Raw genomic sequence first — 72,089 nt, forward strand, 5'->3', positions numbered from 1 at the left:
TCGTGCGGGAAGCAGGTGGCTGGGTTCTCTTTGTTGTAGATCGTGTTTCCCGGGCTGTCTTCATACCGCGGTAAGGCCTATTGGTCGGCTATTGTTTGGTCGGGGAGAGCATGGTGTTCCCGGAGCTCCACTCTAGCGTGTCTTCACACCGCCATGTTCAGGCCACGCCCCCGACAGAGGTGTCTCCCCGGGTTCTTTTTTTCTAATTCATTACTTCCTATGCATGCCTAATACAGACATGAGATTTCACTGTCAACTAGCGAATTTTGGAGAAATGAGAGTGCCAATGTGTTTGAGGTCAAACTCTTCAATTTCATCCACTAATTTTGGACTCTTCAGACCTTTTTTAGCCTCACAGTAACTTCTGCCTTTCATGCTGCTATTATGCCTGACTCTTCAACTTTTGTACCATAAAATTATTAGTTTTTTTTTCCATGCTAATTCATCCTGCGACAGAACTGCATTACTCTCTTCTTAAGAAATGAGTTTACTGGAAAACTGCTTTTTCAACAATTTTATTAGCTCATACCACATACATAACATGCTCCATTAAGTATACCTCTAGAATGTGCAGAGCTTAACATTTCCCCTGTTGACATTACAGCAAAAAGATTTTCCAGCTCAAGTGCTAAACAGAATATTAACTTTTTCCATTGTTATTTGATCAAATAGCATTTCTTGTACGCAGGCCTGGCATACTGTATTCGTCATTCCGATGTGACCCTAGTTCCTGAAAAGAGAAAAAAAGCTTTCAAACAAGGCAATAAACTTTCATCAAAAATTATAGAAATATTAATTTCAACATACTGGATAGGGCTGTGAAGGGTTAAAATCCTTGTAAATTGTTTATAAAGTAAATAATAAAATATTTTTATGCTTTAAAATAAAAATGGTTTTGTGTCCCCCTAGGGGAGACTTTCCTCCATTTCTTATGCGCATTTCAAACTCACCAAAGTGAATTAAATCACCTATTAGACAATCGTCACCATAAAAGGTATGGAAATTTGGGATTTGACACCACTTTCTACCCTGGCGACAATAGGCTGAAAAGTCATAAAAACCAACAAAAACTTTGAAGTAGTTGGTATGGTATGGGACACGTGAACCCACACACTCTTATTATTGATTTCCAGTAACATATTTACTATAGATTGTCAGTACTTATTGTGAATTTATTGTAAAGTGCATCACATCATCAAGAAAAATGCTATCACATAAAAGAAAAAAATGTAACTGACTACAATAGTGTAAATGCATGAGTGTGGTATTACATTACAAAGCGCATACTATCATCTTCTGATAACTCTTTTTTCCCCTAAAATCTGTGTGCATTGCCCTAAAGATACAGACTAGAGGAGACACCTGGTGACGGAAAAGACTGTTTTATTTCATTGTAAGAAGCGAAGTGCAGGAAGTGGCCAAACAGTAGAAAAGGCAGCTGCTATCAATGCTACATATACAGAACCTGTCATGAAAACCAGTCTCCCCTAATATTATATTATTAATACTAATAATAAATGTCACTAATTACACTTACCTGATATCCTGGGTCGTCTTGAATTAAATTCTGCTTGTCAGAAGCTGCATAAAAACACATATGAAAGGAATACATGAAAAAGAGGTATAAAGAAGAATCCAGCAGAGATGCCACTATAAATGTTTCATAAATGACAGTGCTGTGCCTTTGTCATAGCTCCTAACTGTCCCTGATTTGGAGGGACTGTCCCTGATTTGGAGCAATGTCCCTCTGTCCCTCTTTCCTCCTCATTTGTCCCTCATTTTGGTCTGATCTATATAGTTGTATAAAAAAAATTCACTTTTTATCTTTCAAAAAGTGTTTCCCAGTGCTAAACCTTTCATCCAAATTCTAAATTGCTGCATTTGTAAATTTTAAAAGACAATATAAATGAATAGTAGTAGTAAAAAAAGCCCTTGTGGATTTAATTAACCTTTTTTGGGGTTAATTCTCCTTTAAGGGGGTGTGGCAGGGGGCATGTCCCATGCCTGCATATACATTTGCTAGTAGGTGTCCCTCATTCCCATTTCAAAATGTTGGGAGGTATGCCTTTGTACGTCTGACCCACTTTCTTTTACTCATGGCTCCATGTAAGTGTAGGTTTTAAGCAGGGGATAGAAGGAAACTTGTCTCAATTTTTTAGCTGTTTGAGTAAGAGAAAATATCATTTATATGGGTAATTCAGCCAACACCATTTGGGGGTTAGGAGCAGAGGATAAAAAAATCTCTAATATTATCACTGATCTATAGAAGTAGCTATCACATTATTTAAGGGGGGATTTACTAAAACTGGTGCATGCAGAATCTGATGCATCTGTGCATAGTAACCAATCAGGTTTTAACTTCAGCTTGTTCAGTAAGGGGCCCTTTCACACGGGCTGTCTGATCAGGTCCGCCTGTCAGTTTTTCAGGCAGACTTGATCGTAGACATGTGCGGTTCGTTTCGATCTGAATTAAAATTCGGACGGATTTTCGTTATTCGGAAATTCTAATGTATCCAAATTTCCGATTTAGAATAGTACCGAATTTAAACGAATCCGAAATAAGGAAAAAAAAATTCAGACGAAATTCTAATTCAAATAGTTTTCGAATAGTTTTTGAATACTTTTCAAATTTGAATACTATTCAAATTCGAATTCGAAAACGTTTCAAATTCGAATCATTTTCCAATTTCCAAAGAGAATAAAATAGAATAGAAAATAAAGGAATAGAATAGAAATATTCCTTATTTTCTATTCTATTTTATTCTTTTTGGAAATTGGAAATCTATTTGAATTCGCATTCAAAAACTATTCGAAATCGTTTAGAAAACTTTTCAAATCATTTCGAAAACGAATAAACAAAACAAATTCCGAAAGCAAATTAAAAAACTGAAACAAATTTAACTAAACTAATTTATGTTAATAAACACAGCGGAGTGACCTCCCCCCCCCCGCTAAACAAGCGGAATCTGTTCCACGAAGGAGCCCGTGTGAAAGAGGCTTCAAGCTTTGACAATAGAATCTAGAAGCTGATTGGTTACTATGCACAGCTGAAATAGATTCTGTGTGCACCAGTTTTAGAAAATCTCCCCTGGTGAGTTCTATATTTTAAAATTGAATCTTCCCTGTTTTACAAATTTGACTGGAAGAAGACACAAACAAATTAAATTTCTTCATTAAAGTAAACCTGTACTGAAAAAATATTGAAACTGAACCACTTCTTCTGAGAATACTAGTTTCCTGGGATCTCCAATGTTTTTATACTTTCTGAGACAGACCTTAAACTAGTATGCAGAACGGAGGTAGGTCATAGCTATGCACAATCAGTTTGGACTTATACTGTAATGTTGAAGACAACTACATGAACCCAATTAATTCTTTGCCTGTATGGGGTGACATTCTGGCCACCACTGTAAAGGAGTCATTCTTTCCACTGGCCACCAATGTAAGGGGCATTTTTCCACTAACCTCCAATAAATTGGGGTTCCCTGAGTGCTGACATATTTTTCAAGGGTTTCTCTAGAACAGAAGTTTTGAGAAAGACTGATCTGGATAAATGAGAACCTCCAAGGACAGTTTAGACTTTCTAATCAGCATGCTTGTTCCAGGTCAGTGTCTCATAAACTGCCAAAGTATGGCAACTAGTATTCTTTTAAAAGGGTCAGCAAAATTAACCACTACCATATTTCTCTAAATATGGGTTCCAACAATATTCCTCTAAGTATGGGTTCCCTTAAAAGTTTCAATTTATAGGTATTTATTTTACACACACAACATCTGAATGAGGAAAACCAATATTTACAGTGCTGCTTCTTTTTTCATCACGTGTATTTATTTGTAATGCCCCGTACACACGGTCAGAATTTCCGACAGAAAAAGTCCGACGGGAGCTTTTCATTGTATATTCCGACAGTGTGTATGCCCCATCAGACTTTTTACGTCAAAAATTCTGACGGACCTAGAAAGAGAAGATGTTCTATATTTTTTCGACGGAACCAATTCCTATCGGGAAAACTGCTCGTCATCAAGATACGAAATACCCCTTGTATAGAACACACGTAGGGGAAGGGGACAGGACGGAACGTTATACATACAACCTGTTGGGAAAGATTAGCACGTCACCCCATACCGGCCGCTGTTGCCCGTTCATTTCTGCTGTTTTAGTGTGGCGCCCTTAAGCGCCTTGTTACTGTGAGTACACTTTGCGGGATTTTGTTACGATTTTAATAAATTTAGTACATACTGCACCATCAAGTCCTTTTTGTGTTGATATATTGAGGTGCAAACGGGACTGCTGTGAGGAACAGAGGCACCAGTGCAAATCCAGGAACCTGCATATAACATCGAACCCATAGAGGTTCTAAGGCGCATTCTGACCAAGCTTAATTGCAAGGTCACACGCCCTAAGGTGAGGGGCTATCACCTGGGGGGAGCACTTGTATGAGCACACAGCACTTTAGTTTGTGTTCACAATAACACATGAATGGATTGTGGAAGATCTGTGGACTCTTAATTTGATCATTGCACAGCAACATAGTTTAAATAGAAAATGGTGCACTACCATATATGAGTGTAACAATGAGCTTATACCCAGTTCACCACAACCCTATAATACATTGCAACAAATAATGATAAAAAGAAAGAAACCCTGGGATGGTACGGGAGAATGGGAAGGGAGTAAGCAATGGGTAAATTAAGGTAAAGGAAAAAGAAATATACTAAATATTGTAATTGGTATGAGGAATGCCCAGAAATAGTAAAAGAAAAAAATACTTTATTGGAATATACAAAACATGGTTATAAAAGTAATGAACAATGCATACAATGATACCTAAACCACGCAAATGTGTATACTGGTAAGGGAAAGCATGCACATGCGTGGTATAAAGGAGCCCAACATGTTTCGGATAGGAATACAAATTCAGTTCCTTCTTCAGGGGTTTCCTGTAAGGATTTTTTGTATGATCTGGGGGAAGTATATTGATAAAACATACCAGTCATTAGTATATGTACATATATATACATACATATGCACATACATATCATGAGTATATCTCATAGGTATAGAGGGTGTAAAGGAGCAGAATTATTGGAGACAAAAAAGAAAGAAAACATGTATATGAAATGAAAAGAGAATGATCAAGATGTAAGAGGATCGATAGCAATACTGATAAAAACTCAAAATATGCGAAAATTTTTCAAGATAGTGTATAGCATTATAGGGACTTACTAGTTCAAACAATTAGCTGCATGCAGAGCAACAGGCTATGGTCTGACAGTCTGCCAACAGGTACTTCAGGTCAACATCACCATGGTTCATTGTAGATTCAGATATGAGTGACACATGTGTGGATATATATGAAGTGGAGGTCTGAACTCAAAGATGGTATAGAGATTTGCTGATATATATCAGGGGGAAGTCAGTGATGCCAATTAGGTACGGCGAGGTAGGTCAAACCACCAGCGTCCACGAGGAACAGCCAATGCAAAGAGGGGAATGTACATCCCTACATAAAAAAAAAAAAAATAAAAAAAATAAATAAAATAATATAATACTATTGGAGTATAGATGTCAAGGGTCCATAAAGTAACAATCCATACATAAATAAATATTAAATGTGCAATGGATGTAATGTAATAAGTTGTAGCAAGGAAGGGCTACAACTTCTTTGCTACAACTTATTACATTACATCCATTGCACATTTAATATTCATTTATGTATGGATTGTTACTTTATGGACCCTTGACATCTATACTCCAATAGTATTATATTATTTTATTTTATTTTATTTTTTTTTATGTAGGGATGTACATTCCCCTCTTTGCATTGGCTGTTCCTCGTGGACGCTGGTGGTTTGACCTACCTCGCCGTACCTAATTGCCATCACTGACTTCCCCCTGATATATATCAGCAAATCTCTATACCATCTTTGAGTTCAGACCTCCACTTCATATATATCCACACATGTGTCACTCATATCTGAATCTACAATGAACCATGGTGATGTTGACCTGAAGTACCTGTTGGCAGACTGTCAGACCATAGCCTGTTGCTCTGCATGCAGCTAATTGTTTGAACTAGTAAGTCCCTATAATGCTATACACTATCTTGAAAAATTTTCGCATATTTTGAGTTTTTATCAGTATTGCTATCCATCCTCTTACATCTTGATCATTCTCTTTTCATTTCATATACATGTTTTCTTTCTTTTTTGTCTCCAATAATTCTGCTCCTTTACACCCTCTATACCTATGAGATATACTCATGATATGTATGTGCATATGTATGTATATATATGTACATATACTAATGACTGGTATGTTTTATCAATATACTTCCCCCAGATCATACAAAAAATCCTTACAGGAAACCCCTGAAGAAGGAACTGAATTTGTATTCCTATCCGAAACATGTTGGGCTCCTTTATACCACGCATGTGCATGCTTTCCCTTACCAGTATACACATTTGCGTGGTTTAGGTATCATTGTATGCATTGTTCATTACTTTTATAACCATGTTTTGTATATTCCAATAAAGTATTTTTTTCTTTTACTATTTCTGGGCATTCCTCATACCAATTACAATATTTAGTATATTTCTTTTTCCTTTACCTTAATTTACCCATTGCTTACCCCCTTCCCATTCACCCGTACCATCCCAGGGTTTCCTTCTTTTTATCATTATTTGTTGAATTGCACAGCAACACAGCACTGAATTGCATAGAATCACATGGATGCAGCACCAAATCGCATGGATGCGTTTTTTTGTATTTTTTAACTTTTTATTGTTTGAACATTGCACTAACACCATATTGCATAGATGCAGCACTGAAATGCATGGATGCAACACTAAATCGCATGGATGTTTGTTTTGAATTATCTATTAATGTTTGAAAATTGCACAAGCTTTGTGGAATATTTGCAATATACAGGCTGATTGGAGCACTTTTACCTATTTATTCATTCATTGAAGTTTATTGCACAGTAATGTATTGTATTAATAGATTTTGTATGCTAAGCACAATATCACTTTATTAATATTTTAGTAGAAATTTCTTACATTTTTGATAAGCGCAGCGTGTGTACAATTTGGTTTAACTATTTTTTGCATGGTTATGAGACATGCGTAACGTTAGCAGCTGATCATTTGCAAAGATACACTATTTTGGAGACCAGATTTGGTCAATTACCTGGAGGCTCACAGGACTACAAATTAGCATTCTGAGTACTTTTTCACTAAGGTGTCCATTTCATAGTCACTCCCAACATGCAAGCTGTGCCTACGTGGGTTTCCCCTGGTTTCCTCCCACTCTCCAAAGACATGCTTGTAGGTTTATAGGCTTCTGTCTAAATTTGCCATAGTTTATATATGAATGTGGGTTAATAACCTTAGATTGTAATTTCCTTGAGAGCAGGGATCGATGTGAATGTACAATATATGTGTAAAGCGATATGTAAATTGATGGCGCTATATAACTACTTGTAATGAATAAAAATAAAATAAAGAAACAAAATGAAAGTATAACAATATTTTTATAGCTTTTTCTTTTATTTTTTTAGGATACTTCACTGCATTACACATTATTTCTATGTGAATTTCTTATACTGTGCATTTGCAAGTAGAAGAGGGTACAAAACAGAGCCATTAGGTGCATGGAACAAAGAAAAACAAACAACAACAGACTTTCCTATGTGAATTTCTTGGGGGAACCTCTAAACGCATATGTGAATTTGAATTTGGCATAGTATAAAAGCAGACCTAATACCGTTCTTAGGGTTCTAGTAGAGGCCAAGGAGTTTACTAAGCCCAAAATGCAGATATCACTGCTCAAGAGAAGCCGTAGCAAAAGACACAGGAATAGGTGCAGGGCTGGCACGACAGGGTAGCAGGGCAAGCAGTTACTTAATGGTTAGTTGGTCAGTGTAGTGGGGGTGGCCAGATAGTTCCTGAAGTGTAGTTAGGGAGGTGCCAGTGTCCGGTGGTCAGTCGGAGGTCACCGGACGAAGAACCAGCTCTTCCACTCCTGCCTGCCTTGTTTTTGCTTTCTGTAAGTTCCCATGGCCGAGATGGATGGCTTCTTGGCCCAACTCAGAGCAGCTGTAGCCTCCAAAGGCACTGCCTGGTTGCAGCAGGAGATCACCTCTCTTTCTAGAGGAGAGAATGCAGCAGCAGCAGCAGAGTCTGGGGGCCAGCATGCTCGAAGGTCTCGGCCTCCGGAGCACTTTTCGCCCCCCTCCTCCCCCCCGAGCTCAGCACCAAAATGCAAGGACCCTCCAGGCTCATCGGCTCAGTTATGAAAAAGAAGGAAGGAGGAGGCCTTCCAAGAAGGTCACAATAGCTGGACACTACGGTTAATTTTATTAAATTTGAATGTAGAAAACACACACCATAATATCAAATATAGCAGAAATAACAATCTAAGTAATACCTTCTAAGGTAATCTAAAAAGACAATGTTGTCATTAAAAGGGGGGGGGGATCACAGCTGCGCATACATCCATTCAATCAGACACACAAACAGCTCCAGTAGTTGGGATTGGTTGAAGTATTGGTTTACAACAAACTGCACATACTATCATCCCACTTGCTAATTAAGCAGTAATTTCACCTGCTTCCTCATACCTCCACCCATCCTTCCAGTTTGAGCGCCGCTCTATTGGTCATCGGGTTATCCCCACAGAGGATTTATCCATACACTGGATCAAGTACCATCCCCACCTCCAACAGGCTTCCGGCTGTTCCTTCACCACTGCCTCCGTATGCTGCTTGGGCTACGATCCCTCCACCATCACTAACTTGCTGACGTCACGTTGGCGCGTTTCATTAGCCAATGATAGCTAACTTCCTCAGAGCCACTCAGCTGGCTGGTGCCAGCACTGGGAGGAATCCCCGGCGGAGGCAGAGCTCATCAGGCAGGGACTGTGGTGCGACTTCCCCCCTGGTCCTGCCTGCATGTCACGGGAGACAGGAACGTGCTGCCGCCTCTCCTGGTCCATTACTAACCACCTCTCTTCTTTGCAGGCAGTGTTGGGTGGTCTTTTAGGCATGGGGATGGAGGGCAACGGGAATCAGGGTTCCCCCCCCTACCGGCTTTGCCTCATGCATCTACACCGCACTCAACGGACCGTGCATCTGCTGTGTCAGGCTCGGGCACAGATATACAGCAATTATTGACGGGATTGCGCACGCTAGTGCAACGTGCGACCACGGCTTCCCAAGTTTCTGTTTGTGTACCTGGCCAGACGGGGGCCGTGTCCTCCCCTGTTACAGGGTCTGTAAGGCAGGGGGCAGGCCTTTAGCCGGTAAGGCAGGGGGTGGTGGCAGGGGCCCAGGCTGGGTTGGCATTTTCCGACAGGGCCGATACAGCAAAGGAGGCGAGTAAAGTTCCGGATATCGTTCGCTTGGCTGACGCAGCCAAGTGTGAGGTGTATGTATGCTTTGAAGGACCTTTGGGGGTGCATTTCAAATGGGAGGTTCGGGAAAAAATATGGAGAGGTGAGTATGTGGAAATTTTTTCCTTGCTGCTGCTAAAAAAGTTCAACTTGGACCGGGTTAAACCAGACGAATCAAAAAAGGAGGAGGAAGAAAATCGTTGTCATCGCCTTATTCCCCGCTCCCTTGTTAACTGGCTACAGGCGTTTGTTATTTTAGCAAGCGTGATTGGTGAAAAACAGCCTCGGCTCGGCGCTCTTTTGCTACCTGGATGCCATTCCAGCGGGTGTATGAGGGTCAGGCGAGGCTCCGGTACGACTAAAAATTTCGTCAGCAGAAGGCTGTCCGCCCATCCCTGCGCTGGGACCACAAGGACATCAGCCTATGTCTTCAGTGGGGGCCTCTACAACGTTTTTTCCCAGCAGGGCCGGAAGTTTGGATGCCCCAGGACAGCCGACCCCCAAACGACGGGGGGTGTGTTGGCAGTATAACGAAGGGGCATGCAGGTTTGGAAACGGCTGCCGCTTCAAACACGAGTGCTCCGGTTGCGGGGGCAGTCACACACTGTCTCTGTGTTTTAAACAAGGACAACTTTACAACAAGGACAAGAACAACTCTACATCCATGCTGACACAATCCTCCTCCTCTTCCTCTTCTTCCTGTGTGTTTGGCGGGCCCGCAGGAATGCTATCTGGATAAAGGGGGCCTTGAAAGGTAAGGAAGTCCTCCTCTTCCTCCCGTTGTTCTGCTTCAAGTGCCCTGTCCATGATTCCACAAAGCGTGTGCTCCAACAGGAAGACTAGAGGGACAGTGTCACTGATGCATGCATTGTCTCTGCTCACCATCCTTGTGGCCTCCTGAAATGGTGATAGGACAGAGCATGCATCCTTGATCAGTAGCCACTGGCATTGTGAAAAGAAGCCAAGCTCTACTCGCATAGGTACTCATTGATGGCCCTCTGCTGTGTGTGCAACCGCTGCAGCATTGCCAACGTTGAGTTCCATCTGGTGGGCATGTCACAAATGAGGCGGTTGGTGGGCAGGTTGCATTCCCTTTGAATGTCAGCCAGCCGAGCACTAGCATTGTATGACCGGCAGAAATGACCACAGACTTTTCTGGCCTGCCTCAGAATATCCTGTAAGCCTAGGTACCTGCTCAAGAACCACTGCACCACCAAATTCAGGATGTGTGCCAAACATGGAACATGGGTCAAGTGTCCGTGTCGGAGGTCGGAGACAAGGTTGGTGTCATTGTCGTATACAACCATTCCTCAGCTGAAGCTGGCGTGGCGTCAACCACCTCTGATTCTGCCCCTGCAGAACTGACGAAATCTCTGCCCCAGTGTGGCTCCTGTCCCCTAGGCAGACCAACTCAAGCACCGCATGGCATCTTTTAACATGACTGCTTGCGTAGCCCCTTGAACGCTTACAGAGCACCGCTGGTTCAGAGGACAAATCTGCAGAAGAGGCCATAGAGGAAGAAGAAGAAGGGGGTGTGGAGAAGAGAGCTGTGGCAGAATCACCACTAGCATTTTGGAGGCATGGTGGCGGAAAAAAGCTCCAACAACACTGAACCATGTCCTGCATCCTTCCCAGCTGCCAGCAGAGTTACCCAGTGCGCTGTGAAGGAAAGGTAATGTCTCTGCCCATGCCTGCTGGACCATGAGTCAGAGGTAATATGAACCTTTCCGCTGACTGCCCTGTCCAACAAGGCCAAAGCATTGCCTTCCATATGCCGGTAGAGAACCGAAGTGGCCTTCCGTGAAAAAAAATGGCGTTTTGAAACCTGGCACTGAAGTACAGCACATTCCACAAATTCACAAAAGGGGGCAGAGTCTACCAGCTGAAAAGGCAGCAGTTGTAGTGCTAGCAATTTGGTCAAGCTAGCATCTAGATGCTGAGCATGTGGATGGCTAGGACCAAATTTCTTTTTACAGTTCAGCAACTGGGGTAGGGAAATTTGCCTGCTAAAATCAGATGGTTGTGTACTGCTAGCAGATTGGCTGCAAGTACTTGGGACACCTATTGCTATACCGTCATTCCTCTCAGTGCAGGTTTTTGAGAGGACTGAAGGTATAGTAGGGTTGGAGATCCCAGATGAGTAGCAAGGAGAAGTCCGCGTTTTTCTTTGATTTGGGTCTTTCAAGTACTGTTGCATGGCAGGTCGCTATAGGTCTGGTCAAGCATGTGGTGCCCAAGCGGCTGCTGTTCTGGCCACGCTTGATCCGCTTCAGACATAAGTTGCAAACAGCAATGGTGCGATCTGCTGCACATGTGTCGAAAAAGGCCCACACCAAGGAACTTTTAATAGTCAGCAGGGAGTCAGCAGCTCCCTGCACCTGCGGAGCTCTGAGGTGTGATGCAATAGGGTGGCTGCCCTTAAGCTGCCCCCTAGAGGACATCTTGCCTTGTTGGATTTGTGCCTCCTTCTCCTCCTCTCTTCTCTCAGGCACCCAGGTACAGTCAGTGACCTCATCATCCCCTCCTTCCTCGTCACTGGAGCAAACTTGACAGTATGCTACAGCTGGGGGAACATGACTGCCAGTTTCTTGTCCTTCTGTGGCAACCCCTCACTCTAGGCTCACGTTAGTCCCTTCCTCAACCTGGGAACCAACATCAGAGCCTTTAGCAGCATGTACCCGACACTGTGGTCGAATAAATCTGGGGACTCCTCCGTGCATGATGATGGGTTTATGGAAGGAGTGACTGTGGACAAGGAGCCGGTGGAATAGGCCGATTCGGCAGCTGCGTTGGAAGGCAAACTACTCTGAGCCTGGGTGATAGAGGATGAGCAGGATGAGGACGGCTTTGTTATCCACTCCACCAACACTTCTGCATGTTGTGGCTCAATAACACGGCCAGCAGCAGAAAAAAAGGACAAGCGTGCCCCATGGCCACCTGCAGAGGATGCACCATGTCCATGACCACCACTGTTTACTGTAGACACAGAGCCTGCTTGCCCTCTTTTAGTGGCCTGTGAGCGTTTGACTCTCCTTGGTGGCCTTCCAGACATGATGCATTTTTTGTTTTGCCACACCACACTACACTGTATTAGATACTGTGTACACCGCCTGAAGTGTATTAGAAACTGTACACACTGTATTAGATACTGTGTACAATGCCTGCACTGTATTATTAACTATACTACAGCTACACTGTATTGTGTACTGTGTACATGACCAGAAGTGTAGTAGAGACTGTACATACTGTATTAGATACTGTGTACACCGCCTACACTTTATTAGAAACTGTACTATGGCTGCACTGTATTGTGTACTGTGTACACCACCTGAAGTGTATTAGATACTGTGTACACCGCCTGTGATTTTTTGTAAACTGTACTCCAGCTGCACTGTATTGTGTACTATGTACATTGTATTAGATACTGTGTGTACACCGCCTGCACTGTATTAGAAACTGTACTATGGCTGCACTGTATTATGTACTGTGTACACCACCAGAAGTGTAGTAGAAACTGTACACACTGTATTAGATACTGTGTACACTGCCTGCACTGTATTAGAAAATGTACTATGGCTGCACTGTATTGTGTACTGTGTACACCACCAGAAGTGTAGTAGAAACTGTACACAATGTATTAGATACTGTGTACATCGCCTGCACTGTATTAGAAACTGTTCTACGGCTGAACTGTATTGTGCACTGTATTGTGTACTGTGTGCACCACCACACGTGTAGTAGAAACTGTACACACTGTATTAGATACTGTATACACCGCCTGCACTTTATTAGAAACTGTACTACAGCTGCACTGTACTGTGTGCTGTGTACACCACCAGAAGTGTAGTAGAAACTGTACACACTGTATTAGATACTGTGTACACCCCCTTCACTGTATTATAAACTGTACTATGGCTGCACTGTATTGTTTACTGTGTGCACCACCAGAAGTGTGGTAGAAACTGTACACACTGTATCAGATACTGTGTACACCACCAGAAAAGTAGTAGAAACTGTACTATGGCTGCACTGTATTGTGTACTGTGTACACCACCACAAGTGTAGTAGAAACTGTACACACTGTATTAGATACTGTTTACACTGCCTGCACTTTATTAGAAACTGTACTACAGCTGCACTGTACTGGGTGCTGTGTACACCACCAGAAGTGTAGTAGAAACTGTACACACTGTATTAGATACTGTGTACACCTCCTGCACTGTATTATAAACTGTACTACTGTTGCACTGTATTGTGTACTGTGTACACCACCAGAAGTGTAGTACAAGCTGTACACACTGTATTAGATACTGTGTACACCACCAGAAAAGTAGAAGAAACTGTACCTTGGCTGCACTGTATTGTGTACTGTGTAAACCACCAGAAGTGTAGTAGAAACTGTACATACTGTATTAGATACTGTGTACATCGCCAGCACTGTATTAGAAACTGTACTATGGCTGCACTGTATTGTTTACAGTGTGCACCACCAGAAGTGTGGTAGAAACTGTACACACTGTATCAGATACTGTGTACACCACCAGAAAAGTAGTAGAAACTGTACTATGGCTGCACTGTATTGTGTACTGTGTACACCACTAGAAAAGTAGTAGAAACTGTACACACTGTATTAGATACTGTGTACACTGCCTGCACTGTATTAGCAACTGTACAATGGCTGCACTGTATTGTATACTGTGTACACCACCAGAAGTGTAGTAGAAACTGTACACACTATATTAGATACAATGTACACCGCTTGCACTTTATTAGAAACTGTACTACAGCTGCACTGTATTGTGTACTGTGTACACCACCAGAAGTGTAGGAGAAACTGTACACACTGTATTAGATACTGTGTACACCACCAGAAAAGTAGTAAGAACTGTACTACAGCTGCACTGTATTGTGCACTGTGTACACCACCAGAAGTGTAGTAGAAACTGTACACACTGTATTAGATGCTGTATACACCACCAGAAAAGTAGTAGAAACTGTACTATGGCTGCACTGTGTTGTGTACTGTGTACGCCACCAGAAGTATAGTAGAAACTGTACACACTGTATTAGATACTGTGTACACCACCTGCACTGTATTAGAAACTGTACAACGGCTGCACTGTATTGTATACTGTGTACATCACCAGAAGTGTAGTAGAAACTGTACACACTGTATTAGATACTGTGTACACCGCCTGCACTGTATTAGAAACTGTACGATGGCTGCACTGTGTTGTGTACTATGTACACCACCAGAAGTGTAGTAGAAACTGTACACACTGTATTAAATACTGTGTACACTACCAGAAAAGTAGTAGAAACTATACTCACTGTATTAGATACAGTGTACACCGTTTGCACTGTATTAGAAACTATACTACGGCTGCACTGTATTTTATACTGTCTACACTACCAGAAGTGTAGTAGAAACTGTACACACTGAATTAGATACTGTGTACACCGCCTGAAGTGCATTAGAAACAGTACATCACCGAATGCTCTGTAAATACAGGCTTCACTGGATGCAGAGAATATATATATATATATATATATATATATATATATATATATATATATATATATACACACACATACACACAAGACTGTATATATATTAATACTCTGCCTGAAATGTATTAGAATCAGTACACCACAGAATGCACTGTAGATATAGGCTATACTGGATGAAGAGTATATACACTGAGCAAAATTATAAACGCAATACTTTTGTGTTTGACCCTATTTAGCATGAGCTGAACGCAAAGATCTACGACTTTTTCTATGTACACAAAAGGCCTATTTCTCTCAAATATTGTTCACAAATCTCTCTAAATCTGTGTTAGTGAGCACTTCTCCTTTGCCGAGATAATCCATCCACCTCACAGGTGTGGAATATCCAGATGCTGATTAGACAGCATGATTATTGCACAGGTGTGCCTTAGGCTGTCCACAATAAAAGGCCACTCTAAAATGTGCAGTTTTCTGTATTAGGGAGGGTCTGAAAACCAGTCAGTATCTGGTGTGATCACCATTAGCCTCACGCAGGGCAGCACATCTCCTTCACATAGAGTTGATCAGGCTGTTGATTGTGGCCTGTGGACTGTTGGTCTATTCCTCTTCAATGGCTGTGCGAAGTTGCTGGATATTGGCAGGAACTGGAACACGCTGTCGTATATGCCAATCCAGAGCATCCCAAACATGCTCAATGGGAGACATGTCCGTTGAGTATGCTGGCCATGCAAGAACTGGGATGTTTTCAGCTTCCAGGAGTTGTGTACAGATCCTTGCAACATGGGGTTCTGCATTATCATGCTGCAACATGAGATGATGGTTGTAGATGAATGGCACAACAATGGGCCTCATGATCTTGTCACGGTATCTCTGTGCATTCAAAATGCCATCAATAAAATGCACCTGTGTTCGTTGTCCATAGCATACGTCTGCCCATACCATAACCCCACCGCCACCATGGGCCACTCCATCTACAACATTGACATCAGCAACCGCTCACCCACACGACGCCATACACGCTATCTGCCATCTGCCCTGTACAGTGAAAATCGGGATTCATCCGTGAAGAGAACACCTCTCCAAAGTGCCAGATGCCATCGAATGTGAGCATTTGCCCACGCAAGTCGGTTACTACGACGAACTGCAGTCAGGTCGAGACCCCGATAAGGACGACGAGCATGCAGATGAGCTTCCCTGAGATGGTTTCTGACAGTTTGTGCAGAAATTCTTTGGTTATGCAAACCTAATGTTGCAGCAGCTGTCTGGGTGGCTGGTCTCAGACGATCTTGGAGGTGAAGATGCTGGATGTGGAGGTCCTGGGCTGGTGGGGTTACACGTGGTCTGCGGTTGTGAGGCCAGTTGGATGTACTGCCAAATTCTCTGAAACGCCTTTGGAGATGGCTTATGGTATGGAAATTAACATTAAATTCAAGGGAAACAGCTCTGGTGGACATTCCTGCAGCCAGCATGCCAATTGCACGCTCCCTCAAAATTTGCAACATCTGTGGCCAGGGCCGCCATCAGGGGGTACAGCTGTTACAACTGTAAGGGCCCCCGGGGCCCGAGGGGTCCGCCCGGGCCAGAAGAAGGCAGGAGAGGTGAAGGGAAGCCATGCTGTGCATTACAGAAACAATCTCACAGCGTGTGCTCTCTGTGGCATTGAGCTCAGACATCAAGCTCTTTACTGCCACCTCTGGCTACTATGTGCAACCCTCGTGTACTAGGCTTTTCTGTGTCAGCAACATGTCAGCTTTGTGAAACCGAGCTGGGACCAGGTAGGAAGAAATTCTTTACAAGTATGGACTGTGAAGGAAAGGGAAGGGAGCTGTTTGTGTACAGGGAGGGGCCAGAGCCTTGTGTGTTTACAGGTGTGTGTGTGGGGGGGGCTGGGCTGGCATATATACAGGCAGTGGCAGTGCGCCTGCCCCCTCTCTCCAGCCACCCACCTCTATGTGTCATGGATAGATTCATGCATTGCATTGCATGAATCTATCCATGGCCGCTATAGCCACCCCCTATTCAGGCGTCCGGCCCCTTTTTGGGTGCCGGGCGCCTGAATTACAGCAGTGGGCATGTATTTTTGAAGCACCTGATTAGAGCCATAGGCTCTAATAGGTTTCAAAAAAGTGACCTGCCAGTGCAGAGCGTTGCGTTTTGCAGTTCACCCAGGTGTGTTAAAACAACAAATTAATATTCGCTTTTCTAACACTGAACCGCCTCTCCGCCAATCAGGAAGCACGGTGTGTTACCCGTCACCTGATTGGCTAAAACGACAGGCGCTGTGATTGGACGCCTATCAGGAGGAGAGGATGGGAGGAGACGCATGGAGAACACCGCTCTTTGCGGTCACCCGCTGCCCCACCGAGATAGGGTAAGTTTCGGGCAGACAGCGAGCGGGCGGGGGGGGGTCACAGTGTTAACTTTTAAATGGGCACAGTGGCAGCATTTGATGGGCACAGTGGCATCATTTGATTGTACAGTGGCAGCATTTGATGGGCACAGTGGCAGCATTTAATGGCACAGTGGCAGCATTTGATGGGCACAGTGGCTGCATTTGATGGGCACAGTGGCTGCATTTGATGGGCACAGTGGCTGCAATTGATGGGCACAGTGGCTGCAATTGATGGGCACAGTGGCTGTGTTTGATGGGCACAGTGACTGCATTTGATGGCACAGTGGCTGCATTTGATGGCCACAGTGGCTGCATTTGATGGGCACAGTGAGGCTGCAATTGATGTTTTTTTTTCTGAATTTATCAGTTTGTTTGCGCCTCCTTGAAAAATTTTGAGCACCAGCCACCTCTGTGTACAGGTGTGTGTGTGTGTGTGTGTGTGTGTGTGTGGGGGGGGCATTTATACAGGTGTGGGGGGGCTGACATATATACAGGGGTGAGGTGGGCTGACATATATACAGGTGTGGGGGGGGGGACTGACATATATACAGGAGTGAGGGGGGCTGACATATATACAGGTGTTTGTGGGGGGGTGTAGCATATATACAGGTGTATGGGGGGTGCTGGGCTGACATATATAGAGGTGTGTGTGGGGGGGCTAAAATATATACAGGTGTGAGGGAGACTGACATATATACAGGTATGAGGGGGGCTGACATATATTCAGGTGTGTGTGTGGGAGGGCTAGCATATATACAGGTTGGTTGTGGGGACTGACATATATACAGGTGTGTGGGCGGGCTAACATATATACAGGTGTGGAGGACTAGCATATATACAGGTGTGTTGGGGGGCTGACATATATACAGGTGTGTTGGGGGGCTGACATATATACAGGTGTGAGGGGGGCTGACAAATATACAGATGTGAGGGGGCTGACATATATACAGGTGTGAGGGGGATTGACATATATACAGGTGTGTGTGTGGGGCCTGGCATATATACAGGTGTGTGGAAGGCTGACAAATATACAGGACTGAGGGGGGCTGAGTGTGCAGATTCGGTAGGATGGTCCGTGGGCAAGCCCTGGGGAATGTTGGTGGTCAGGCTGGGGGGGGGGGGCGGGCCTAAAGATGTGTAAGCCTAAGGCACACCTGTGCAATAATCATGCTGTCTAATCAGCATCTTGATATGCCACATCTGTGAGGTGGATGGATTATCTTGGCAAAGGAGAAGTGCTCACTAAGGCCCCTTTCACACGGAGGTGTCCGTGTATGGGCTCCGCTTTGCTCAGCAGCAATCGCTCCATCGATCCCCGCTGAGCAGGCAGATGACAGGTCTGTCTCTGCACACTGTGCAGGGACCGACCTGTCAGAGCGCCGCTCTCCTCTATGGGGGATCGGATGAAGACTGACCGTAGAGTCCGATCCGATTATATATATATATATATATATATATATATATATATATATATATATATATACACAGTGGGCCAAAAAAGTATTTAGTCAGCCATCAATTGTGCAAGTTCTCCCACTTAAAAAGATGAGAGAGGCCTGTAATTGTCATTATAGGTGTACCTCAACTATGAAAGACAAAATGTGTAAACAAATCCAGACAATCACATTGTCTGATTTGGAAAGAATTTATTTGCAAATTATGGTGGAAAATAAGTATTTTTTCAATATCAAAAGTTCATCTCAATACTTTGTTATATATCCTGTGTTGGCAATGACAAAGGTCAAACGTTTTCTGTAAATCTTCACAAGGTTGTCACACACTGTTGCTGGTATGTTGGCCCATTCCTCCATGCAGATCTCCTCTAGAGCAGTGATGTTTTGGGGCTGTTGCTGGGCAACACGGACTTTCAACTCCCTCCAAAGTTTTTCTATGGGGTTGAGATCTGGAGACTGACTAGGCCACTCCAGGACCTTGAAATGCTTCTTACGAAGCCACTCCTTTGTTGCCCGGGTGGTGTGTTTGGGATCATTGTCATGCTGAAAGACCCAGCCATGTTTCATCTTCAATGCCCTTGCTGATGGGAGGAGGTTTGCGCTCAAAATCTCACGATACATGGACCCATTCATTCTTTCATGTACATGGATCAGTCGTCCTGTTCCCTTTGCAGAGAAACAGCCCCAAAGCATGGTGTTGCCACCCTCATGCTTCACAGTAGGTATGGTGTTCTTTGGTTGCAACTCAGCATTCTCTCTCCTACAAACACAACGCGTTGTGTTTCTACCAAACAGTTCTACTTTGGTTTCATCTGACCATATGACATTCTCCCAGTCCTCTTCTGGATCATCCAAATGCTCTCTAGCAAACCTCAGACGGGCCCAGACATGTACTGGCTTAAGCAGGGGGACATGTCTGGCACTGCAGGATCTGAGTCCCTGGTGGCGTAGTGTGTTACTGATGGTAGCCTTTGTTACGTTGGTCTCAGCTCTCTGCAGGTCATTCACTAGGTCCAACCGTGTGGTTCTGGTATTTTTGCTCACCGTTCTTGTGATCATTTTGACCCCACGGGGTGAGATCTTGCGTGAAGCCCCAGATCGAGGGAGATTAACAGTGGTCTTGTATGTCTTCCATTTTCTAATTATTGCTCCCACAGTTGATTTCTTCACACCAAGCTGCTTGCCTATTGCAGATTCAGTCTTCCCAGCCTGGTGCAGGTCTACAATTTTGTTTCTGGTGTCCTTCAACAGCTCTTTGGTCTTCACCATAGTGAAGTTTGGAGTGTGACTGTTTGAGGTTGTGGACAGATGTCTTTTATACTGATAACAAGTTCCATCAGGTGCCATTAATACAGGTAATGAGTGGAGGACAGAGGAGCCTCTTAAAGAAGAAGATACAGGTCTGTGAGAACCACAAATCTTGCTTGTTTGTAGGTGACCAAATACTTATTTTCCACCATAATTTGCAAATAAATTCTTTCGAAAATCAGACAAGGTGATTGTCTGGATTTGTTTCCACATTTTGTCTCTCATAGTTGAGGTATATCTATGATGACAATTACAGGCCTCTCTCATCTTTTTAAGTGGGAGAGCTTGCACAATTGGTGGCTGACTAAATACTTTTTTGCCCCACTGTATTTATATATATATATATATATATATATATATATATATATATATATATATATATACATACAGGGGGTCCCCGGGTTACAAACAAGTTAGGGACTGTAGGTTTGTTCTTAAGTTGAATCTGTTTGGAAGTCGGAACAGGTACATTTTTTAAGTGTAGCTCCAGCCAAAAAAACTATTTTTAAGCTTTTTGGATAGCATAGGGAAGGGTTAACACCCCTGTAACATTTGTTTTGCTGTCTGTGCCCCTGTTCAGAAGATTTCACCTCACTTTCTGTCCCAATGACAATTGGATTTTGAAAATTTTGGGTTGTTGTGGAAACAAGCCTTGGTGGTAAAGCATCAGTGGATGTACCTTTTCCCCATAATAGCTCTTACAGGAGTAAATTTCCCTTCCTAGGGGTAGATTTCCTCTCACTTCCTGTTGTCTCCCTCCGTTTGTAAGTAGGAGTCATTTGTAAGTCGGATGTTTGTAACTAGGGGACCCCCTGTGTGTATATATATATATATATATATATATATATATATATATATAATTAGACTGACTGTGTATATATATGTATGTATATATATGTATGTATATATATATATATATATATATATATATATATATATATATATATATATATATCAATCAAATACACTGCCACTAGTTAACCTGCCTGCTTAATCTAACTCACCCTGCCTTTAGCCAATTATGGCTCTCTTAGCAGAGCGCGCTGTGATTGGCCAAAGCATGCAGGTCAGGTGCATGCTTTGGCCAGTCATCATACAGCAATGCACTGCGATCTCGCAGTGCATTATGGGGTGTTCTGCTGCACTCAAATTTTCCACGAACGCCCCATAATGTTCGCTGTTCGGCGAACGGGCGAACACCCGATGTTGGAGTCAAACTTATGTTCGACCCGAACATCAAGCTCATCCCTAATAAAGACCCTATGTTAAAATCTGCAGATTTACCAGGCATAAAACCAGTTTGATCAGTGTTGATTAGAGAAGGCAACACATTCATCATTCTGGTGACCAAAACTTTGATAAGAATTTTCAAATCATAATTCAGTAAAGAAATGGACCTTTAGGAGGCACACAGTGTCTAGTTCTTACACAATTTAGGCAGCAGCACAATGTGAGCTTGGTACATTCAACATACAATTTATACAGCTTTGGTGCCAGGTCTTTCACATGTTGCTTATACCTTTGGTGCCACTACCCAGATTTTAAACTTTCTGTAGACTTGTTGTGTTTAAAAGTAAAGTGTCTTGGCACACTATGATCTACATCTCCTAGTTTGATAAGTCTTCTATGGGTGCTTTACCTCCTGTGTACTGTTCTAACAGTGTAGCCTATGTAAAAGAAAGGGCTGCAAGGACATTTGTAATAAAACTCCCTCAGAAAAAGAATAACTTGTTGCGCTGACTGGAACCCAACCGTCATTAAACAGGGTACATAAGAGGGCCAGGAGAGTTGTAGGCAGTGGTGGCTGGTGCTCAAAATTTTTGAGGGGGCGCAAACAAACTGAAAAATTCTGAAAAAAAAACCATCAATTGCAGCCTCACTGTGCCCATCAAACGCAGCCACTGTGCCCATCAATTGTAGCCACTGTGCCATCAAACGCAGCCACTGCGCCCATCAAATGCAGCCACTGCGCCCATCAAATGCAGCCACTGAGCCCATCAAATGCTGCCACTGTGCCCATCAAATGCAGCCACTGTGCCCATCAAATGCAGCCACTGTGCTATTGAATGCAGCCACTGTGCCCATCAAATGCAGCCACTGTGCCCATCAAATACTGCCACTGTGCCATCACTGTGACCCCCCCGCCCGCAGCAAGCGGTGTTCTCCATGCGTCTCCTGCCGTTCTCTCCTCCTGATAGACGTCCAATCACAGCGCCTGTTGTTTCAGCCAATCAGGTGACGGATAACAGACCCGAGCACCTGATTGATGGAGAGGCCATTCAGTGTTAGGAAAGCGAATATTCATACACTTTTCTAGGTGGACTGCGAGCGTCAAGCATGGCGCTCGCAGGTCACCTTTTTTGACGCCTATTATGAATCTATCCATTGGTCAAAGAGGGGGTGGCTGGAGAGAGGGGGCAGCTCCCGTGCGCCCTTATGGACGCACCATCTAGATTATATATATATATATATATATATATATATATATATATATATATATATATATATATATATATAATTTTATTTTATTTATTATTATTATTATTATTATTATTATATGGTGTGTGTGATCTGACATTTTAACTACCTCTTCTGCATACATTTAAATTATAGCAATTGCAGAGGAATGAGTCACTTGCTAAATATTTAATGAACGATGTTGACTTAGGACAACTAATGGAAACATTTACACTGCCCCGATCATCTCTTGCAATGACAACACGCAGCGCGAAGATGGAAACATCGTGGACTCCAGTCTGCATACCTATTATTTTTCCTTTCTACTCCTATACAGAACTCCAGAACATCATGGCTGATGCTAATGCTAAGCGTTAGATTACTACAGCAGGTTAACGCTGTGATGGGCAGATCATACGGTGAACGTTTTTATATTAACTTACATGTTAGTGATCAATTAAAAAAAAGCAAGGATTAAATGTATACTCAGCAGGGAAGGGTACAAGTGTTTTGTTTTTTTTGTCTGCCTACAAGGTGCAGTCTGCCCATAATTAAAGAATCAACCGGGGGGGGCGTGGCCAAGATGGCGACGGAGTAGGACGTTTAGTCAGGAAGCTCTGCAGCCATCGCGGGGAATTTATCCTTTTACCTCATCCTCTGAATCTCCTTAGCTACCTGAGACGACTCCTAATCTCCCCCTGCGGATGCGGACACGGAACCGGCGGCGCCAGGAGCAACATAGCCTGAGAAACACTCATATTAATCCCGGAGGCGCCGCTGCACACGTGGAAGCAGTGCACAACATGGCGACCCAGACGGAAGGGCCTGAAACTGTTTCTACGGAACAGAGTAACTTCGCTGCTTTGATGCAGGCTATCACGGGCTGTCAGTCCTCCCTCTCTGCTCTCACCACTAAGATTGACACCGTGCAATTAGAGATTGGTCTTATCTGGCAGGATTTTGAGAAAGTAAGACAGCGGGTCACTGAGGTGGAGCGCCGAGTGGGAGACACGGAAGACACAGTTAGAGATCACTCGGCCTCCCTTCACACCCTGCAAGTGAGAGTCAAGCATCTGGAGGCCAAAGCCGAAGATTCGGAGAACCATAATAGACGCAACAATTTACGGATAATCGGCCTGCCTGAGGGATCCGAGGGCTCCGATACCTCTGCCTACACGCAGCGGCTACTCCGCTCACTTTTCCCCCAGGCGGCGTTCTCGCCACACTTTGCCATTGAGAGGGCTCACAGGATGCCGCCGACCCGAGGCTCCCCGGTAACTCCACCCCGAACTTTCATATTCCGGCTATTAAACTTCAGGGACCGGGACCTGATACTCCGCGAGGCTCGCAAGATGGTGGACATCCGATACGAAGCGACCCGCCTGATGTTTTTCCCTGACTTCTCATGGACACCCAGAAGCAGCGCAAGTCGTTCGATGCGGTGAAGCAGGCCCTGAGAGCTAAAGCAATACGTACAGTATGCTATTCCCTGCCCGACTCTGTGTACAAGACGGGGAGACTGTCCGCTTCTTTACCTCACCTAATGAGGCCTCACATTGGTTGAACACTCTCCCCCGTCATTAGGGGGGTTGATGGCCTGCTGTTGCTACTTGTTCTCTGTCGATACTCTGTCCCCGGCCCTTGCGGCTTGTCCGCTACATGGATAATGTCACAAACTGCCTTATGTTAACCCCTTTGCTTCTCCACACAGTCAGACATAGGAATTTACAGTTGGCAGGGATCGGGCTTGGCGGGATATCCGGGGGCCCTGGCTTGGTGAGTCCCCACTGATTAACCCTTGATTTTATTGGAGCTGGTGCGCTACCCGTCCTCCATCCTGGAACTATATTGACTGCCCTGACTTTCACCTTCTGGCCGACTTTATTGAGTCAAGAGGAGCTGATATGAAAAGAACTATCCTAACAGGTCTGACATTTGGCGGTGACATCTATGGGGTTTTGTTTTGTTTAATTTTTGTTTTTTTTGCAGCCCAGGCTGCTCCTTCGCTTGCTGGCCGTTTCTCTACTTTTGCCTACGTGACACTGTTACACCTGCTCCCTCCTGTTTTATACTCACTTTATTTTCCCCCCTTCGGGTTTTTTTTGGAACGGGGGCTTTCCTTTTTTGTTGAGGGGGAGGGGGATTTATTCTAAGTATGTGCCCCCGGTGTTAACCGGGAGAAAAGAAAGGAATTCCGTCATATCCCGTTGATGGCGGCATCTTCTACAGACTTAGACCTTTGTAACCTGAGAGGGTGCTAACTGCTTCCGGCCCTCTGGTTCATGTCCCCAATTGATCGTTGATCATGTTTGGTTTTTGGGATCAGGCACGCTCTGGTTTGGGGGGGTGTGCGGGGAGGGGAGGGGGTTTCAGGTTAAAGTTTAATAAGATGTGTTATCTTAGTTATGCACAGGTATATGGGGTATGCTGTTTTCATGGTACTTATGGCTGGTTGATCATATATACAAAGCCAATTGCAGAGTCATGGACAACGAGATTAACTTCCCTGCCTAGGGATCTGAGTGCACTCCTCCTGCAGGTTGTCTTATATTGCCCCAAATTATTATGGCCCCAGTAACAATCATATCATGGAACGTCCGAGGGTTAAACTCCCGGGTTAAGCGTTCACTAGTCTTTAACTTCCTTAATCTCCACCGTCCAGATATTTGCATATTACAGGAGACCCACCTTACCGGGGGTCGAGTCCTTAGTTTAAAGAAACCGTGGGTGGGACACTATTATCACGCCACCTTTTCTTCGTATGCCAGAGGGGTTAGTATACTAATTCATAAGAACCTAACCTTTACACTGCTGGACCTGCACTTGGATCCCGAGGGTAGATATGTAGCAATGCATGCAGTTCTAGCAAATGTGCCTATGGTGATAGTGGGACTTTATATACCCCCGCCAGCATCGCTGACAATCCTAAATAAAATTGCTAAATTTATAGCAGGATGCTCTACCGACAATGTAGTTCTAGCGGGCGATTTTAATATGCCTCCCTGCCCTGCTGTAGATAGGCTGACTCCGGATAAGTCTGTGGAATCCCTGCTTTCTAAATGGGCGTCCACGTTCGATCTAACGGATGTTTGGCGATGGAAGAATCCCCTCTTGAGATCCTACACCTGCCAATCAGCCTCCTATAGGGCCATGTCCCGCATTGACTTGATCTTTGCCACTAGATCTCTTCTTACTAAGGTACAGGAGATCTCCCATTTGCCTAGGGGTATATCTGACCACTCCCCCATCCTACTAAAACTAAACATGGGTCCTGCTCCCACCGACTGCCTTTGGCGATTGTCCAGGTATTGGGTCTCTGATGACCGTATAGTTCCGGGGGCTGAGTTAGCTGTGCTGGAGTATTGGGCAGCTAATCCACCTGCTACCACGCCTGCCTCTACATGGGAGAACTTTAAATTTCATGCTAAGGACCATTATCAGAAAGCCATAGGTTCCACCCGGCGCCAGACTGGTGAGGCACTGCTCCAGGCTGAGTGCAGGGCTGGTCGACTAGAGGCTCAGTATGCTGCCAGTAAGGATGAAACCTGTAGAGTTGACTTACAGTGTGCGATGAGGGAGGTGACACTTCTGCGGGTGACAGCCACAAAGAAGATGATGCTGCACCAGACACAGCGTATCTTCGAGCAGGGTGAGCGGACAGGGCGTCTCCTGGCATGGCTGTCTCGGGAGCAGATGGCGACGACCTCTGTAGCTAATATTAAGGAGGCCTCTGGTCGGTTGCTGTCTGACTCTAGAGACATAAACAGGTGTTTTGCCTCATTCTATGAGGACCTTTATTCGTCCAGAGTACAATATTCTGCTGATGAACTACAGACGTACATAGAAGCCATTGAGCTGCCCTTCCTGTCGGAGGCAGCAAGGCAGAGACTTGACGCTCCGCTTTCCCTCAAAGAGATCCAAACGGCTATTAGCTCCCTCCAGTCGGGAAAGACCCCAGGTGATGATGGATTCCCCGTGGAATTTTATAAGGAACATGTTGACATCCTTGCCATTAGACAGCTGGAAGTCCTAAATGCCTCCTTCAACTCTGACTCTTTTCCCCCTTCTATGTCTAGAGCTGTTATTGTCGTGATTCCCAAGCCTGGAAAAGACCCTGATCTTTGCTCCTCATATAGGCCCATATCGCTCCTTAATGTGGATGCAAAGATCCTTGCAAAGGTTCTGGCTACCAGGCTCAATACAGTTATCCTATCCTTAATCCATGGTGATCAGACTGGGTTTATGCCAGGCAAGGGAACAGATATCAATTTGTGTAGATTGTTTACTGTGATTGCGAGCTCGGCTGATAGGGGGGGGACTAACGTGGTGGCCTCCCTGGACGCAGAGAAGGCCTTTGACTCGATGGAGTGGGAATATTTATGGCATATTCTACTTAGATTTGGAGTGGGACCTAAATTTATAAAATGGGTGCGCCATCTGTACTCAAGCCCGACGGCTAGAGTCCGCACAAACGGTGTTTTGTCTGCATCATTCCCACTCCACCGAGGCACCAGGCAGGGCTGTCCACTCTCTCTGGCCCTTGCGATTGAACCGTTAGCGGTGATTCTTAGGGCGGCGACGGCGGTGAGAGGCATTTCGTTCCCTCCCCTGACTGAAAAAGTTTCGTTATATGAGGACGATATGCTCTTATACCTTCAGGATGACCAGCAATCGTTAGGGGCGGCTCTGTCCATTATTAACCAATTTGGTGCGTTCTCAGGAGTCCGGGTAAACTGGGAAAAGTCGCTCCTATTCTCCCTGACAGGAGTCCCCATGCCGATAGGCTCAACCACCCCCTTGAAAAGGGTAGCGCGGTTCAAGTATCTGGGTATTCAGGTACGATTAGACCAGCAGAAGTACTTAGAGGATAATGTCTATCCCATCCTACAGCGCTTTATCCAGCGATGCTCAGTGTGGAAAACACTTCCACTGACCCCAGTGGGGAGAGTGAACCTAATTAAGATGTCCTTCCTACCAAAATTCTTGTATGCCTTCCGTCATACCCCAGTTCCCATCCCTAGCTCTTTCTTTGTCAAATTGGACCAAGCTATCACATCTTTTGTCTGGGCGGGGGCAACTCCCAGAATAGCTAAACACACATTACAGCTATCACTTACGGAAGGAGGCCTCTCCCTACCAAATTTCAAGAAGTATTACTGGGCAGCGTATTAGTGTCTGTGCGATGGTGGTTTACTCAGGACAGAGCCAACCCAGCGGTTAACTTAGAGGCGGCGATTCTTGGTTCATATTCAGAACTTAGCAACTTGGTGTACAGGGGCCCGAGATACAGCCCTCGAGTTACTACGCCGATGAAGATGACAGTGAGGGTTTGGGGTCAGGTATCAGGCTACCTCAATGCTCGGAACGCTGTCTCACCATATACACCACTATGGGGTAATCCCACACTGCCACATTTTCAATCTATCCCAGACCCGCAGGTGTGGGCCAGATACGAGATCCGGACAATACGTCATATTTTTAAAGACGATCGCCTTATGTCGTTCACAGAATTAAAAAGTAAATATCAACTCTCCTCATGGATGTTCTTTAGATCTGTACAACTTAGTCACGCGGGTAGGTCTCAGTTCCCTGACGGGATAGTTATTGCTACACACTCAGTTCAGTCCCTACTTACAGCAACGGATATTGACCGTATACTGTCTTCCATATACATCAGACTTACCTGTAAGGACACCTCCAAAATGACCCCACTGTTCACTAAATGGCAGCTAGATATCCCTGAACTGACTGAAGAGGACTGGTCTGAAGGCCTGCAGCAGTGCATTCCACTCATGATCTCAGTAAGGGACAGATTTGTCCAGCTGAAATTTCTACATAGAGCGTACTATACCCCGCACAGGTTATCCAGCATTTACCCAGGAGTAGAAGATGTTTGTCCCAAATGCAGGCAGTCGGTGGGAACTTTCTTTCATGTTGTATGGACATGCCCAGTCCTTCAGACTTATTGGCGGGCAGTGGTGTCAGATATAAATGGAGTGGCAGGGTTACACCTGGATGTGGACCCGCTTGTGTTTCTACTAGGAATTACAGATAACCTGGCAACTACTAAACACACAAAGCTATTTGTGTTTTATACAGCCTATTATGCCAGGAAAGAAATCCTGTTCAGATGGAAGCTGCCTGACCCTCCTACTGCAAAAGCATGGCGGGCGCAGTTGAATGTACAAACTCACATACATGGGTAGGAACTGTCCCCAAAAATTTGAGAAGATATGGGCGGCTTGGGTGGAGGCTAAACACCTGACAGTCTAATTTTACCCCGAAATAACTGATGGGTAGCAGATATGTTGAGCTAATCGAGGGTCGAGGATACTGGAGTCAGTGGGTTGATATTGGGCCCACCTCTTCTCATTCCCTTGGTTTCTTGTGGGAACCTCCCCCCCCCCCCCCCCCATATAGGGAAAGAAAAGGCTTCTTAACTGAGCTGGAAACTGGAGGGTGAGATTGTGCTTTAACATGTATGGCTCATTCTTGCATGGATTATGCGGATTCTCTTGAAGATTGTTACTTAAGTTTGTCCACGGTGTTACCTTTGAATTAAAGTTAGACACTACTATCCTCGATATGAAGTTTACATACCAAATGGTATACGCTTTTGTAAACATACCAGTATAATTTGTATACCCTGCTTTGCTATATTCCTGTCTATAATGTATGATTTGCATTTTCAAGTGTAATGTACAATACATTTAATAAACATTACCTGTGTTAAAAAAAAAAAAAAAAAAGAATCAACCGGCTGGTAAAGAAGCTGACAACACCCCCCCCCCCGCCCCCGAGAGTGGTCTGCAGCTCAGCAGTAAGGCATCTACCAGATCCAGGGCTGAGGCTGTGGCTGTGGTCTCCTCTCCTCTCGTCGGGTGCAGGCAGTGGCTCCGGTGTCCACTCCTCCTGCGTCTCCTCTCTAATCTCCAAAGTGCTCTCACAGACCTGCCTCCTGATTGGCGGGGAGGAATGTCAATGTAAAAATAGCGAAAAGTAATTTGCTATCGTCACACAACAGGGTGGGATCGGGACACAGTGCTCTGCGCCCCAATCCCACCCTATTTTGAAGCCTATTAGAGCCTTTGGCTCTAATCACTTGCTTCAAAATACACACCCCCGCCTATCCACGCCATAGTAATTCATGTGTCTGGCGTCCTGAAAGGGGCCGGGCACATGTATAGGGAGGACAGCGGAGGAATTGGGGGGGGGGGGGGCGGTGCCCGTGTGCCCACAATGCACGGGCCACCAATGGTAGTAGGGAACACCAGAAAAAATGGATGCAGCTCCTTTCAAATTAGGTTTTGAGACCCTAATGCACGTAGAAGAAACAAACATAAGAGGATGCCTCCATCTAGGTATAGTGATTTATTAAAAAAGCATAAAAGACAATAAAAATGCACTCACTAGATGAAAGTAGATCATGGCTTGTCATAGATCCATATAGACCTCCACAGGATCACTGTCAGGTTGCAGAGCTCAGCAAACATGTGGCTAAATAGACCTATGGTTTAATAAAGGGGCCCTCTTGTCTGCCCTGAAACATGTAGCCACATCATAACCCAGCCGAGAGAGGTGCTATTTGGAGCTGTCGCCATCTTGCCATTTTTGGAAGCTGCTGATGCTTATGTTCCAGCCTGAATTCTGAAAGCTGCACTTCCATCAAGAACTCTGCTTCAACTAGCCACATATCTGTTATGCTCTACAGCCTCGTGGTGATCCTATGGAGGTCTATATGAATCTACAGTATATCAAGCCTTGATCTACTTTTATCTAGTGAGTGCATTTTTATTGTCGTTTATGCTTTTTTAATAAATCGCTACCCCTAGATGGAGGTGCCCTCTTGTGTTTGTTTTTTAATAAAACTCCCTCAGCTTGCAAACATTGCCTCTGTTATCTGAAAAGGACTTTTGTCTATGTGTGACATATAGACACATTTCACATGTTCTTTTTCTGCACTGGTACATGCCAAAAAGATTACAGAAGAAATATAAAGCATCTGTTAGTTTCTAGTTTATAACAAACACAGTGGCCTCACATGGTCCCTGCTGACCCGGTTGAATTTTGATTCATGTATGGCCAACTTAAAGTGGTTGTAAACCCACATAAAAAAAGACCTGCAAGATAAAGGCATAATGAGCTAGTATGCATAGCATACTAGCTCATTATGTAATACTCACCTGAGATCGAAGCCCCCGCTGCGGTGCCCGTACACAGCACAGGCCAGCGACATTTCTCCCCAGAGTTACCTCCTGGATATCGCGGCTCCAGCGTTGTGATTGGCCAGAGTCGCGATGACGTCACTCCCGCGCATGCACGCTGGAGCTGCCGGTAACGGCACACTAAATGAAGCAAACGGCACGTACATGCCATTGCTTCAGTGCGCATGTGCCGATGACGTCGGCACATGCAGATACAGGGGATATCTCCTAAACGGTGCAGGTTTAGGAGATATCCGGGGTAACTACAGGTAAGCCTTATTATAGGCTTACCTGTAGCAAAAAGTGGATTGTAATGGTTTACAACCACTTTAAGTAGCTGCGATGATACTGTATGCACAGTTTTACATATCAAAGTTGCAATACTGTGTGTAGCAGAATCTCTTCCAGTCTAATAAGAACCTTTGAGGCCATATACCGCTGACATCCTTCAATATATAGTGTGTTGCGAGGCATAGTGGGTGCAAAGGTGGTAAGAGTAATTGGGCACCAGACACTTCTTGGAAGCAAAAGAGGTTTTATTTCTTTTAACAGTCCTTTAATATTTTGCAAGGGAAAGAGGTTTAGGGCCAGGACACCCTTAAGTAGTTGCAATTTCAATAGGCAGACTCAGAGACTTCAATAGGAGGACAGCCGTACAGGGAAAGGCCCCAGCAAGGTGCCACTTCTGCACATGCAGGTTTGCTGTCTCCTATGGCAACAGTACTTAACAGTTCCTAACACAAAGTTCAACAGTTCTCTCAGCTTCACTACAATGTCCACTTGTAGCTCTTCAGCCCATTGAGCTCCTAATCTCTCACTGGACTCTCTGATTCACTGACTTTGAATCCCATTAGCTCCTCAAGGCTTTTGAGGGGGTATCTCCCTCAAGCGTCACCCACACTTCCCTGCTGGGTCCCTAGCTTGGCACTCCAGATACTTTTCAAGCTTCAACTCTGCTGACCGGCTCGGTCCCTTTCTTGACACACAAGGCTGCTCTGCAAGCGTCACCTCTGCTGGTTGGGTCCCTGACTTGATCACCGCCTGAAGTTTCCCGATTCTCCACCGTGCCCGTTTGGTGAGAATGTTGCTCCGGTATTTGCTTCAGTTACTCACTGTGGTCCCTGGTAAAGGTGGTTGGTCCCTTAGTGGCGACAGCTTCCCTTCTACCTCCGACAACGACAGGTTCTCCGGCCAGCAGAACCATCACTTTTGGTTGGACTGCAAGCCGCAGTCCCAACCCTGCGCTGCCCTCTTACTTTTGGATGGGCCCTCACACAGCCTGGCAGCCAGATGCCCCTGGGATAGGCCCAATCTCCGGCCTAGCAGCCTGGGGCAGACGACACATGTCCACCCTGCCGTCTGGGTGGCACAGAACATAGATCACCTGACTCCACCCGAATATATAGGCTATCCCAGCAGACCAAGAGATTCAAGAAAGCCCCTGCCCATTGGCTGAGATATCCCATATACCCATAACTTGACCCTGAAATGTCCTTCTCACATCTAATGCCACCAAGTGCCCAGCCACCTAGTGGCAGAAGAGAAAAGGCCTAATTTGCTGGATTTGCTGGATGCTATTGAGAATCTATCATCTATGCCTAATCCTTAACACCTTCTGGTAAGCAGACTACATTACCACGTGGTGACGAGTGACTCTTTCTACATCTGCACAATATATTTGGTGATTGGATTCCTCCCACTCTTCAATTTCATTTTGAACTTTTCAGCGCCGCAATAATTTTTATGCATGTGACTTTTTGTTTGTTATCTACGAACTTTGCTGGCCGCTTGCTTTTTACAGTTCATCGCAAATTTTTACTTGTTTTATGCATTTTTGTTAAGCCCCCCTGAGTCAATACTTTGTAGAACCACCTTTAGTTGCAAATACAGCTGCAAGTTTTTTGGGGGATGTCTCTACCAGCTTTGCACAGCTAGAAAGTGACAATTTTTCCCATTCTTCTTTGCAAAATAGCTCAAGCTCTGTCAGATTGGATGGAGAGCATCTGTGAACAGCAATTTTCAAGTCTTGCCACAGATTCTTAATTGGATTTAGGTCTGGACTTTGACTGGGCCATTCTAACACATGAATATGCTTTGATCCAAACCATTCCATTGTAGCTTTGGCTGTATGTTTAGGGTCGTTATCCTGTTGAAAGGTGAACCTCCGCCTCAGTCTCAAGTCTTTTGCAGACTCAAACAGGTTTTATTCTAATGCTGCGTACACATGGGCGGACTTTTCGACCGGACTGGTCCGACGGACTTTCAACGGACTTTTGACGGACTTTTGAACGAACGGATTTGCCTACACACAATCACACCAAAGTCCGATGGATTTGTACGTGATGACGTACGACCTGACTAAAATAAGGAAGTTGATAGCCAGTAGCCAATAGCTACCCTAGCGTGGGTTTTTGTCCATCAGACTAGCATACAGACGAGCAGATTTTTCGACCGGACTCGAGTCCGTCGGAAAGATTTGAAGCATGTTTCAAATCTAAAGTCCGTCAGATTTTCGACTGGAAAAGTCCGCTGAAGGTCCACTGAAGCCCACACACGATCGGATTGTCTGCCGGACTCGGCTGTTTGTTCACTAAGGTTCTCTAACAAACCTCTGAGGGCTTCCCAGAACAGCTGTATTTATACTGAGATTAAATGACACACAGGTGGACTCTATTTACTAATTAGGTGACTTCTGAGGGCAGTTGGTGCCACTAGATTTTAGTTAGGGGTATCAGAGTAAAGGGGGCTGAATACAAATCCACACACTTTTCACATATTTATTTGTAAAAAAATTTGAAAAGAATTTATCATTTTCCTTCCACTTCACAATTATGTGCCACTTTGTGTTGGTCTATTACATAAAATCCCAATAAAATACATTTACGTTTTTGGTTGTAACATGACAAAATGTGGACAATTTCAAGGGGTATGAATACTTTTTTAAGGCACTGTATATCACTATATAACTATATAACATGTATCCTACATAGCACAATATATTATGCAAATACAAGTCAACTAACCTCTTCCAGGTCTTCGGGTCTCCGAGCCAGAAACAAAATACACAGCCACGGCAATAAAGCCAATCATGATTAAATCAGCAATTATAAATCCGGAGATTGTTCCAGCATCCAGTTCTATGCAGTTCTGACACTCTAACAAAATATAAAGTAAAAGTCTGTATACGGTTTATGTATTTGTTTAGTTCTTCAGGTAGTATGTAGGGGAAAGAAGGCAGCAAATGACTTCATCATTATAATAACTAATAGGTAAATAGGTCTGAATGCTCAGTATAATTATAGTGTATGTCTGGTCAAGTTTTTTTTTGTTTTGCATGAAGTGAGGACCAGTTACAACCCCTGTGGGGCTTTTACTATTATCTGGGGATTTACCTTTACTTTCTGCTCTGGTGACAACGTTTTCATCAGTCAGAAAATGTTTAACCACTTAAGGACCAGCCTCATTTTGGATTTTAGGTGTTTACATGTTTGAAACAGTTTTTTTTTTGCTAGAAAATTACTTAGAACTCCCAAACATTATATATTGATTTTTTTCTAACACCCTAGAGAATAAAATGGTGGTCAATGCAATACTTTTTTTTTTGCACTGTATTTGCGCAGCGGTCTTATAAGCGCACTTTTTTTTGGAAAAAAATCACTTTTTTGAATAAAAAAATAAGACAACAGTAAAGTTAGCCCATTTTTTTTATTATTGTGAAATATAATGTTATGCCAAGTAAATTTATACCCAACATGTCACGCTTTAAAATTGCGCCCGCTCGTGGAATGGCATCAAACTTTTACCCTTAAAAATCTCCATAGGCGACGTTTAAAAAATTGTACAGGTTGCATATTTTGCATTAGAGAGGAGGTCGAGGGCTGGAATTATTTCTCTTGCTCTACCGGTCGCGGTGATAACTCACATGTGTGGTTTGACCACCGTTTTCATATACGGGCGCTACTCACGTATGCGTTCGCTTCTGCGCGCGAGCTCGTCGGGACAGGGCGCTTTCAAAATTCTTTCTTATTTAGTTTACTTTATTTTATTTATTTTTTCACTGTTATTTAAAAAAAAAAAAAAATGGATCACTTTTATTCCTATTACAAGGAATGTAAACATCCCTTGTAATAGAAAAAAGCATGACAGGTCCTCTTAAATATGAGATCTGGGGCCAAAAAGTGCTCAGATCTCATATTTGGACTTGAATGCAAAAAAAAATGACAATAAAAAAATATGCCTTTAAGGCAAATGGGCGGAGCTGACGTTATGACGTCGCTTCCACCCTCCTATGGTATGGAGACGGGTGGGGGCCATCTTAGCCTCACTCGTCTCCATACTGAGGAAGTGACAGGTCCCGATCGCCTCCGCCGCTACCGACGGCTCCAGTAAGCGGCGGAGGGCGCGGGAGAGCGGCTGGAGGGGGGTGGCACCTCTCCCGCCAACAAAAACACTGGGGAAACACTGTAAAGGTGGATACCTCAGTTGTGGGAGCAGCTGCTGCCGTTACCGAGATATCCACCTTCAAAGTGCCGAGGTATATGTACAGGAGCTGGTCGGTAAGTGGTTAAAAATATAGAACCAGAACACAGGCACACAGGTGTATGTAAATTCTAACAATAAACTGGAAATTATTCGCCCCCCCCCCCCCCCCCGATCTGTTTAATATCCCATTGAAAGTGATTTATTACACCTGTTCTGCCAGCTTTGAGCTTGAAACATCCTGGGTGTTCTGCCTTTGCCACACTGAAATCTCGAGAATTGTATTTAGCCCTGCCCACTTCATTTCAGCGAGCTACAGAACACCTCCTTATTATGCTATGGAAAAGTGTGTATGGGGGATGTCCTGTAGTCCTAATCAGGAACGACAACAAGCATCTGGTGACAATGTTGCTCTTCCACAGATAAAGTACAGTGAGTGAGTTTCGTCACTGTAGTCACCCTACAGGAAGTGTGTAAATGGCAGAATCACCAAGTGAAACTAAAAGAAAAAGATCCGATAAGTTGGTTGTACCCAGGTTGATCGATCGATCAACTTGAGTACATTCAGCCTGCCATACATGGTTGGAATCTCGGCTGGTCCCTGCTGAACCAGCCAAGATTCGGACTGTCTATGGCCAGCTTAAGGAACTCAGAAGTAAACAGAGTAACTCAGAGCCAAGTCAAAGTGACTCAGAAACACCTGAAAGCACATTGCATTTACCTGCTTCTTCTTGCTTGAGTCAAAGTGACTTAAAGTGTTTGTAAACCTAAAAATATTAAAAGCATTACTCTGTCTCTTTAATGTATTTCTGCTTGCCTTTTCATATTATTAAGGCTCTGTTCACACTGGTGCGATATCAGATGCGGCTTCAGTTACACAGAATCACATGACAATGGAAAACACATTGTTTTCAATGGTGCCTATTTACATCAATGCAACTCAGCACGGTGCTATTTTGGAAAAGTTTCCTATACTACTCTGGTGCAATTCTAGCGCGATTATGGCCCCAAAGAATATAAAAACCACATCCAAGTTGCACTGCAAAATCACACTGAAAATCAGATCAGAATTGGATTGCAGCAATGTTAAGCAGTCCTAATGTTTTTGTGCCTGCCATTTTTCTCTATTACCTGGTTGACCTTGCCAGTTCTCCTCTTTCTGATAGTAAACTGACCACGTTAAGCATGGAGGCCAATCTGTGATAATGTGGTCAGTTTACGTCCTCTGTCATCCTGCAGTTAGATACAGGCATGCTGTGCAATCACACAGTGTGCCTGTACCTTTAGTGGTCAGTGAAAACCATGACCCCTGTCCATCCCTCCTGCCTTGGCTGACAGTGGCCTCCCCAGCCAGCTGCTCCTCCTCTCCTCTTTGTGGAGCTGTCATGTCTCCCTCTATACATGCCCACCAGCAGGTCCCCGAATTGCTCAGGAATCAACAGCGATTACGTGACCTGTATTTTACAAGACTGAAGATTTATTAGAGGCAAGTTTTAAAAAAAAAAAAATCAAAACATGGATCTTTAAAAGTGTTATTTTACAGCATTTATTCAAAAATGTTTGTGATGTTGCTAAAATGTATAATTGTTTTAACCAATACTTCCAAATAGGGCGAAACTAGTCGCTCAATTTTTTTTTTTCCCACGTGTCAGCACGGGTACTTGGAGATCGGCCACTTGGACATCCAATATAATTACACATAGGAAAGCAAAAAGTCCTATGAAACCTCCAACGTAAATATGTGCGTGTATGTACATATCATATAGACATGAACCAAAAACAAATGACTTATCGTACTGGGCTTTTTTTTCAGCTAAAAACAGTAGCATAGTACATACTTACTTCTCACGTACACTTCAATAAATGTCTCTTTTTTGGGATCATTGTGGTCAGCAGCATCCTGGCATGAGAAGTTTCCACGAGGATCATCCCACACAGAACCTAAACTCAAAAAGCACTTCTTAGATTCCAAAGAATTGCCGTTCAATGTCCATGTACAGCTGGTATAAGGACAATTCAAGGATAGTTGATCATTGCTTTCTTTAACTGAAGAAAATAAAATAAAGATGATACTTCTGTATTGCAAGTACTTAGGTAGACAAATACAACTGAGAGAATTACAAAACTCTTTCAATGTTACATTTAACAAACCAAAAAAGGGACTAGACAGGAGAAATTGATTGTTTGGGTTTGCATATACTTTAATACTGCAAGCCATTAGCAGTAGGGATGGGCCGAACGGACCCCTGTTCAGTTCTCACCAGAATTTTTGAACACCACGAAAGTTTGGACCCGAATAACAAACCCCATTAAAATCAATAGGACCCGAACGTCAAAAATCAATTTTGCCCATTTTGAAGGCTTATATGCAAATAATTGGACATACAATGGTTATAGAGAAGCGCGGGTCCTGACCTGGGGGACATATATCAATAAAAAAAAAAAAAAGTTTGTGAAAAACTTCATTTTTAAATGAGCATTAATTTTTTTGATTTTTAAAGTGAATGCATAAAAAGGAAATAATCCTTCCAATATAGTGCCTGGGGGGGTCCCCTTAGTCTTAGTTCAGGGGGACCAAAGATTCTAGAGTGAATATCCAAAATGCCTCTCTATTGCATAATATTTGATGTTTTTTTGCCGGTATCAAGGTCATTTGTTATGGCCTCAATCCCGAAGACTCTCAGACCATTCACAGAGCTATTATGAGCCTCTTTAAAGTGGCGTGGTACAGAGAAGTTCTCTTTTTCAGTGGTGATACTGCTCCTGTGCTCCCCCATCCTTGTCCTCATAGGTCTTGAAGTACGACCAACATATAGTAGTCCACAAGGACAGAGGAGACCATATATCACGAATGGGGTCCCACAGTTGATGAACTGTTTAACCTTGTGGCTTCTACCATCCGCTCCGATTACCTCCCTCTTTCGAAGGCTCATATATATGCAATTGCCACAGTTGCCAATCCCGCATCTATAACTACCCTTTTGTTCGAACAAGGAAATCCAGGATTTATTTAGACCCTTGTTCCTGATTTTCTTAACCCTACTTGGGGCAATAATGCTCCTTAGATCTTTCGGTCTCCTAAAGACCAAGTTCGGGTGCAAGGGCAGACTGGTCCTCAAGATTGGACCAGATCTAAGTATCTTCCAATTCTTTCTAAATATTTTTTTCAGAGGAACAGGGATTGATTCTGAAGAACAAATTCAAGGAAAAAGGGTATGAGGATACACACGTTAATGAGGCCTTTCAGAAATATCTACAGTTATACAAGAGCACCTCTATTGAAATAAGAAAACTGATAAAGTGTGATGCCAGTGACGAGAGACCACAAGTGAGATTTTGCACAAGATACAACAAAGTCCCCTTGATACAAAAAATATTCTGAAAACATTAAGTACAAAATGAATTAAGATGACGGTCGGGTGGATATGGGAGATGTACCCTTCTGCTGGTGCAGGGATCTAGCCTCCCCTCCACAGGAACAAGGATGCATTTGTATGTTTGACAACACGATGTAGCATATGGTATAATCTGATGGATTGGCGTGGTGGGTGGGGTGGGGGCGGGGCCCATCCGGATGGGTGTGACGGGCCCTGGTGGGTGTCACCCAGACTGTGAATGGTCCTATTTAGAGGGAACCTAGAGAAAGTTAGTCAACTACCGCTAAGGCTCTGATGAAGAGGGTACTCACTCGTAACGCGTAAGCCGTTTGCGACACCATCTGGTTCCTCCTAAACACCCGGTCCAGGTTGTAGGTGTCTAGAAGACACTGCTCCAAATTCTTCGTGCAATGTCAAGCCTCTTTTAAACGTTTGTTTGTGAGTATGACTCTTGCTTTTACTATTTAAATAAATTATATCTTTGGTAATGCACAAGGTCGGTGCGCCCTCCCTGTTTTTCTATATGTTTCAGCTCCAAGGACACCCATTGTTCTGAGGAGGGCCTTTGACTTTCCATATTTTGTCCAAAGGGTTGGCTACACCACATACATATGGACTAAGCTCCTGAGCACAGGAGATTGTTTTGTGTTTTTTGTGTAACTTATTTTCTTTAGCAATAAAGATCAGCATGTACCTATTGTCAAACAGGACCCTAATCATCATGTGCCAGTCTGTGCTTTTATTTGCATTCTCATGCGCACTATTCATTTGCAGCATCTGTATCCTTGGACTATTGGATGTATCTATATATGTATCTATCAGCTTGAATGGTGTAGGGTCTGTGTATTGCATTTTTCGAAAAGCATGTTGTCTGGTAAGCCCATATAAGCAGTTTCAGAGTACTGGGGTGACATTGCTAACAACCACTTCTCATAAATTAAATCCAACTTTTTGGAGTATTTTTTAAAGCTGAACTCCAGGATAAGCAGATATTGTCCTAAATACAAGGCATGTACATTTTTTAATCTTGAAGTGCTTTTTTGTACTTTTTTTCCAGATCTATGCAGTAATGCAGCATGAAACTTTTTACAGGAGCTTGCTGTGATAAAGACCAGTCAGTCATTGGTGTTCTCTCTCTTTGCGCAGGGTGACTGGTCTTGTCTCCACCCCCTCCTGTAGTTTTCTGCAGGCATTCTGTAGTGGGAGGACCTGTTATGTACAGCTTAACTACTTTCCGTCCAGCCGGCACAGTTGTACTGCGGCAGGTTGGCACGGCTGCACAAATCGCCCTCATTGTACGTTGGACACTCTAAGAGGCTATAGGGGGCGGACACACTCGCGGCGTGATGCCAGAGCCAATGCGCGTGGCCAGCGGCTGCGATGTCCACCGGCCACCCACGATCGCTCCTCAGAGAGCCAGAACGGGGATCTATCAATGTAAACAGACAGATCCCCGTTCTGACAGGGGAGTATAGAGAGATCTGCTGTTCCTAGTGATCAGGAAAAGGGATCTCTCTCTACTCCCTGTCAGTACACTGCCCCCACAGTTAGAAACACCTCCCTAGGGAACACTTAACCCCTTGATCGCCCCCTAGTGTTAGGGCCACTGATGCCAGTGACATTTATACAGTTATCAGTGGCTATTTTTAGTTCTGCTCGCTGTATAAATGTCACTGGTCCCAAAAAAGTTTCAAAAGTGTCTGATCTGTCCGCCGCTAAAAATCGCAGATCGCCGCCATTACTAGTAATAAATAAATAATAAAAATGCCATAAATATATCCCCTATTTAATAGACGGTATAACTTTTGCACAAACCAATCAATATACGCTTATTGCGTTTTTTTTACCAAAAATATGTAGAAGAAAACATATTGGTCTAAACTGATGAGATAATAGCTGGGTTTTTTTTGTGAACACAAAGTGGATTTATATCTTTTGTGGCTATTGAGGAATATATTTTAATATAAATCTCTCTTATTTTTTTAACCACTTTGTCCCCATCTCCAGATATTCATCTGTACCTCTCCTGAGGAAGCAAGTTTTTATCTCGTTAAACGCGTAGAGAAAATCAGTACAGATCATCCACCTCATGGAAGTTTAGTTCTATTCTGACTGATTTAACGCTGGCTATTCATGTACTTATTCTGTTGGTAACTGCGTATGACAGTATGTTTTTAAATGTATGTAATACTTGCTTTCTGAAATAATAATTTTTCTTGTATATTTTACACATTCTTTGGTTGTGTCTCGTTAAAGTCCCGAGGGCAATGGTTTTTCTCTGTGTATATATTTCAACAGTGGTGGCTGGTGGTACATTTTTTTTTTGGGGGGGGGGGCAAACGGTGCACCCACAGCCACCAGGCCCCCCCTCCCGCTTCAGTCGGATGGGTCATCAGGAGTGTAACAAAACATCCCTACACTCCGCTTGAGTATTTTCGTCATATACCTCTTCCTCCCAGTCTGAATATAGATATCAGATATTCCAACCACTCACAAGCACAAAACAAGATGATACTTGTTTAGTTGCTGAGCATGGACTCTTATTAGAACCAAAATACAAGTCTTTATATACAATTAAAGAGGAGGTTCTGCTCATATTACTCTAACAATATACCTGTAACCAGAAACTTAATTAACATGAGCTAGTTTACTAAATCATTTACTCAGACTTAGACTCAAGCCCACCCTTTTTTGAAGTCTATTAAAGCCTGTGGCTCTAATGACGTGCTTAAAAAAAAACACACACCCCCATTGGAATCCATGCGTCAGGAGCCCTGTCTGTAGATCATGGTGGCCATGCACCCCTAATGGATGAGCTGCCACTGTATTTCAATATAAGTGTTTGTGCCTTGAGTTCAGCTTTTAAATTACCTATACATATACATTATTTCTCGAATCCAAATTAATAAACTATATTCATATATCACAAACTTTATAAATGCTTAAGTTAGTATAGTAAGATAAATGGATGTCACTTAAACATTCTATAATATTATATATATTATTCTATAATGGCAAAGATGTTTCTTGATTTGATCAAAATATACAGCATGCAATATACACTGAAACTTCCAGTCATTAGGTATCAGTTACTTGAAAATATAAAATAGTGCAATATTGACTTACCCTCAATTTTGTCCACTTTAAAAGTGGAGAAATAAATAATCACAGCAGATGAAGGGAGGGAGAGAAAAAAAAGATATTTTAGTTTAATGCACATTTTACTACCGAGAGCTCAGAGATGTAATAATTATCTACTGTAGAGGTATGTATGTTTGTACAGGTGAGTGGAGAAGGAGTCAGTGGGGTTTGATTTTTGCAACATATGCCAAATTAATTGTTTTCTTTTAAAAAAAAGAACAACATTTTGCTAAACACCACTTAATATTAATACCCATGCTGGCCATAGATATTCAAAATTCAGTCGGTTAAGCGGGGACCAGATACATTTCGATACATGTGTAGCCATTCCTGTTTGACATAAGTCAGTTATTAGATTGACTGCTGTTAAAAGGGAATGTTGGAAAAATGTTTGCCAATCAGCTGCTGCACCCGCTGACCATTGTATACTCACAGCAAGTCCCGCTGTTGGAATATAATATACCGGCAGGGTAATTCCTCAATCCACCTCGCTTATGGAGGAAACTGTTCATTATTTTTTGTTCAGCCCACTGGCTGAAAAAAATTAATTGATTCTAAGGCCAGCTTAACACTGTCTGTACCAATGGTGATGAAATGACAACCTTCAGCACACTAGTCTTCCATATATGACCTTATTACAGATCAAGGGTTTTCACTGCAATTATTTTTATTATATCTCGTCTCCCATAGGGCATATTTATAAAGCAGTATATGTGGCATTCACAAAAAATTCACTGAAGGAGAATTAATTACTGTAATTTTAAACACACGCACCAAGAAGATTTATCTGCAATGAATGTTTGATAACTGTCACATTTACTGCTTTAGAAAAATACCTATAGTGTGAATGTAAAAAGAAAAAATAATCAGACCTTCCAATAGTTATTTTATATGCCCTACTTCTGGCGTATTTTTCACTGATTCTACTTAATGCCTTATGCCGCGTACACACGGTCAGATTTTCCGACGGGAAATGTTGGATGTGAGCTGGTTGTCGGAAAGTCCGACCGTGTGTATGCTCCCTCGAACATTTGCTGTCGGACTTTCCGCCAACAAATGTTTGATAGCAGGTTCTCAAATTTTCCACCAACAAAACTTTGTTGTCGGAAAGTCCGATCGTATGTACACAAGTCTGTCGCACAAAAGTTCACGCATGCTCGGAATCAGGCAGAAGGAGCCGCACTATTGAACTTCCTTTTTCTCGGCTCGTCGTACGTGTTGTACGTCACCGCGTTCTCACGTTCAGAATTGTTGGCCAACATTTGTGTGACCATGTGTATGCAAGACAAGTTTGAGCCAACAACCTTCGAACAAAAATCCACGGTTTTGTTGGCAGAAAGTCCGATCGTGTGTACGGGGCATTAGGCTGGGTTCACACTTTTGCGATCACATGCGATGTCTGTGCGATGCAAATTCAGTCATACAAACTGTATGGCTGAAATTGCATCACATTTGCACCAAAATGGTGCAGGACCTTTTTTTTGTTCCACACTGGAATCAGATCAGATCGGTGTTCACACATATGCGATCCGATTCCTGCACCATTTGACAATTTGCACTGCAATCTGCAAACCGATCTGGGGGTGTCATTAACTTTACATTGACACCCCCAGCGGTTCGCAGATGTCAGTGTGAACCAGTGTGCAATTCAGGTGCGATGTGGGTTTCCCAGCCTTAAAGTAAACAATGGGGGAGATTCACTAAAACTGGAGCACTCAGAATCTGGTGCAGCTGTGCATGGTAGCCAACCAGCTTTTAACTTCCACTTGTTCGATTAAGCTTTGACAATAAAACCTAAAATTATATAAATTTGACCATACCTAAGAAACTAGAGCTGATGCAGTCTAGCCAATGCAATTTTCTGAATAAACGCCCAAAAAAACACAAGAACAGGTCTAGAAAGCAAGGCACCAAGAAAAAATATTTTTTTTGTTGGGCTGTGTAATCTCTCTTTGTACCGTATTACCAATTTCTGATGCTGATTGACCCTTAACGCAAGCAGGCCTGTGTGCCAAACTACTGTCTACTATACCTTGCACTGTCTCTGTATTTGTTCCCTTGAAAACAATAAAAAAATTATTGAAAACCATGTGCCTGGTAATTTCAACTCTAAAGGTGGCCATAGATAGATTGAAATTTGGACGGTGCAGCAGGGACTTCTTTAGCAGAGATTTCGATCCATGTGTGTCCACTGCCACTCAACAGAAGTCAACCTCCCGAGGGCTGAATGAAAAAATCTGAGCCATGTATGGCCAGCTTTAGTCAATAAGGCTAAAACAGGGCCTTTTTTCGACACTTCTTAAAAAAGCGGAGCAAACTAAAATGGTGAGGTTATTTCTTTTCCTCCATATCTCTTCTTTAATGATGGTGTGAAGTACAGGTAAACTATTCATTTCTTTAAAAAAGACACCAGATTCTCTAATTCACTTAATAATATACCTAAGATAAGTTTAAAGAATTATGAAAGGTAGAATGCTGTTGTCAATGTAGTTGTGAGAACGGATGTACGTGATACAAAAAAATCTCAAAAACAAAGTTCAGCAAAGACTAAAGCGTGTTTTCCATACTCTGGATGATAGAAAGATTACTGCAAAGGCGACCTGGGGCACTTGGTAGAAGAACTGGGGCACTTAGCCCAGGATTCACAAATTTTTCCAATTAAACCCAAGTAGAAAAATGCATGAATCTTGGGGGAAAACTGTGTGAATTTTGGGTGGAATTGGGTATAAATAAACCCCTCAGTGTAGTAAGAGAAACTGATGTCAATTCACACAAGATTCACATTTTTTCTAATTAAAACCAAGTAGAAAATTGCACGAATTTTGGGGGAAACTGTGACTTTTGTGTGGAAGCAGTTATAAATAAGCCCCCTACCCCCCCCCCCCCCCCCCCCAGTGTAGTAACAAAAATTTATGTCAATTTAGACAACTTTCACTCAGGATTCACAAATGTTTCCAAATAAACCCAAGTAGAAAAATGCGTAAATCTTAGGGGAAAACAGTGTCAATCTTGGGTGGAAGCAGTTATATAATAGACCCCTCAGTGTAGTAAAAGAAATTGATGTCGCTGAAACATTTTAGAATTTTATCTTTTGACTTAAATGATAGCTCACAATCTTGAAGCAGTAGTCCTATACAAAGGATAAGGTTGTTTCTAGATTTGATCATAACAAGCATTTTTTTTTGTGTTACCTAAAAATGTATAATAAGATAATAATAACCTACCAGCTTTAGCTTTCGAAATGGGAATAGAAGTAGAAAACCACAGCAGATGAAGGGAGGGAGAGAAAAAAAGAAAATATATTTTATTTCTAATACACATTTTACTTCTAAGATCTCAGCGATATGTGGTTTGGTGCGATGTCTGTCTATGTATGTCTGTTTGCTGGGGAATGAGATTGTAATTCTTTAGTAATTGCTTTATTATGATGTTGAATAAGCTACTATGCAATTTATTTTGTTTTCTTAAAAGATTTTTAAATACATGTTTAAGAACAACACAAACATTAATTCTAGCATTGTCACAAGAAAACCTAAAAGACATTGTTCAGCCCTCCAGTGTTTCATACATGACTTCCTAACAGCTCAAGTTTATTGCTGAAATCAATATTATTTTATCTCATCTTTAGTGTAAATAGACAAGAGAAAGTAAAAAGTCACACCCTGCCTCCCCATGCATCGTATCTGTATCTATACAATTTCTATTAAATTGTTTTACAATTTACTATTCTGTGCCTTCTATGTGGACTCTCATTTGTCACTGCTTCTCCTTTATGTGTCTATGCATTTACTTATAAAAAAAAATTTCAATAAAATGTATTCTTTAAAAAAAAAAAAAAAATCAGACCCTGCAATAGTGTTACTATTGGCATATTTGTCACTGTTTCTATGGTATTGCAATTCCCAAACATAATGCTTGCTGAGGTCCCTTAGTCTTTGTACTTTAGGTGCTATTATATTTGCATTTTTATTACACTTAAAACGTTTTCAAATTAACTGCAGGTTACTAGCAAAAAAAACAAAACAAGATTATCAAAAAGTATTTAATTATTTAAACCACATTTCAGGTTGTCAGAATTAAATCTGTGCAGTTAGTATAGTTTTGAAGTTTTGTATTATAATCTTATTCTCCAGTGCTATTCATTTTATCATCAAACTTCTGCTGGACTTCGGGGATCTATTATACTATGGCTGTGTGCAATGTTTTAAAATATTTATATACTAAGGTAATAAAAATGTATTGTATTGCAGTGTACATACATAGCTTAAGAGGCAATGCCTGTAAATCCCAAGGTGAAAATGATCCAGCAAAGTGCAGTCTTAGGGTACACCATTTTGTTTGGATTGATGAGTTATTTATGTTTTAACAGGGCTTGTTTATGGTGTGCATGCACAGAATCAGACTGCAGAGTGTATGATTTAGTGTCATGACTTTTTTTTTCCATTGCATCAAACCACAATCTTCTTCATAATGCTTCAAATTCAGAGAAAACTGACAGCCAAGTGTATCGACTCCATGTATATATTTCATAAAACCTGGGATCTATGGGTTACTAAATTCATGCCATCAAATTTTGACTGGCTGCTACTAGACCTGTGGCCACCTGTGAAGACCTTATCTAAAGGTGAAGGAGTTTATTCTAACCTCCCGCGATGTTCCCCTCATTTACTGATGCCTCCTCCCTAATCTCTTCCTTTTCCTTCCTTTTTTCTGTCTTATTCATGTGTCTCTTCTCACCACATCCACATATTTGTATATCTGTTGACTTTACACTAAGGTCCTGAGGTCATGCATTGATAACACAGGCCAACACACATTTTGGTGCTTCGAATGTTAGATCTTTTCCTGGGTATATTTGACTCATTGATTCCAAAAATGGCACCAATATTTCCTATCAGCTGTAGTTTTTGAGATAAAGAATGAATGTCATATACTACTCTTCACTCTGGTCATCTGTCAAAAATCAGGATATTTTAATGTAGTGTTTTATTTTATTTCCTTGTAGCATGAAAGAAACATTAAAAAGTAGCCATAACCTCTACAGTTCTCGATCTGCAAAAATTAAACTATATGAGCGGCAATATACACACCTCCTTTACAATCATAAGTATAATACAGCTAAGAACTTACACTTTAGAATCCAATGTTTCCAAAGTAAAATTACAGTTATAAGTACGTAAACACTCTCACTATATCTGCTAACTTATACGCAAAAACACAAACTACATAACAAAAGAACAAGTTGATCAGCAAGATCTTTTCAGAAACTAAAAGACTAAAAATGATATAAATTTGACCATATTTAAGAAACTAGAGCTGATGCAGTCTAGCCAATGCAATTTTCTGAATAAGTGCCCCAAAAAAATACAAGAACAGGTCTAGAAAGCAAGGCACCAAGAAAATATATTTTTTTGTTGGGCTGTGTAATCTCTTTGCACTGTATTACCAGTTTCTGATGCTGAATGACCCTTAACCCAAGCAGGCCTGTGTGCCAAGCTTCTGTCTACTATACCTTGCACTGTCTCTGTATTTGTTCCCTTGAAAACAATAAAAAAATTATTGAAAACCACGTTGCCTGGTAATTTCAACTCTAAAGGTGGCCATAGATAGATTGAAATTTGAACGGTGCAGCAGGGACTTCTTCAGCAGAGATTTCGATCCATGTGTGACCACTTCCACTCAACAGAAGTCAACCTCCCGAGTGCTGAATGAAAAAATCTAAGCCATGTATGGCCAGCTTTAGTCAATAAGGCTAAAACAGGGGCTTTTCTACACTTCTTAAAAAAGCGGAGCAAACCAAAATGGGGAGGTTATTTCTTTTCCTCCATATCTCTTCTTTAATGATGGTGTAAAGTACAGGTAAACTATTCATTTCTTTTAAAAAGACACCAGATTCTCTAATTCACTTAATGATCTTCCTAAGATAAGTTTAAAGAATTATGAAAGGTAGAACGCTGTTTTTTTTATGGAGTTGTGAGAACGGATGTACATGATATAAATATTTCTCAAAAAACAAAGTTCAGCAAAGACTAAAGTGTGTTTTCCATACTCTGGATTATAGAAACAATTACTGCAAAGGCGACCTGGGGCACTTGGTAGAAGAACTGGGGCACTTAGTGTAAAATGATCTGGGGCACGTGCCATGGATACAAGGATCTAGCAATGCCCTTGGGCTAAAATATTCCATTTCAATAGTTTCAGAGTTGTAAACACATTGTAATAAAGACTATTTTCAAACTTTTCTGAATAATTAATTTTTTAATCTGTACATTTACAATTTTGTGTTGCATCAACATGTAGAGCATATCCTAATACATCACTTATTTTATAATTGCTACAGTTAGAGGTCTATTTCTTTTTTTTTTTTTTTTTTTTACAAAAGATTTGCACAACTTTCACAGAGGATTCACAAATTTTTCCAATTAAACCCAAGTAGAAAAATGCATGAATCTTGGGGGAAAACTGTGAATTTTGGGTGGAATTGGGTATAAATAAACCCCTCAGTGTAGTAAGAAAAACTGATGTCAATTCACACAACTTTCACACAGGATTCACATTTTTTCCAATTAAAACCAAGTAGAAAAATGCATGAATCTTGGGGGAAACTGTGAATTTTGTGTGGAAGCGGTTATAAATAACACCCCCCCAGTGTAGTAACAGAAATTTATGTCAATTTAGACAACTTTCACCCAGGATTCACAAATTTTTCCAAATAAATCCAAGTAGAAAAATGCATAAATCTTAGGGGAAAACTGTGTCAATCTTGGGTGGAAGCAGTTATATAATAGACCCCTCAGTGTAGTAAAAGAAATTGATGTCGCTGAAACATTTTATAATTTTATCTTTTGACTTAAATGATAGGTCACAATCTAGAAGCAGTAGTCTTGTACAAAGGATAAGGGTGTTTCTAGATTTGATCAACAAGCATTTTTTTTTGTTACCTAAAAATGTATAATAAGATAATAATCACCTACCATCTTTATCTTTGAAAATGGGAATAGAAGTAGAAGACCACAGCAGATGAAGGGAGGGAGAGAAAAAAAAAATATTATTTTAATACACATTTTACTTCTGAGATCTCAGCGATATGCGGTTTGGTGCGATGTCTGTCTATGTATGTCTGTTTGCTGGGGAATGAGATTGTAATTCTTTAGTAATTGCTTTATTATGATGTTGAATAAGCTACTGTGCAATTTATTTTGTTTTCTTAAAAGATATTTAAAAACATATTTAAGAACAACACAAACATTAATTCTAGCATTGTCTATTCCAGTTGTGCTCACAAGAAAACCTAAAAAGACATTGTTCAGTCCTCCAGTGTTTCATACATGACTTCCTAACAGCTCAAGTTTATTGCTGAAATTAATATTATTTTATCTCATCTTTAGTGTAAATAGACAAGAGAAAGTAAAAAGTCACACCCTGCCTCCCCATGCATCGTATCTGTATCTATACAATTTCTATTGAATTATTTTACAATTTACTATTCTGTGCCTTCTATGTACTCTCATTTGTCACTGCTTCTCCTTTATGTGTCTATGCATTTGCTTATAAAAAATTTTCAATAAAATGTATTCTTTTTAAAAAAAAAAAAAAAAAAATCAGACCCGGCATTAGTGTTACTATTGGCATATATGTCACTGTTTCTATGGTATTGCAATTCCCAAACATAATGCTTGCTGAGATCCCTTAGTCTTTGTACTTTAGGTGCTATTATATTTGCATTTTTATTACACTTAAAACTTTTCAAATTAACTGCAGGTTCCTAGCAAAAAAAAACAAAACAAGATTATCAAAAAGTATTTAATTATTTAAATCACATTTCAGGTTGTCAGAATTTAATCTGTGCTGTTAGTATAGTTTAGAAGTTTTTTAATATAATCTTATTCTCCAGTGCTATTCATTTTATCATCAAACTTCTACTGGACTTCGGGGATCTATTATACTATGGCTGTATGCAACGTTTTAAAATATTTATATACTAAGGTAATAAAAATATATTTTATTGCGGTGTACATACATACCTACAGAGGCAATGCCTGTAAATCCCAAGGTGAAAATGATCCAGCAAAGTGCAGTCTTAGGGTACACCATTTTGTTTGGATTGATGAGTTATTTAAGTTTTTAACAGGGCTTGTTTATGGTGTGCATGCACAGAATCGGACTGCAGAGTGTATGGTTTAGTGTCATGACTTTTTTTTTTCCATTGCATCAAACCACAACCTTCCTGTGCTTTGTTCTTCCGCAGGTTAAAGTATCATCAGCAGAGTTGCAGAACAAAATAAATGGCAACCCAGACATCTATACTGTAGGTAGTTATTGGCATCAGTGATTTGCCCTTTCTCTGTTGTCCTGCTTTAAATATTTTCATTTACTTTTTTTTTTACAAATCAGGAGCGCTTTATTGAAGAGCAAAACATTATAAATAATCACATGATTCTCACTTACTTACTGCACTACTTATTTAAAAGTGTAACACCACCCTTTGTAAAGTGTGTATATTTACCTTACCAATGCTCCTTTACTGCTCCTCCCTCCGCTGCATCCTTTGAGATGAATTAGAGCAGAGACTGCGAGCCAGGCTTTCTCGCCCACATCAGTACCTGACCTCACAAATGTGCTTGTGGAAGAATGGTCAAACATTCCCATAGACACACTCCTAAAGCTTGTGGACAGCCTTACCAGAAGAGTTGAAGCTGTTATAGCCGCTCAACTCAATATGGACTAAGACTGGGGATACCATTAAAGTTCATGTGCATGCAAATGCAGTCGTCCCAATACTTTTGGTAATATAGTGTATTTTGGCTATACTTCTGTAAGTCACAGAAGTGCAGTTTGTTCTGCACTCCTGTAAATGATTTTCAGCTGACAGCGGGCTAAAGTCCGCTATCAGCTGACGTCACTCAGCCGCTCCTGGCTTGGGAAAGATCCCAACCATATGGTCAGGATCCACTCAGATACCAGGACCGTCACCTGACTCAGCCTCTCAGCAATCTGCTGAGAGGCTGAGCCAGCCCCTCTACAGCCCAGCACTCCAGTGAGGGGCAGAGCAGAGAGCTGGTGACATCACTCAGTTCTCACTGCAGAGCCAGCGGGGGACACATGTAGCATTGGATTGATGCTGCATCCACCTAGGTAAGTATAAATGTTTATTTTTTTTCTCAGTCCAAACAAACTTACCTTCCTGTTCACAATTTTCTTTAGAAAGTACCCTGTGCTGTGCAGCTCAGTTTATATTCTTAACTCACCTCAGTGCTGGGATGAAAAAACTTCTGTGCGCATGTGTGGTAGATACATCATCCTGTAACGATCAATCAAGATGACTGAAGACCCTGAACCTGGAAGAAGTGGGGGATATGTCCATCTGGTGGACGTCACATTCCTGGGATAAGGTATTTTCAGACAATAGTTCTGCTTTAAAGGGTTAGTTCACCTTTACCAAAAAGAACTGCTTATGCAGATAAGGGACATCTGTAGATAAAAACAAAATTGTGCAGCTTTTACCAAAGTTGAATAATGCCCTTACTATAGGTGTAGGATAGAGATGAGCCGAACACCCCCTGGTTCGGTTCGCAGCAGAACATGCGAACAGGCAAAAAATTGGTGTCTATGGGACACGAACATGAAAAATCAAAAGTGCTAATTTTTAATGCTTACGTATATTCAAGTTATTGCCGTAAAAAGTGTATGGGGACCCGGGTACTGCCCCAGGCATCATGTATCAATGCAAAAGTTTTAAAAACAGACTTTTTTTAGGAGCAGTGATTTTAATAATGCTTAAAGTGAAACAATAAAAATGAAATATTCCTTTAAATATCGTGCCTGGGGTCCCCTTAGTCTGCCTGTAAAGTAGCACATCTTTCCCATGTTCATAACAGTCTTGCAGCAAAATGACATTTATAAAGGAAAAAAACGGAAAATTGTATCATACTTACCGTAATTTTCCTGTCCTGATGCCAATCCATGGCAGCATACTAGTGATAGGCTCCGCCTTTCTCCCCTCCCTCAGGACCAATGAAATAGCATAAATTAAAGGCCAGTTAGGCCCCACCCCATTCTTCGTAATTAGCTAGATACCGAAACACACAAGGGTGGGTCCGTATGCTGCCATGGATTGGCATCAGGAAAGGAAAATTACGGTAAGTATGATACAATTTTCCGTTTTCCTGACGCCACCATGGCAGCATACTAGTGATACATATCCTAGCTGACAGGGTGGGTTCTACTTAACAAACCAAACTAATTATTTTATATATTTTCAAATGGGACAGAAGACTGAACAGTCATTCCTCCTAAGCCCACTGATGACAAGGCACCCAGATCTATTCTGTAAAGGTTGGAAAGGTATGCTGGGAAAAGCATGCCACTTTCCTTTAGAATGAATCCATAGATGCTTTCAACTGGGCCGCCTATGAGGCCTCAACCCCTCTCGAAGAGGATGCATCCTGTCACTGAAGGAGGCTCACGACCCATTTCCCATCTGCACAACCAATCTTGCTAAAGTCCAGGAGGCAACCTCTCTTGCCTGATAAAACACAAGGAGAGGAGGCGCCTCTAAGTGCAGTATTTAAAACCAAATTTAATAAAAAAACACTCTGTGCAGAACACTCACATTTAGTAGAATAACATGAAGCATATAATGTAGTTAAATTCCAGGAAGAGGGGAGTCCGTCAGATCCATCACAACAACGCTGTGTCCTGCTGTGCGTACGGCTGTGCTTGAAACACCGCTAGAGCCGGCCGCGGTGACGAAGTATTCCAAAGTGAGGCCTGGGACGCTGATGGGAAGCAGGCGCGGAGCTGTAACGTCACTGGAATGCGACGCGTTTCATGAGCGTACGGGCTACGATGTCACGGTAGCCGCGCTCCTTCATCAAAGCTACAGATGGATCGAGGGAATGACTTAAGAAGAGAATGGGGGCGGGGATCGGAGAAAGAAGGGGAGGAAAGAAAGAACGGATTGACAGGAGAAGGAGGGGGGGGAGAGAGGACGGAAGATGATGGCCATATATGTGATTTATCCGAATAAAGGGGTGCATATTGATAAATGCATATCAAGGGATAGTCTCAGAGAATAGCGGAAACTGACAATTAATCAATACGTGTACAAATACATATATAAAAATATATATAAATAAAAATATATACATAAAAATAAAATTAAAAAAGGGGGGCAGAACAGGGGGGAAATGAACGAATGATTATGGGAATGATTATGGGAATGATTATAAAACACAATCAGAAAATGATAATAATAATAAATAAAATTAAATAAAAAACTAAGAGAGTTGGTTTATCATGAGATGATAATTTAGGAAAATAATAATAAGATAAATGATATATGTGAAGGGAATGAATGATTTCTCACGGTCATAGGAAACTGCTGATTGACCCAAAAAGAGTTGGAGGTTGGTAATTGAGTTTAAAATTACATATATGTGATAAATTGAATGAAATATTAAACATTACTATGGTAGTTAAACGTATTGATGCATCTATATACATATACACATATGTGCATATATGTGCACAGATATGTATCTAGTCATGTGCATGCGCACGCATAGGAAACCCTCTACCAAGTGGCCCCCATACATGCGCCGCTCATAACGATAACGACAATAAATAAAGAAAGAAGAGGGGCCTATTCCTGTAAAGAGAGCCCATGTATATAGAAATGCACATGGGTTCTATGTGATTCATTTTAAGAGAAAACAACAAAAAAACCCATCTGACCTTTAGAGGTCAGTGTGTGGTTATCATTAAGACAGCTCATTCATTTGGTTGTTGATGGTAAACAGATGTAAAATAGATGTATTGAGGTATGTATATTATGTTTACAGAATAGTTGCAATCTCAATGCTTTCATTGATTCCCCCGAGAGTACATCTAGGGTATAGATCCAAAACGTCTCACGTGCACAGAGCTTTTTGAATCTCTCAGCCGCTGGAAGAGACCTCGGAATCTGTTCAATAACCCACACTTTCAGGCCCTCAGTAGAACCTTGGTGGGCTAAGGCAAAATGTCTTGGAACACTATGAGGATCTGTTCCACCTTCTATGAGCCTTCTATGTTTCCCAAATCTTCGTCTTAGGGCTCTAATTGTCCGGCCCACGTACATTAGGCCACACGGACACCTTAGGCCATAAATGACGAAATCGGACGAACAGTTGTAAAATTCTTTTAGCATAAAGGTCTTGCCTTTAGTGGTGAAGGATTTTTGTCCATGCTGAACGAAAATGCAGGTTTTGCATAAGGCCTTACGGCACTGGTACATACCTACTAGGGGGATCAATGTAGGTGCAGACGATATTGTTGAGGTAGGTTTAAACTTGCTGGGTGCAATCTTATTTTTAAGATTGGGAGCCCTGCGATAAATGACCTTGGGACGAGTTGGAAGTGATGTTTTTAAGTGGGGATCTTGGTGTAATATCCCCCAATGTTTTTCCAGAATCTTCTCCATACCTTTATGTTTGTTGTGAAAGGTAGTTATAAACTTGCTAGACCCATCATAAGTAGGTGGATTGGTTTTGGGTTTTGATGGTTTACCTTGCAGGTAATATCTAAAAGCATCTTCCACCAGGGGTTCGGGATATTTTTTGTCATAGAACTTTCTTTTAAGGGTTTCACTTAGTTCGACATAATCTGAATCCTTAGTGCAGTTCTGCCGAAGCCGGCAGAACTGTCCTTTTGGAATATTTGTGACCCATTTGGGAAGATGACAGCTGTTAAAGTGTAAATAGGAATTACCTGCTGTAGGCTTGGTATAATTTTTAGAAGTAATGATAGAACCATCATGTCCTAATTCTAGGTCAAGAAAAGCAATAGTAACCGGGTCAGTGGCCGACGTAAAAGACAACCCATAAGGGTTGGTGTTACAATGTCGGACAAAGGAGTCTATCAGGTCAGTATCACCATCCCAGATGATAATTAGGTCATCGATATATCAACCGAAGAATATAATATTGGCCGCAAAGGGGTTGTTTTTATAAATAAAGTTATTTTCCCATAAGCCCATCGCCAGGTTAGCATACGATGGTGCAAAATTTGCCCCCATTGCTGTACCCTGTATCTGTTGGTAGTACTCTTCATTAAAGGAAAAATAGTTGTGCGTCAGGCAAAACCTTGCTGCTTGCACTACAAACTCTGCTTGGCGCATATTGATCAGAGGATCTGTGGATAGAAAATGTTCCAGTGCCATCAGTCCGAAGTCATGTGGGATGGAGGTATACAATGAACATACGTCTAGTGAGAGCCAGGTGTAGGTAGGCTCCCACTTATATAGAGACAACATTTCCATGAGGTGAGTACCATCCCGAATGTATGATTGTAATTGGGCAACTATGGGTTGTAAAAATTGATCAATATATAAACTGAAGCCCGTGGTGACACTATCCATGGCTGCCATGATAGGTCTGCCTGGGGGATTCTCTAAGCTTTTATGTATCTTAGGCAGGTGGTAAAAATAGGGTACTTGGTAGAAAGTCTTTTGCAAAAAAGACTTCTCGGTTTTAGAAATAATACCTTCTAGCAGGGCAGTGGAAATCAGTTGGTCAGCTTCCATAGCATATTCGGTAGTGGGGTCCTTAGGAAGTTTGACATATGTCCTGTTATCCGAAAGTAACCTATATGATTCCTTGAGATAATCTGCTTTATTCTGTAGTACGATACCTCCTCCTTTGTCAGCAGATTTTATTACCAAATCCTCTCTATGAATGATTTGGTCGAGTGCTTTAATTTCTGAAGGTGATAAATTGTTGGATTTGGAGGCCGAGGAGGATTCGCACAGTTTCTTTAAGTCTGAAAAGACAATTCTATAGAATGCTTCTATATAAGGGCCCTTAGATTGTGTAGGAAAAAATATTGATTTAGGTTTTAGTGAGGTATGAACAATTGGAGGGGATGTTGCAAGATGCTGGGTCAATATGTGGCGCAACGTGTCATCACTATGAAATGCGTCAGGATTATCAGTATCTGAATAAAGTTCAGAACTGAGTTCCAGTGGCACTATAGTGGAACTAGTCTGGGAATCAGGGTTACATAAGGTATTGGCTGATTTCTCAGCCAATATTTCAGCGTGTTTGTCCGATTTTCTGTTTTGTCCCCCTCTGCATCCTCTTCTGTGAGCTTTCTTTTTCGAGAGGTTTGTGCAAGAGGAGGACTGAGCACTAAAAAAGGAGCAGGGGAAGATGGTATAGTATTAGAAGAGGGTGCAGATGGGGGACCACAAGAGATCGGATTATTCGAGGTAGGTAACAGAAAATCTGACAAACACGCTGAAATACCTCAAACTTTAAAAATATTCAACCTATCTTCACATACGCTATCCCATGCAGATCTATCCCTCCTTGGCCGAGGACTCAATTTTGCACCAACCAATAAACCAAACCCCTTTGTTCTTTTTAAAGACCTAAATGCTTATGTACGTAACCTTACCCTGAAAAGGCACTTTCATATACAATCCGAGAAATCAGCCAATACCTTATGTAACCCCGATTCCCAGACTAGTTCCACTATAGTGCCACTGGAACTCAGTTCTGAACTTTCTTCAGATACTGATAATCCTGACGCATTTGATAGTGATGACACGTTGCTCCACATATTGACCCAGCATCTTGCAACATCCCCTCCAATTGTTCATACCTCACTAAAACCTAAATCAATATTTTTTCCTACACAATCTAAGGGCCCTTATATAGAAGCATTCTATAGAATTGTCTTTTCAGACTTAAAGAAACTGTGCGAATCCTCCTCGGCCTCCAAATCCAACAATTTATCACCTTCAGAAATTAAAGCACTCGACCAAATCATTCATAGAGAGGATTTGGTAATAAAATCTGCTGACAAAGGAGGAGGTATCGTACTACAGAATAAAGCAGATTATCTCAAGGAATCATATAGGTTACTTTCGGATAACAGGACATACGTCAAACTTCCTAAGGACCCCACTACCGAATATGCTATGGAAGCTGACCAACTGATTACCACTGCCCTGCTAGAAGGTATTATTTCTAAAACCGAGAAGTCTTTTTTGCAAAAGACTTTCTACCAAGTACCCTATTTTTACCACCTGCCTAAGATACATAAAAGCTTAGAGAATCCCCCAGGCAGACCTATCGTGGCAGCCATGGATAGTGTCACCACGGGCTTCAGTTTATATATTGATCAATTTTTACAACCCATAGTTGCCCAATTACAATCATACATTCGGGATGGTACTCACCTCATGGAAATGTTGTCTCTATATAAGTGGGAGCCTACCTACACCTGGCTCTCACTAGACGTATGTTCATTGTATACCTCCATCCCACATGACTTCGGACTGATGGCACTGGAACTATTTCTATCCACAGATCCTCTGATCAATATGCGCCAAGCAAAGTTTGTAGTGCAAGCAGCAAGGTTTTGCCTGACGCACAACTATTTTTCCTTTAATGAAGAGTACTACCAACAGATACAGGGTACAGCAATGGGGGCAAATTTTGCACCATCGTATGCTAACCTGGCGATGGGCTTATGGGAAAATAACTTTATTTATAAAAACAATCCCTTTGCGGCCAATATTATATTCTTCGGTAGATATATCGATGACCTAATTATCATCTGGGACGGTGATACTGACCTGATAGACTCCTTTGTCCGACATTGTAACACCAACCCTTATGGGTTGTCTTTTACGTCGGCCACTGACCCGGTTACTATTGCTTTTCTTGACCTAGAATTAGGACATGATGGTTCCATCATTACTTCTAAAAATTATACCAAGCCTACAGCAGGTAATTCCTATTTACACTTTAACAGCTGTCATCTTCCCAAATGGGTCACAAATATTCCAAAAGGACAGTTCTGCCGGCTTCGGCAGAACTGCACTAAGGATTCAGATTACGTCGAACTAAGTGAAACCCTTAAAAGAAAGTTCTATGACAAAAAATATCCCGAACCCCTGGTGGAAGATGCTTTTAGATATTACCTGCAAGGTAAACCATCAAAACCCAAAACCAATCCACCTACTTATGATGGGTCTAGCAAGTTTATAACTACCTTTCACAACAAACATAAAGGTATGGAGAAGATTCTGGAAAAACATTGGGGGATATTACACCAAGATCCCCACTTAAAAACAACACTTCCAACTCGTCCCAAGGTCATTTATCGCAGGGCTCCCAATCTTAAAAATAAGATTGCACCCAGCAAGTTTAAACCCACCTCAACAATATCGTCTGCACCTACATTGATCCCCCTAGTAGGTATGTACCAGTGCCGTAAGGCCTTATGCAAAACCTGCATTTTCGTTCAGCATGGACAAAAATCCTTCACCACTAAAGGCAAGACCTTTATGCTAAAAGAATTTTACAACTGTTCGTCTGATTTCGTCATTTATGGCCTAAGGTGTCCGTGTGGCCTAATGTACATGGGCCGGACAATTAGAGCCCTAAGACGAAGATTTGGGGAACATAGAAGGCTCATAGAAGGTGGAACAGATCCTCATAGTGTTCCAAGACATTTTGCCTTAGCCCACCAAGGTTCTACTGAGGGCCTGAAAGTGTGGGTTATTGAACAGATTCCGAGGTCTCTTCCAGCGGCTGAGAGATTCAAAAAGCTCTGTGCACGTGAGACATTTTGGATCTATACCCTAGATGTACTCTCGCCGGGGGGAATCAATGAAAGCATTGAGATTGCAACTATTCTGTAAACATAATATACATACCTCAATACATCTATTTTACATCTGTTTACCATCAACAACCAAATGAATGAGCTGTCTTAATGATAACCACACACTGACCTCTAAAGGTCAGATGTTTTTTTTTTGTTGTTTTCTCTTAAAATGAATCACATAGAACCCATGTGCATTTCTATATACATGGGCTCTCTTTACAGGAATAGGCCCCTCTTCTTTCTTTATTGTCGTTATCCTTATGAGCGGCGCATGTATGGGGGCCACTTGGTAGAGGGTTTCCTATGCGTGCGCATGCACATGACTAGATACATATCTGTGCACATATATGCACATATGTGTATATGTATATAGATGTATCAATACGTTTAACTACCATAGTAATGTTTAATATTTCATTCAATTTATCACATATATGTAATTTTAAACTCAATTACCAACCTCCAACTCTTTTTGGGTCAATCGGCAGTTTCCTATGACCGTGAGAAATCATTCATTCCCTTCACATATATCATTTATCTTATTATTATTTTCCTAAATTATCATCTCATGATAAACCAACTCTCTTAGTTTTTTATTTAATTTTATTTATTATTATTATCATTTTCTGATTGTGTTTTATAATCATTCCCATAATCATTCTGACGTGTCCCGTTCATTTCCCCCCTGTTCTGCCCCCCTTTTTTAATTTTATTTTTATGTATATATTTTTATTTATATATATTTTTATATATGTATTTGTACACATATTGATTAATTGTCAGTTTCCGCTATTCTCTGAGACTATCCCTTGATATGCATTTATCGATATGCACCCCTTTATTCGGATAAATCACATATATGGCCATCATCTTCCGTCCTCTCCCCCCCCCCCCTTCTCCTGTCAATCCGTTCTTTCTTTCCTCCCCTTCTTTCTCCGATCCCCGCCCCCATTCTCTTCTTAAGTCATTCCCTTGATCCATCTGTAGCTTTGATGAAGGAGCGCGGCTACCGTGACATCGTAGCCCGTACGCTCATGAAACGCGTCGCATTCCAGTGCTTCCCATCAGCGTCCCAGGCCTCGCTTTGGAATACTTCGTCACCGCAGCCGGCTCTAGTGGTGTTTCAAGCACAGCCGTACGCACAGCAGGACACAGCGTTGTTGTGATGGACCTAACGGACTCCCCTCTTCCTGGAATTTAACTACATTATACGCTTCATGTTATTCTACTGAATGTGAGTGTTCTGCACAGAGTGTTTTTTTATTAAATTTGGTTTTAAATACTGCACTTAGAGGCGCCTCCTCTCCTTGTGTTTTTTCTGCAGATCTTTGGGGCTTAGGTTCAGCTCTTCCAGGAAGGCAGCCATCTGTGTGGACTTTGAATTTTTAATTGAGTCTGTTTACCCACATAGACTTTTTATGGACTTTATTAGTCACAATTACCTTCTGTCACCTACATAATGGTAATATAGGGATGTCCAGTCTTTTTGCGCCTTTACTTGCTTACAATGTTACTCTCTTGCCTGATGAATTCCATCTGGAACAGTGAAAAACTTATCATATGAACTGAAAAGAGCAATTGTGGACAGAAACTTCTTTAAAGCTCTGGGAATGACCAATTTGTGTGGTTTTCTTGCTTGAACGTCTGGAAAGTTAGGCAATGGACAGATGATTGATAGATGGAGGGATGTCGCCACCTCTGATATAAGCTGAACTACAGGATGCAGCTCTACTCCTGTAACAAAAGCAATATGCTTTTCTGAAGCTCTAAGGGCTTGAAACTCAAACCGACTTCTGTTTGACAATTTGCGCTAAATACTGGTTAGTAAGCAATGTCTTAAACTGCCCTGTTGGAGTAAACAGTTGAAATAAACCCCAACAGCATGGAAAGATTTTAATTCTGAAAGATTCTCTCTCGCGGTTGACGAAACCTCCTGTCTTCAAAATTTTGCAAACTAAAGGGCCTTTGGCCAAATTAAATCTTGTTCTTGCTGACACCTGCAACCTCAAAAGAGTATAGGGTAAGGTTCATGTCCAATCTGACCTACAAGAAGACCAGAACAGCTGCCACCAGAGGCGCAGTAAGAATAATATCTTGCCATGCAAAATAGAAAAAAACACAAGTTTGTTTCAGATCTTGGCATAGAGGCTGTTAGTAGAGTGCCTTTCGCACCCCCCAAAGTAGAGCTCACTCTTGGAGCAACTCCGGAGCAATCTAGGTTCCTCAGCTTCCCCTTCCCGCCATTATGCTTGCATCTCTGGTCTGTGTATGTGTGAAGGGGAATGGACTTCTGTATTCTGAAGTAGAAAGCCAGGAAGCACTAAGACTCCTATGGTCAGAATGGAGGGGTGGTCGTGACTACCATGCTCATTCTTGACAGCTTCCAGAGGAATTTCATTACGAGAGAAGTTGGGGAAACATATACAGTAGGCTTGATTGCAGTTTCATGGAGAAACTCAGCTTCTATTCTCTGCTTTGGGGAGCGGAAACTGAGTCAAACCTCTTCTTAAATTGGCCTTTGCTGTGAGAAGCAAAGAAGCCTGTCTGTGGTAGGCCACCTGTTGACAAGCCTCCCCCTCATGCTCTGGCAAGCTTGCATGATGGACAGTATGTCCGTGTATTCCAGTCCCCTAGGAAGTAAATTGCTTCCGGAATTTGCTGGTGATCTTCCTACCCAGACATTCTGGGTTCTACATCTCTCAATAGCATATTGCTGCGAGATCCTCCCTGGAGCTGAAAATACGCAATTGCTGTCCTGTTGCTCAACCGCAAGATGACTGGTCACCCTTGATTCTGTGTAGCAAGGTCAAAGTGATAAAAAAAGGCTGCCTGACCTTCCAGCGCTTTCGAGACTACCTTCCTTGGCTAGCAAACTCCGCTTGCCTTGACCAACAGACCCTCGCAGTGCGCCTTCCAGGCTGTCTTGCCAATATGATTCATCACATTGATCCAGTCAGATGGTTCGTGACATCCTCAAAGTCTTTCCATCACCGCGGACCGCTATACATACTGCGTGACATTGACCATAGCTGCGCCGGATCCTGTTTCCTCTGTTGTAGTTGAAACTAGCAACGGTGCCCATGTACCCAAGGTATCATCGGTATGAATGACAACATTTCGGCCAGGAGGCTGAGACACCTAGAAGTCCTCCCGGAAGTAAAGGAATCTGATCTCAGAATTCTCCTTATGACCGTCACCGTCCTTTTCTGATGGAAGCAAAACAGAGGAACCAGTAGAGCCCCCACAGGCACTTTAACTGTTGGAAAACAAAAGTTGGCATTTTTTTTTTTTTTTTATGTAGAAAGGAATGACGCCCAGGTAGTGGCGAATCTGGAGACCCTGTTCTCCAAGAGGAACTTACATGGCACTGAAACCTCTGTGAATATTCTTAGAGATATTCATAGGCTAAAAAGTAGGCTGATAAAGCGGAGATTTGTCCAACCAATCAACAAATTTACTTACTTTTTTAATAAAAAAAGAAAAGAAAACATTTTTGGGTTGTGAGGCTACGAATCCTGACGATCTAGCGAAAGCCTCCAGCCATCTGCTGCAAGCGAATGCTTCTCTCCAACCCCCGCAACCTACAAACAGTGGTGGGTAGGAAACCTACAATCTCTCCTGTGAGATAAGACCAGGACAGCTCCCCTCTGAGTCTGAAGTGTCTGTAAGTATTGTAACCGCCGTGGTTGCGGTGGATCTGCCAGCTCCGAGGGGGAGAAAAAGGTCCGGAGAGGGAACAGTGAAGAATCCACCAACGTGACCATGAGTGCCTATCCTCCAAGGATCTGCACAATCCACTGTCCAGTAACAGTGATGCCCACTGGAACTTACCTTAAAAGTCTGGGCATGCACCCGGTAAAAGGGTTTTGTGGGTACCTGCGGTACACCCAAAAATCTTAATTTATGGACCTTATGAAAGGTTGCCCCTAGAGGAGCGGAACCTAGCGGGAGAAACATATTTCTTCATTTATTTTTTATTATTTATTTTTAGTTATATATAAATATTTTTTTTACTTTCCTGTTTTCTGTTATGGGAGAAGAACAGACCCTCCTCCTGTCACTTCCGACATGGCTGTCTCTGGTTTCATATCAAACAGAGATCTTGCACTATAAAGTGACTATTCCAATTTTGTTTCTAGGAAGCCAAACACAGCCCCGGGTCTCAACCCAATGGGTACCCCTAGCCGTAACCGAGTATAGCATTGCCTTGGGCAGGCACCAGGATGAGACTATTGCTGCTTCCGCAGTGAAATTTGCCGATACATCTTGGCCGGATCCCAAGATATCACCCCTAAGGATTTCCTCTCCAACCATATCCTGGGAGCAGAAACCCAAAGTACCCATCACCAAGGTAAGGGCCTCTGTTGAGTGGCAGGCCCTTCCCAGCCGCCACCCTATTGGACAACAGCCGGTCCCACTGTAGGCATGGATTTCAGCAATGCTATATCTGCCTTGAATTAAACCAGTTTCCTAATGGAAAAGTGATTGCTCATTGAAAGGGTAAATAGGACTTTGTCTTTTAACCCATGTAATGGTCTGCATGACTGTCTAGATGCACAGTTCTCCAAAGAAAAACTGACACCAAGTAGCTCCAGATCTTCCTCTGGTGCAAGGGAGCTAAAATCATTTGCAGGCTGCGCCCCCTCCTCAGGAGTACTGAGAGGATGAGTGATCCATGAGGCAGATGGTTCTGCTAGTGGCTAGACCCGCAACAAGGGGGCTGACTAGCTAGAGTAATTACAGTGAGTTTTAAACAGAAGTTTTGTGCCACCTTATAAGTAATAAGGACCTTCGGTATTACCTGTCAGCTGCAAACTTTAACCAGGCTGACTTCACTCACCAGCCTCCTGGGCATAGGAACTGCGCCACAGGTCCTGCAGGACTCTTGTTGGGGTGCTGGGTCTGGGAAAGAAGAGCTAAGACGTTTTCCTTGGAACCTCTCTCCTCAGTGGGAGCGGCATCCGAGCTATGCTCCTTTGAAGAACGTCCGCCTTTCTATGGCCTCTGGCTCTGGCCTTTGAGAGCGTGGGCGCGTGGAGCTGAAGCAAATCAAAGCAATCCGCATGAGAGGGCACTCTTTTACTGAAAACTTGCCGACACGGTGGTCCCCACCCTAATAGGGCGTACACACGGTCGGACTTTGTTCGGACATTCCGACAACAAAATCCTAGGATTTTTTCAGACGGATGTTGGCTCAAACTTGTTTTGCCTACACACGGTCGCACAAAGTTGTCGGAATTTCCGATCGCCAACCATGCGGTCACGTACACCACGTACGACGAGACTAGAAAAGGCCGGTTCAGAACCAAGCGCAGCACCCTTTGGGCTCCTTTTGCTAATCTCGTGTTAGTAAAAGTTTGGTGAGAGACGATTCGCGCTTTTTCAGACTCGTGGCTTTCAGATCGTTTTCTGCCGTTCAGTTTGTGCTTGTGGGTTTGTATCTGCTCTTCAGTGCGTGCAGTCAGTTCGTATCGGAGTTTTCTGTGTGATCTTGCCTGCTCGTTGCTGTTTTTCAGGTCGCTCTTCACAGGCCTTGCTGTTCTTCAGTGCGTTCTGTTACTTCGTTCTGAGCAGCCGACCGTTTTCTAGCCATGTTTCATATGCGTACTCCTCGTAGAGTTCGTGCTGTGCGGGGGCTTGGTGTTGGGGTCCTGACCTTGACACAAGTCCAGTCCATGAACAGGGTGGGGAGGAGTTCATGGACCAAGAATTGGTTGCTTCAGCGTGACCAGTTCTCTCATATGCCTTTGCTCCGTGAGATCAGTGAGAATAATCCTGATGATTTCAGGAACTTTCTCAGGATGACGGACCCCGTTTCATCGTTTGTTGGCTTCGCTGACCCCCTATATCAGCAGGCAGGATACCTGCATGAGGCAAGCCATCACTCCGGAGCAGAGGTTGGTCGCTACCTTGCGGTATTTGGCCACAGGGAGAAGCCTGCAGGACTTGAAGTTCTCGACAGGCATCTCCCCCCAGGCTCTGGGGATCATTATCCCAGAGACCTGTTCTGCCATCATACAGGTCCTGCAGAAGGAGTATATGAAGGTAAGATTTTTATCCTTTAATATCACATTTTATTGTATTGAATGTTTGATAATATATTGTATTTCTTTCCTCATTCCCTAATTACCATGATTGTAATATGCTGTGAATGTCCCCTTTGTCCTCATGCATGCTGGATTTTTATGTAATTATTATTTTAGGTCCTTCATACATATTTGCCCTTCAATAACCTCCCCAGCATGGTGTCTCCTGCCCTATATTCACCTCATGTAGTCACTTAACAATGTATTTTATCTGCTCCATAGTAGTGCTTTACCCCAAACACCCCCTAAAATGTTTGGAAATGTAATTTTTGACTTAAATTCAGGCAGAGTGCCAGAGGCTTTTTTTGTGGTGTCCCCAAATAATTTTTAGTAACCCTCCCAACCACCAACTGCTAGGTCAGCTGATCCCAATTCTCTATCTATCCTCAATCATCTATCTGCTGACTTTGCCAAACCCATACACACTATACCCATCTCTTTACTGGTGAGATTTATGGATGAATTCCCCAAAGCATGTAGTGCAAGGGCCTGCCTGTATACTTTCCAATGGTACTGTTTAAAGTTTTTGTATCCTATTATTATCTTGATAGGTAATAGCAGAATGTCCAAATGTCCTCAAATGTGTATAATGTGTATTTATATCTTTGTATTATGACACTTCTTACCTGTCCAGTGGGCTGCCAATAGTGTAACTAAGGAGGGGCTGTTCCAAGTAATACCCATTATTTAGGCATTCATCTCTCAATGAAGTGAAGAGAGTTACCTGTCCAAGATTTATACACACCCCCTATAATGTTAGAAATGGCCCATGAGGGGGGGGGAGGGGGAATATGATAGGTGTACCTTATACTTTGGCCTTGTTAAATTCCCCTTACTAAATGCTATCTGGAGGTTGCCCCATAATGTTTGTGTCTAATCTGCTTGCCATGTTTCAGAGTAAAAATAGTAATGTTTATTGTTTTTTCCTCAACAGTTTCCTTCCACGCCACAGGAATGGCAGACTGTGGCCTCCCACTTTGCCCAGCGGTGGGACTTTCCTAACTGCGGAGGGGAAATTGATGGGAAACACGTCCACATCGTCCCACCACCCAACTCGGGGTCATACTATTTCAACTATAAGGGGTTCAATAGTATAGTGATGTTGGCGGTGGTGTCGGCTAATTACGACTTCCTGTATGTGGACGTGGGGAAGAATGGCCGGATGTCCGATGGTGAAGTCATCGCCCAGACGGAGTTCTACAGGCGTTTCCAGAATGGCAGCTTGGACTTGCCAGCTCCAGAGGACAATGTGGAAGGACTCCCATTTGTGTTCGTTGCTGATGAAGCGTTTGCACTGGGGGACCACCTGATGCGGCCATTCCCGATGAGGACCCTCACCCCGGAACAGAGGGTTTTCAATTACTGGCTGGCCAGAGCCCGAAGAGTGGTGGAGAACACATTTGGAATCCTGGCCAGCCGGTTCCGCCTATTTCTGACACCTATCCATATGGCGGAATATAAACTGAACCATATAATACTTGTGTGCTGTGTTCTCCATAACTTTTTACGGAAACATTTGGCCAACTATGCTGGCTCAGTTGGGCCTGAGGCCGGAATCCTACATCAAACCACACTGACGGCGCTTGAAAGTGGCCGCCCTGGCTTGCCCTCCCTGAGTGCCCGTGATGTCCGGTTACGCTACCTGGAGTTCTTTGCGGGTAGGGGGGCTATCAATATGCCAGACAATATGTGAAGCCTTTTTCAAATTAAAAAAAAAAAAAAAAAATCTTTCTGGACTTTTACTGCTTGTGTTTGTTTGAGCTGACCCTGACAGAAATGTGTTGAGTGCAGAAAATGTCGTGATTGTGTAACCTTATACAAAGCACTGTTGGCTGTTATTTACTAAATGCAAAAACACATTTCACTACAAGTGCACTTGCAACTGCACTGAAACTGCACTTGTAGTGCAAAGTGGATTTGCCCTTAGGAAATAACACCCATTTTCTCATAAAACAACAATTACATCACCCCAAAAGTGTTGTAGCGTTGAGACAATAATCCACACATTCTTGATTAACAATCTTTTTAATACCTGCACAATCACATGTGCATTTACCAAAGGTTTTGCTGACAAACCAACATGTTTGTTGTATACCAGTTTTGGTGGTGGCATTATCCAAAATTAAAATGTCCATTTTATAGAAAACAGGCCTGTGTAAAACCAACAAGAAAGACACAAATCTTGATCTTACAAAGTTCACATTTGGTAGAACTTGAAGGCAATATCAGACATGAGTATTTAGGAACTGTGTTTGATATAGCGTTCAGATGGGGGGAAATCACCTCTGGAAAAGCCAAATTTGGAAGATGCACACAAATTTCCCAATGTCAACATGTGCTAGCTGCCATCACGGGGGATCAAGGGATGTGTTTTGGGGGAGCAAGCCCTCCCTCTCAGCTACTTTATTATTGAGGAAGGGGTTGCACCCCCAAAACGCGTCCATTGATCTCCCGTGATGGCAGATAGCACATGTTGACACACTGTGTGCATCCTCCAAATTTGGCTTTGGGAAAAATCACAAAAACATTTAGCACATTGTAGCACACAAAAGAAGAAAGTGATTTGGAGGGGCTTTAAACTCGCCCCAAAACATCAATGATGTTTTTATATTTTGGAATAACATCATTGATGTTTTGCTTGATGATTTCCAATTGTAAATTACACCCCATGATCTCCCCGATCAGGATCTGGGCACTTTCGGATGTGAAAGGATCTTCATCCACAACCTCACGATCACCTAAAAAGAGAGGAACCCCAAAATAAATTTGGTTTAAAAAAAATGCCGCCATCCATCTCTTATCTGAGCCTGTGGTCGCAGACACTCACCTGTTGTGGTGACTAGTTCCACCACGTCTTCTTCCTCCTGCTCAGCTTGTGTTGGGGGGGATTTCCCCTTCTTCCAGAGGGGGGGGCTCTGGTCTCCTCAGATGAGGGGTGTCCTCCGAGTCTTTTCTCCCCTATGTCAAACAAAATGGTATAATTAGCACACAGATATTTAATGTCAGAACTATAAAGATGAAACATTGCTTGGAAGTGGGGTACAATTATCTATTTTAGCAGAGTTCCAACATGCTTTTTTAATGCCCTTTGTCAACCTGCAATACTTTACCTGTTTGGTACAAGCTTCACAGATGGAGACCCCCCTATAGTATACACTGGAGCACCTGTGTGGCCCCCCTAATAAAAATGGTGTTCTTTTGTCCCACACTAGTGCTCCAGTGTCCAGATGTGAAAACAGCTGCTGAGTGTCCTCTCCTTACACAGAATCTAGTTTGCATTTCATTCTAGTAACAAAGCCATCTACACAACCCAATTCTTTTAAGACAAGTATAGGGCGTCAAAATGGTGTCCAAATGCATATGGGCTAAACAATGTTATTTTATATCTGGAACGAAAAATGTTTGATCCGAACGAATAATGTGCCCATGAACATGAAAGTTGCCATTTTAAACTGTACAACAGTTCCTAAAAGCACATGGAGCAGCACGAACGTAATAAACACAAAAACAATAGGAACACAGCACAACTACTTACTTTTTTGCAGCACTCTCCGGATCTTTCTGTACTGCTCATGTTCACGTAATTTCAGGTCCGACCACCGCTTCCTGAGCTGATCTTTCGAACGTCGTACCCCGAATTTCCGGTGCAGACTCCTGACCACTTTCGCCATGATCTTGGCCTTTCTGAGATTGTGGTTGGGGTAAGGCCCATACTTTCCATCATAGTCGGCCTTCTTCAGGATGTCCACCATCTCCAACATCTCCCCAAAGGACATATTTGGGTCCTTAAATCTCCTTCTGGATCGGGACGTTTCAGGCTCCGGCCTTTCCTCCTCCTCCTCGTTGCTACAATTAGCACGCACCTGCTGTCTATCCGCCATGTGCTCTTCCCCCACTGCGCCGAACGAAAAGGGGCGGGGAATAGACTAGAAAGAACGTCAGGGGCGGGCGGAGTTATACGCGAGCGCAGTGTGTATAAAGCGTAACACACGTGCGTCTTACGTACGATCTGTGAGGGGAGGAAGGAGCATCGGAGACGCCGATCGTGATAACGAAGGTAAGATCTAAACTTGCGCCTATACTGCTTTGAAATGGAAGCCTATATTGTAACAAGATTAGGAGAGTTTGGCCTGACATTAGGGTTTGTCTTGTGTTGTGTCTTGCAGAGAAAATGGATGGGTTCAACGACCACAATTTCCTGCCCCTGTTCATAGACAAGTACAGGGAGCTGCCCTGTCTGTGGCAAGTGAGACACCCCCACTATAACCACAAACAGAAGAGGCAGGCAGCGCTGGAGAAACTGCTGGAGTTGGTGAAGCCGGTGGTCCCCACAGCAACCATCCCTTATTTAAAAGCCAAAATTGGTGGCCTGAGGAGCACATATCTTAGGGAGCGCAAGAAGGTCACAGATTCCCAGAGATCCGGAGCAGGAGCAGATGACGTTTATGTCCCCAGGCTGTGGTACTACGAGAGACTGCGATTTCTGTCAGACCACACTGAAGTCAGGGAATCCCTCTCCACTCTTCCTTCCACGCTTCCTTCCATACCAGCTAAGGCTTCCGATGTCCAAACTGGGCCTTCCAGCCAGGAAGAAGTGGAGGAGCCCAGCTGGAGTCAGGTATAGCATTCTTCTACAGATTTCTAGTCAATAAAGAAATGATGTTTACTAGATGTTATTATTGATCACTAATTGCTGATTGAAAAAAGTGTTTTACATATCAATAGACAGTAGTGGGCACCCAAAATTGGGAAAAGAATGAAAAATGCTGGGCTCAGAAGGATAGTCTGTTATATTTGTTAACATTCAATTTGCAGCAGTCAGGAGGTGAAAATTGTGTGTGATTGATGAAAACAATACTAAAACTATGTCCCTTTTTCATACACAGGAAGACCTCAGCCAGGAGGAGGTTGTGGAATGTGGCAGTCAGGAGGAGGCGGGGATTAGTGGCAGCCAGGAGGAGGCGGGGATTAGTGGCAGCCAGGAGGAGGCGGGGCTAAGTGTCAGCCAAGAGAAGCCTGGGACCAGTCGCAGCCTGACTGAGTCTCAGGTCCCTCCCCTCCGCCTTCCATACAAAAGGGCCAGGAAGGCCACTCCGAGTCCCGTGCAGGATTCAGCATACAGGCTGATCCAGGAGGCTTCTGCGTCCCTCCGAGCCTTACCCACTCCTGAAGAGGCCTTTGCCTGCATGGCTGCCACCAAATTGCAGGGCATGCAGGAGGGTCAACGCAAGCTCTCTGAGGACCTGATTTATAAAGTCCTACGTAAGGGGTTGAGTGGGAAACTAACACCCAAGACGGATGTCATTGAGATCGACGATCCTCCTCCTCCTGCTGCCACAACTCCACCACCACAGCCACCGCGTGGAAGGAGGCGTGGAAAGAAGACCAAAGAGTGATGACCCTGGGTTCAGTCTGGTCTGACAGAAGATGCAGTCTCTCGTATGACCACAGCCTGGGGACACAGATGTCATCTGCTGCTTTCCGGATCTCTGGGACTTCTGGACCACACTGCCCTCCCCTAGATAAGGACTCCTCAGGCCACCAAATTTGCTTTTAAATAATTGATGTCTGCCCTGGGGGGTCCAAGGCTTCACCCACTTCTGCAGTTTCTCCAGCGTTGCCTCCCTCTTTGTTTAGTCGTGAGCCCTTAATAAATTTTTGGGGTAAATTCTACTCTCCTGTGTGTGTTTTCATCCAAAAAGGACAGTTTGTTGGTGAGGATTCAGGTACATTTCTAACATAAAATGTGAAATTAACAAGGGACAACAACACCAAACAATCTCCTACAGATTAAATAGAACAACATATCAATGGTGTTGTGCTAACTTGTCACAAAAAACACACACAAACATTTTCTGGAGTACAAATCAAAATCGCAAAAAAAAAAAAAAAAATAGAAACACAAAAAAAGATTCTACATTAAAGCCAAAAAATAAATAAAAAATATACAAAAATATGTTGTCAGATGTGAGAAATCAAAATATATTGAGGGAATCCCGATAAATAGTAACGAAAAAGGTTTGTGAGAAGTGTGTGTGAATATGAGCAGCAAAATTACTTAATTATTGTCACATTATAAAGAAGAGAGTGCGCTGTATTAAACCATTTTTAACATTGCAGCGTGACGAAAGTGCTGTATCCATTGTGAACGCTAAGTTTACCAGAACGAGCTGTCCCGTCTTGGAATTTCTTCTGAGCATGTGTGGCACTTTGTGCGTCGGAACAGGCCACACACGGTCGGAATTGACGCGATCGGATTTTGTTGTCGGAAAATTTTATCTCCTGCTCTCCAACTTTGTGTGTCGGAAAATCCGATGGAAAATGTCCGATGGAGCCCACACACGGTCGGAATTTCCGACAACACGCTCCGGTCGGACATTTTCCATCGGAAAATCCGACCGTGTGTACGGGGCATAAGTGTTGAGGGTCTTTTGTATGGGTGGTGACTGATACTTGAACTGTGGAGAAATGGGACGACCAGCTGAGAGACGGACAGCCACAAAAAGACAGAGAAAAGGAAAAATGGATAAGGCAACAGCGACTTCGCTTCTCCCTCTAATAATGTATATCTAAATATATACATCTACACACGCTCTCCTTTCTCCCCCCCCTTTTTTTTTTTAAAAACAATATGCATGCATATATAAATTCATGCACATACCGCTCCATATAACACCCCCCGCACACATACATACCAAACAACATAAGAACACACACACATATATATGCAAACATATACATACTGCAGAGGGTGAGCCTGGGGCAGGCTTAAGAAGTAGTTAATCGAAGAGGGCAGGTATTTCCCCTTGAGACCTGCTAATTGTCAGCTGGGCTGAAAGTCTCAGAGAGGAGCTGTTTGAGTAGGAATGAGAGACACAGGAGCATGCTGTGTGTGAAAATGTCTATTGCTGGATGGTGTGCTGGGTGAGCTTACCACAAAGACTGTAGCTCTGATTGGAGCCATGAACTATTAGTTATAAGCCTGTGTGCTGCTGAACTGTGAGCTGTACCTGTGTGCACAACCATGTGACAAGACAAGTCTGTCTTATCTTATGTTTAATTTGCCATTTTGCTGAATAAAGCCACTTTTGTTTTAATGGGCTGTCTCTGAGCCAGCTGTCCACCCCTCTGATCCCCTACAATACACACACATACATATCTACATATATATATACATATATATATATATATATATATATATATATATATATATATATATATACACACATACATATATATATATATATATATATATATATATATATATATATATATATATATATATATATATATATATATATATATATATATATATATATATATATATATATATATACACATACATATACACATATATATATATATATATATATATATATATATATATATATAAATACATATACACATACACGCACATATACACATACATACACACACACACATACCCACCTACCCCAAACCTATACATACACAACCTACAAACATAAGCTATACCTACAGCCGGCCTAGGACAGCAAAGGACAGAGAACCTGTCTAGGGGGAGTAATGTACCCAGACCACTGCCACTGCAGGAGGAAAAGAACAGGAGGTGCAGAAAGTGAGAAAATGACAGGAGACAAACAAAGGCAAA

At 42.6% G+C, this 72,089-nt stretch overlaps 1 protein-coding gene across 1 annotated transcript; it reads right to left on the reverse strand.

The window, feature by feature from the left end:
* Positions 1–499: 499 nt before the first annotated feature.
* LOC141110823 (T-cell surface glycoprotein CD3 gamma chain-like) lies at positions 500–49,912 on the reverse strand. The gene is made up of 6 exons (XM_073602465.1): positions 49,739–49,912; positions 41,700–41,714; positions 37,039–37,242; positions 33,741–33,872; positions 1,538–1,581; positions 500–730 (listed from the first exon to the last, which is right to left on the reverse strand). Exons 1-6 carry the CDS (start codon positions 49,806–49,808, stop codon positions 665–667), a joined length of 531 nt encoding a protein of 176 aa, XP_073458566.1. The 5' UTR covers positions 49,809–49,912; the 3' UTR covers positions 500–664.
* Positions 49,913–72,089: the final 22,177 nt, after the last annotated feature.

The sequence above is a fragment of the Aquarana catesbeiana genome, linkage group LG10, assembly GCF_042186555.1.
Source record: "Aquarana catesbeiana isolate 2022-GZ linkage group LG10, ASM4218655v1, whole genome shotgun sequence".
Classification (NCBI taxonomy): domain Eukaryota; kingdom Metazoa; phylum Chordata; class Amphibia; order Anura; family Ranidae; genus Aquarana; species Aquarana catesbeiana.

Coding starts and splice junctions, on each gene's coding strand:
- LOC141110823 (XM_073602465.1), bottom strand. CDS start 49,808: ATGGTGTACCCTAAGACTGCACTTTGCTGGATCATTTTCACCTTGGGA. Junction 33,873..37,038: donor TATTGAAGTGTACGTGAGAA/GTAAGTATGTAC, acceptor ATATTTTGTTAG/AGTGTCAGAACTGCATAGAA. Junction 731..1,537: donor AAGACGACCCAGGATATCAG/GTAAGTGTAATT, acceptor TTCTCTTTTCAG/GAACTAGGGTCACATCGGAA.